Source organism: Triticum aestivum, chromosome 2B, assembly GCF_018294505.1.
Source record: "Triticum aestivum cultivar Chinese Spring chromosome 2B, IWGSC CS RefSeq v2.1, whole genome shotgun sequence".
Taxonomy (NCBI): Eukaryota; Viridiplantae; Streptophyta; class Magnoliopsida; order Poales; family Poaceae; genus Triticum; species Triticum aestivum.
Window position 1 is genome coordinate 405,909,740 of NC_057798.1, and position 72,089 is coordinate 405,981,828.

General features: G+C 47.3%; 1 protein-coding gene across 6 annotated transcripts; it reads right to left on the bottom strand.

The window, feature by feature from the left end:
- Window positions 1-33,907: 33,907 nt before the first annotated feature.
- On the bottom strand, window positions 33,908-41,049 carry LOC123045176 (tRNA-dihydrouridine(20/20a) synthase). 6 transcript variants are annotated; one of them, XM_044468124.1, is made up of 12 exons: window positions 40,666-41,049; window positions 40,429-40,555; window positions 38,632-38,759; window positions 38,479-38,548; window positions 38,290-38,392; window positions 37,806-37,923; window positions 37,333-37,414; window positions 36,474-36,535; window positions 35,203-35,275; window positions 35,049-35,132; window positions 34,384-34,439; window positions 33,908-34,183 (listed from the first exon to the last, which is right to left on the bottom strand). In XM_044468124.1, exons 1-12 carry the CDS (start codon window positions 40,833-40,835, stop codon window positions 34,090-34,092), a joined length of 1,167 nt encoding a protein of 388 aa, XP_044324059.1. In that variant the 5' UTR covers window positions 40,836-41,049; the 3' UTR covers window positions 33,908-34,089. The 6 variants fall into 6 exon arrangements, with proteins under 6 accessions (XP_044324059.1, XP_044324058.1, XP_044324061.1 ...); XM_044468123.1 differs by having other exon boundaries at window positions 34,384-34,460; XM_044468126.1 differs by having other exon boundaries at window positions 33,908-34,247; window positions 40,666-41,048.
- Between the last annotated feature and the right edge of the window lie 31,040 nt (window positions 41,050-72,089).

Consider the following 72,089-nt stretch of genomic DNA (forward strand, 5'->3'; position numbering starts at 1 on the left):
TGTCGTCGTAGGTGGCGTCTGGCTCCTGGGCTCCAACATCTGGTTGCGATATCCGAGAAGAAAGGAAAAGAGGGAGCAAAGCAACCGCGAGTACTCATCCAAAGTACTCCCAAGCAAGGATCTACACTACATATGCATCGGTAACAATGAAAAGGGTAGTATCTGTGGACTGAACTGCAGAATGCCAGAATAAGAGGGGGAGAAGCTAGTCCTATCAAAGACTACACTTCTGGCAGCCTCCATCTTGAAGCATATAGAAGAGAGTAGCTGGTAAGTTCACCAAGTAACAACGTATAGCATAATCCTACCCGACGATCCTCTCCTCGTCACCCTGTGAGAGAGCGATCACCGGGTTGTATCTAGAACTTATCTGGATGTATTTTATTAAGTATCCGGTTCTAGTTGTCATGAGGTCAGAATACAACTCCAGGTCGTCCTGTTACCGTGGACATGGCAATTCGAATAAATCAATCTTCCCTGCAACTTTCCTAGGTCATGCCTGGCGGGGCACACTTTCCTAGGTCATGCCTGGCCTCGGAAGAACAACACGTCGCAGCCCTACCTAGGCCTAACAGAGAGGTCAGCACGCCGGTCTAAATCCTAAGCGCGCAGGGGTCTTGGGCCCATCGCCCTTTGCACTCATGCATGTTGAGTGGGCGGTCGGTGAGCAGACCTGGCAGCCTCCATTACAAAAGGAGGGTGCTTTACGTGGTCCAACCCGGCGCGCACAGCTTAGTCGCTGATGTCTAGAAGGCTTCAGCTGATACTACGATGCCGGTTGCCATAACTTGTCCCATGTGGCGGTTAGTGCGTATAAGGCCAATGATCCAACTCGGGTCAAATACCCAATCTCGATAAGTGTGTAATTATGAAATAACCACGGACACCAACCAGGGATCAGGCCCACCTCTCTCTCCTGGGTGGTCTCAACCCGCCCTGTCGCTCCGCCACAAAGATACACTCAAAGGGCCGTCAGGAAACATGTCCTTTCAGCCGCCAGTCCGTGAATCACTCGTGGGTACTCTATGAGCCGACCCGACTTTAGTCACATCATGTGTCAAGTATAATATGTATGTATGTATGTATGTATTTACCCGTGATCAACACCCGACGTGATCACGGCCCGATAGTATAGCATGGCAGACAGACAAGTATGTAAGGCCACTGATGACATTTTAGCAACCTATACTAAGCATTTAGGATTGCAGGTAAAGTATCAAAAGTAGTAACAAGGACAGGCTATGCAGCAGAATAGGTTCATCCGAATGTAGTGATAGCTACACTACTCTAATGCAAGCAGTGGAGGGAAAGAGTAGGCGATATCGGGATGATCAAGGGGGATTTCATTGCCTAGTTGCTCTGGCAAGAACGAGGGGTCGTCAACACCATAGTTGATCGGGGCAGTAGTGGCATCAGTCCCATAGTCTATCGGAGAGAAGAGGGGGGAGAACAATGAATACAATGCAAAAAGATGCATGACGATGCATGTCAAAGCAAATAGCGGTGCTAGGTGTGCCCTAAAGAGGTACTAGGCGATACTGGCGAAGGGGGAAACATCCAGGAAAGTATCCCCGGTGTTTGACATTTTCGGATAGACGGAACAGAGGGGAACAGTTGCATGTTTGCTATACTAGGGACATGTGGCGGATGAATGGAATGCGTATCTGGATTCGTCTCATCATTCTGAGCAACTTTCATGTTCAAAGTACTTTCATCCGAGTTACGATTTACTTTATATTATTTTTCAAAGTTTTAATTCATTTTCTAAATCATTTTAATTCGAAAATAAAAGCCAAAATGCAATGTACACCCACAAGTGTACACATAAGTGTACCTATGGCTGACATGTGGGTCCAGGGGGGGTCCTAGTTGACCGGTCAAACTTTGATTGGTCAACAGGGGTGGGGCCCCCTGCCATTGACTGTTTAAACTAATTAGGTAGTTAAGTAGTTAATTAAGAAGGTTAATTAATTTAAGTTAATTAATTAAATCACTAATTAAATAATTAAATAATCATTTTATTATTTATTTTATTTATTTTTTCTCTTTTAGGTTAACAGGAGCTGGGCCCGTTCGTCATAGGCCCATTTGGCCGATCGGGCTAACGGGCGTGGTCATGCGGGCGTGTGGGCGCGTGGGCGCCGGCTGGGCCGGTCCCGGGCGCCGGTCGGGGCGACCAAAGGGTGTCGGATGCGGCCAGGGCAGAGGAGGGCGTTGGGCACCGAGCGAAACGGCAGGGGAGCAGCAAAGCACGATGGCATGGCCGCAGGGCGGCAGAGTAGCGGCGGTTGGGCGAACAGAGGCGAGTGAGGCAAGGGGTGCGCAGGACAGGGGGAAGCGGCGCGGCGGGGGTTGCCAAAGGCGCAGCTGGCCTGTGCAATAGGTGCGGGCGGCACGGTAGGCAGGGCGATGGCGATGCGGGCGGGGGGGAGGCGCGGGAGCCGAGCACACATGTGTGCAGACGAGGATGCGGCGGTGCGAGCTGTGGTGCGAGCATCGGGCGTGCGGCACAGGAGCGAGGCGAGCGGCAGCGGCGGGGCTCGGCGGCGGAGGCGGTGAGCGGCGCGTGTAGGCAACGCCGGAGAGCGGCCATAGAGGGTCAGGTGCGCGCTGGTCGGCGAGAAGGGGCCACGGGGAGCAGTGGTGAGAGTGCAGCAGCAACAACGACAGGGCGATGGGATAGGGGCAGTTGCTCGATCTAGAGAGGGAGAGGGATTGAGTGGGGGTGGCTCACAGGGGGGCAGACGGGGAGGTCAGCGTGCTCGGGGTGGATGGTCAGGCGAGGGGACGGAGGAGCACGGTGACGACGGTGGCTCCGGCGAGGGGAGGCCTCCGGGCGTCGGCGTCGGCAGAGTCGTCGCCCCGATCCGAATCGGGATCGGGGGAAGAGTGGACCGAGGGGGGAGTGGGAGAAAGGGGATCGGCTAGGTTATGGTTTGGGGTGGGTTAAGTAGGCCGGTGTGTGTGATGGGTCGACCTGGGTTGTGGCCTTGTGGGCTGGGCCCATGGGAGGGGGTGGCCTTTGTCTGATTTTTTTGTGTTAGCTTTTGTTTTTATTTATTTTTCCTATATTGTTTTATTTTAGTTTCTTTTTATTTCTTGTTTTATAATTATAAACTTAGTCCCTGAAATAGTATCATTACTTTCTCTACTGCCATAATAACTTGGGCACCCAAATAAATTAGTTTAATATTTTATATTTATGAGAGGCATTTATTTAATTGTTTTAACTACTGTTTCTATTATTTTAGTGCATTTTAATCATTTTATAAAGATGTGGATTCTCCACTGTAATTACTTACGATTTATTTGACATCTTTAGAACATTTTAGTTTTAATGTTTGAAAACTTCTGTTGTTTGCCTCTATTTTAAAATTTGAATCGTTTTTGAATCAACGCGAGTTTAGCAACAGTAACCGAGGTGACGTGGAATCATTAGCAGAGGTTCACTATAGCTTAGTTATCCGGGCGTCACAGTTCTCGTCCACTACAAGAAATCTCGTCCTGAGGAGGTGGGGTAAAGCGGAAAGATCTGGTTACGAAATTCTAACGAATCTTCTCGGTCTTGGTTGCTCTTCTCGAAGAGGTCGATCCATTTCGTTGATGTCTTCATTTCTCTACTTCAGGCCATCATGATGAAGTCATCATCCTTCCTTCAGAATCTCCATCGTACTTACGAAAAGAGTATGGGTATCTTCGCGAGAACGGACCTTTGCAAGGTTGAATATCTAGTCGATAACATCGGGTAAGGTGGCGGAAAGTAACTCTCGAATTGAAACTTAAGAAAATATCGAGAGCAAAGTAAGGAGGTATCATGGGAAGTTTTGAGAGGGTAGGGAATCGTTCGATGCCTGAAACAAGGCGTGAGAGGGGTTCAAAGCAACGGGAATAAATATTGTGTCTGATACCAGAATTAATAATCTCTCAAAAGGTGGCTCGTGAATTACATACAAGGCCACGCGCGAGAAACAACCTTGGGAACAGGGGGTGTACAAGAGAGTCAGGTGTCGATCCTGTGGAACTATGGGCCCACCATGTGGGTTAAAAGTAGGAAGGGCGGTGATGTCTTGCACGATCATGTAAGCAAGGTATGTCAGTGGATAGCATGTCAATTATGTCGACAACCTGAACCGCCGCATGATGGGTCGCTTCCGGCGCATCCTCGACGACCTCGCGCTCAAGGAGATCTACCTCAACGGACGCCGGTACACATGGTCCAACGAGCAGTCACCCCCGACCCTCGTTCACCTAGACCGTGTCCTTTGCATGGCTAACTGGGAGGAGCTCCATGGGGGTGCCATCTTCGCTGCCTCGCCTCCGTCGTGTCGGACCACAGTCCCCTGCTGCTCGACTGCGCCCTGATGCCACCCACCCGCCGGCGATTCCACTTTGAGGAATTCTGGATCCGGTTGGATAGCTTCCAGGACATTGTCACAGCTGTCTGGCACTCCGTCCATGACCCGGACCCATTCAGGCGGCTCATGCTTCGCATGAAGGCCACGGCGCGCATGCTCACAAGCTGGAGTTCGAAGATAGTTGGCAACGTACGACTCAAGCTGGTGATCTCCAGGGAGCTCCTTGATGGGGTTATGTACCTAGGGTAGGGTCATGGACCTGTTCCAAGTAACTTACCCTAGGACATCCCTAGAAGAGGTCGCCTTCCAGTCGACCAACGAGGACTCACTCGACTGGCCTGAAGGACTCGACCATGAAGACTCACTCGACCACCAGGAGGTCAAGAGGCACTCTGCACCGCAACGGCCTGTAATTAAGTAGACTTTATGATAGTAAAGGCACTTTATGTGGGGCGTTACCAGTAACGCCCCAGACTTAACTCACCTTAAACCCTCTCCTACGTGGGCTGGCTGGGGTCCTGGCGCACTCTATATAAGCCACCCCCCTCCACAGGCAGAAGGGTTCGGCACCTTGTAATCCATACATTCATAATCCACTCGACCGCCTCCGGGCTCCGAGACGTAGGGCTGTTACTTCTTCCGAGAAGGGCCTGAACTCGTACATCCTTTGTGCTTACAACCTCTCCATAGCTAGGACCTTGCCTCTCCATACCTACCCCCCACTCTACTGTCAGGCTTAGAACCACGACAGTTGGCGCCCACCGTGGGGCAGGTGTTTTAGCGATTTTGTGGAGAAGTTGCGATTCTTCCGAGTACTTTCATCATGGTGTCTGCTGGAATTTTGGTCGAGGGTCAAGAGATCCGTCTCGGCGCTCTCGCCTTCATCGCCGACGACTCCGCATGGCTCCAGGAGGCTCCACTCGACGTAGATGCGCTCCCCGTCCGCGGTGCGACGCATTTTCGCGCATGTGTCCGCGGCGTTCTGCTGCGGCAACCATCGACCCAGTATCGGTCGGCTCCTCCATCTTCCACCCTCCCGGTCTCCCGCCAGCGCAAGCGCTCAGGCCGGTCGAGGCTTCAGCGATGGGTGAGTCACGCGGTGGCTCGCCAGTCGGCCACTACACAAGTTGCGGCAATCGAGCCCAGCGAATCTCTCTACGGCTTGTTCGATCAGTCGACTGGCTCCGGAGAGACTGCATCCGAGTGCGGAAGCAGTGATCCAGCGGCGGAAATCTTGATGGTCGACGGGCCCCACAGTCCTCCTGGCTTCGCCCGTGGTGGTGGAGCAGGCGACGGCGGCGACCCTGCACGAGGCTACGAAGAGTACCAGCCCGAGCCACTCGACTCTCTGCAAAGAGAAGAGCTTCGCCGCAGGAACGAGGATCCCCTGCGTATTCCCATCGCAGGAGAAACCCCCGAGGCTCGTGCCTTGGAGGAGGCGCGTCTGGCCAATTTGGCCGAGCGCACTCGACTGGAGAACCTTCAGCGAGCACTCGACGAGCGCGCGCGGCAACGAGTTCCCGACACCAGTCGACGTCAACTCTTCCCGCCGACTCAGGTATATCGAACCCCAATTCAGAATTTAGCAGCTGCGACCCGTATAGCAGAGTCCATTCAGCCTTCGCAGTCAGAGGCTGGCAGAGGTTTGCTGCAGATCAGGGATCTGCTCCAGGCAGCAGGAGATCAGAATTCAGCCGTGTCTCAGTCGCGCAACAGAATTCACAGTCGATCTGTCACTGTGAATACGGTTCAGTCGGCTCACAGCCCCAGATCGCCTCCGCGGCGCGAAGGGCGTGAGAATCGGCGAGATCAATATGGCGACAGACTCGACCGAGATGATAGGCGTCGAGTGCCCTATTCCCCTCCGAGGGGTGGGTCTTACGCTCCTCGGCAGCCAGATGATAGGCGTCAGTACAGTACAGGGCGTAGGGTTCTAGTTGACCCCAGAGAGCCAGGCTTCGACGCGCGATCCATTATCGTGCAAGGGTTGGTCGACCGGAATAGAGCCCATCGAGGCGCACTCGACAGAGATGTGCCCACGAGCAGTCGAGTACATGTTTCTGGTCCTGAATGTTTCAGCAGAGCTATCAGAGCCGCAGTTATCCCCCCCAATTTCAGGTTGGCGACAGGAGTCAGCAAGTTCACTGGTGAGTCTAAGCCTGAAACTTGGCTTGAAGACTACCGAGTGGCAGTTCAGATCGGTGGTGGGAACGACGAGGTGGCCATGAAGCATTTGCCCCTCATGTTGGAAGGTTCTGCCAGGGCATGGTTGACTCAATTGCCTCCTAGCAGCATTTACACTTGGGAAGATCTGTCCCGAGTGTTCGTCAGAACGTTCGAAGGGACTTGCAAGCGACCAGCGGGATTGACAGAGTTGCAAGTCTGCGTGCAGAAAACCAATGAGACTCTCAGAGAGTATATTCAGAGGTGGATCACTTTGCACCACACTGTGGAAAATGTCTCTGACCATCAGGCAGTATGCGCCTTCAAAGATGGTGTCAAGAACAGAGAACTGAGTTTGAAATTTGGTCGAACCGGTGACATGACCTTGAGTCGGATGATGGAGATTGCTACCAAGTACGCCAACGGCGAAGAAGAAGACCGACTCCGAAGCGGCAAGCACAAGCCGAGTCAGTCGGAAAAAGGAAACACCAGTCGGAAACAGAAGCGGAAGGCTGAACCGGCAGCTCCTGGAGAGGCTCTGGCCGTGACTCAAGGAAAGTTTAAGGGGAAACCAAAAGGATCCTGGAACCCCAAGAAGGTAAAGGATAAAGAAGGGAACGACGTGATGGATATGCCGTGTCATATTCACACGAAGAAAGATGAAGAGGGGAATATCATTTACCCAAAGCACACCACTCGCCAATGTCGACTCCTGATCCAGCAGTTTCAGGGAAAACAGTCTAAGGACAAGGAGAAGGAGCCGGACAAGGCCGAAGACAAAGAGGATAGTGAGGGAGGATATCCGCATATCAACTCCACTCTGATGATCTTCGCAGATGTGGAAAGCAGAAGTCGACTGAAAGTGATTAACCGAGAGGTTAACATGGTTGCCCCAGCAAAGGCAAATTATCTGAAGTGGTCTCAAACACCCATCACATTCGACCAATCTGATCACCCGACTCATATTGCCACCCCTGGGAGGCAAGCTTTGGTGGTCGATCCAGTTGTCGAAGGCACTCGACTGACAAAGGTGCTGATGGACGGTGGAAGTGGGCTGAATCTGTTATATGCAGACACGTTGAAAGGTATGGGCATTCCGATGTCCCGATTGAGCACTAGTAACATGAGCTTCCATGGAGTTATACCAGGGAAGAAGGCCGAGTCACTCGGCCAGATAGCTTTGGACGTAGTGTTTGGCGATTCAAAGCATTTTCGCAAAGAAAAGTTGACGTTTGAGGTCGTGGATTTCAAAGTGCATATCATGCCATTTTGGGGAGACCAGCCTATGCACGGTTCATGGCTCGACCATGTTACATGTACCTCAAATTGAAGATGCCCGGTCCCAAAGGTGTGATCACTGTCACCGGTGATAGGAAAAAGGCTGAGGAGTGCTTCCAGAAGGGCTCCAAAATTGCCGATTCCCAAGTGACAGCGGTCGAGTTCGAAGAATACAAGCAAAACGCAGATCCGAGTGACTTGCTGCGATCCAAGAAGCCCGCCACAGAATCTGCATTCCAGTCGTCCGGTGAGACGAAGCCTGTTCACATTCACCCGACCGACCCCGAAGCAGCTCCGACCCGCATCTCCACAACACTCGACCCAAAATAGGAAGAAGCGCTCATCCAGTTCCTCCGTGAGAACTGGGACATTTTGCATGGAAGCCCGCTGACATGCCAGGTGTTCCCAGGGGACTGGCTGAGCACCGCCTAAGAGTCGACAAGTCTGCAAAGCCAGTCAAAGAACATCTTCGGCGGTCCGCCGTCCAGAAGAGAAAAGCCATCGGTGAAGAAGTGGCTCGACTGTTGGCGGCAGGATTTATCCGAGAGATATTCCACTCCGAGTGGCTCGCTAATGTCGTCATGGTTCCTAAGAAGGACAAGTCGCTCCGAATGTGCATTGATTTCAAGCACATCAACCGGGCCTGCCCGAAAGATCACTTTCCTCTCCCTCGCATAGATCAAATTGTTGACTCGACCGCGGGATGCGAGAGGTTGTCTTTTTAGATGCTTACTCCGGGTACCACCAGATCCGTCTGTATGGGCCCGATGAAGTAAAAACAGCTTTCATCACTCCATTCGGGTGCTTCTGCTATATCACCATGCCATTCGGCCTCAAGAATGCCGGAGCCACATTTATGCGAATGATCCAGAAGTGTCTACTCACTCAAATCAGTCGGAATGTGGAAGCTTATATGGATGATATTGTTGTCAAGTCATGAAAGGGTTCCGACCTGCTCGCTGACCTCGCCGAAACATTTGCCAACCTCAGAAGGTATGATATCAAGCTCAATCCATCAAAGTGCACATTTGGAGTTCCTGGTGGCAAGTTACTCGGTTTTCTCGTTTCCGAACGGGGAATCGACGCCAACCCAGAAAAGATTGGCACTATTCTCCGAATGAAACGCCCTGTGCGAGTGCACGATGTCCAGAAGCTTACTGGATGCTTGGCCGCATTAAGTCGATTCATCTCACGACTCGGTGAAAAGGCATTGCCTCTTTACCGACTGATGAAGAAGGCTGACAAGTTCGAGTGGACTCCAGAAGCTGATGCAGCGTTTGCCGAGCTAAAAGCTCTGCTCTCCACCCAGCCGGTGCTTGCTGCTCCAATCAGCAAAGAGCCTCTGTTGCTCTACATCGCAGCCACAGGACAAGTCGTCAGTACTGTGCTAACGGTCGAGCGGGAAGAAGAAGGAAAAGCTCTCAAAGTTCAGCGCCCAGTGTATTATTTGTCTGAAGTCTTGACTCCATCCAAGCAGAGATATCCTCATTATCAGAAGCTTGTGTATGGAATATACATGACCACAAAGAAGGTTGCTCATTATTTCTCTGACCATTCAATCACAGTCGTCAGCGACGCTCCACTATCAGAGATTTTGCACAACAGAGATGCAACTGGTCGAGTGGCCAAATGGGCGATTGAACTTCTTCCCCTTGATATCAAGTTTGAGGCAAAGAAAGCCATTAAGTCCCAGGCAATAGCAGATTTCCTCGCCGAGTGGATCGAACAGCAGCAGCCGACTGAAGTTCACTCGGAGCATTGGACCATGTTTTTCGATGGTTCTAAGATGTTGAATGGTTCCGGTGCTGGGGTTGTCCTGGTTTCCCCCGGAGGAGATAAGCTCAGATATGTGCTCCAGATTCACTTTGATTCCTCCAACAATGAGGCAGAATATGAGGCCCTCCTATATGGGTTGCGCATGGCCATTTCACTCGGCATCCGTCGCCTAATGGTCTATGGCGACTCGGATTTAGTGGTCAATCAGGTGATGAAAGAGTGGGACGTGAGAAGCCCAGCCATGACTGGATACTGCAGTGCAGTGAGGAAGCTGGAGAAAAAGTTCGAGGGGTTGGAGCTCCATCATATACCCCGACTGAAAAATCAAGCAGCTGATGATCTAGCAAAGATAGGTTCCAAGAGAGAAGCCATTCCGAGTGGTGTGTTCTTGGAGCATATACATACTCCGTCAGTCAAAGAAGATCCTTTCACCGAAGAAACTCCGCAGCCCAAGAGTGCCACAGATCCGACTGAAGTTGAAGTCCCAGCGGTGGTCGACTTGATCATGGAGGTTTTGGTAGTCATTCCCGACTGGACGATTCCGTATGTCGCATATATCTTGAGGAAAGAGCTTCCGGAGGATGAGGAAGAGGCTCGACAGATCGTCCGTCGATCTAAGGCCTTTACCGTCATCAAAGGACAATTATACAGAGAGAGCACGACTGGAGTCGGTCAGAAGTGCATAACACCAGAAGAAGGTCGACTCATCCTCAATGATATTCACTCGGGGACCTGTGGTCATCATGCGTCCTCCCGGACCATCGTGGCCAAAGCATACCGAGCCGGATTTTACTGGCCCAAGGCGAATGAGATGGCAAAGGAGATAGTGGATAAGTGCGAGGGATGTCAGTTCTACTCGAATATGTCGCACAAACCTGCGTCAGCTTTGAAGACCATCCCACTCGTCTGGCCTTTTGCAGTCTGGGGGCTGGACATGGTCGGCCCTTTGAGAACAGGACGAAGTGGCTTCACGCATGTACTGGTGGCAGTCGACAAGTTCACCAAGTGGATCGAGGCTAAACCAATCAAGAGCCTCGACACCGGTACTGCTGTTAGCTTCATCAGGGAACTAATATTCAGATATGGAGTCCCGCACAGCATCATTACGGATAATGGGTCGAACTTTGACTCAGAGGAATTCAGAACCTTCTGCAACTCCCAGGGCACACGGGTCGACTACGCATCAGTCGCCCATCCGCAGTCGAATGGACAAGCAGAGCGAGCTAATGGACTGATTCTCAAGGGACTGAAGCCGCGACTGATGCGTGATCTCAAACACGCGGCTGGAGCTTGGGTCGACGAACTTCCATCTGTACTCTGGGGACTGCGGACCACGCCCAATCGGTCGACCAGAAGAACTCCATTCTTCTTGGTCTATGGAGCCGAAGCAGTCTTGCCGAGTGATCTTCTCCACAATGCTCCTCGAGTCGAAATCTACAACGAAGCAGAAGCTGAACAAGCGCGGCAGGACGCAGTCGACCTTTTAGAGGAAGAAAGGGAGATGGCTCTGATCCGGTCGACCATCTACCAACAAGATCTGCGCCGTTTCCACGCCCGAAATGTGAGAAGTCGAGCCTTCCAGGAAGGAGATTTGGTTCTCCGAGTGCATCAGCACAAACCACACAAGCTTGCTCCTTCTTGGGAAGGCCCCTTCATCGTCACCAAGGTTCTTCACAACGGGGCGTACCGTCTTTACAACGTCGAGCATAATATCGACGAGCCCCGAGCTTGGAACGCCGAGCTACTCCGCCCATTTTACACTTAAGTTTTATCACTCGGATGAGTTGCAATAAAGTACTTCTGTAGTTCATGGGTTTAGAAATAATAGTGTCATCACTTTTTATTTTTGTCCACATAAAAACTCCCCCTCAGTGGGTGACTTAGCCGCGAATCCGTTTCGCCTAAGTTTGTAAAAATCCTACCGAGTGGTGAGCCAGACTCTCACTCGGAGGCTTAGCTGCGAATCCGTTTCGCCTAAGTTTATCAAAATCCTACCGAGTGGTAAGCCAGCCTGCCGCTCGGGGGCTTAGCTGCAGTCCAAGCACTCGCCTAAGTTGTGAAAATCCTACCGAGTGGTAAGCCAGCCTTCCACTCGGAGGCTTAGCTGCGACCTCGTGCTCGCCTAAGTTATAAAAATCCCACCGAGCGAAGAGCAATCCTCTCACTCGGGGGCATAGCTGCAGCTTCGTGCTCGCCTAAGTTTATCAAAATCTTACCGAGTGGTAAGCCAGCCTTCCACTCGGGGGCTTAGCTGCAGTCCAAGCACTCGCCTAAGTTGTGAAAATCCTACCGAGTGATAAGCCAGCCTTCCACTCGGAGGCTTAGCTGCAGCCTCGTGCTCGCCTAAGTTATAAAAATCCTACCGAGTGAAGAGCAATCCTCTCACTCGGGGGCTTAGCTGCAGCCTCGTGCTCGCCTAAGTTATCAAAATCCTACCGAGTGAAGAGCAATCCTCTCACTCGGGGGCTTAGCTGCAGCCTCGTGCTCGCCTAAGTTATCAAAATCCTACCGAGTGGTAAGCCAGCCTTCCACTCGGAGGCTTAGCTGCAGCCTCGTGCTCGCCTAAGTTATAAAAATCTTACCGAGTGAAGAGCAACCCTCTCACTCGGGGGCTTAGCTGCAGTCCTGCGCTCGCCTAAGTTACAAAAATCCTACCGAGTGAAGAGCGACCCTCTCACTCGGAGGCTTAGCTGCAGTCCAAGCGCTCGCCTAAGCACAGGCACCTTGCTTTGAACCTGCAAAAGACATTTTGAGCCGAAGGCAATCATATTCAAGCGCCAAATTCAAGTTTGAATCGATATCTAAAGGAACCGAAAGTGCTCAGGCGTCAAGCCTGTTAAAGTTTGTCGGTTACAATTCCACTCGGCATACCGAGGCAAATTTAAAGAGTCGAGCCAGAAGAAGTTTTTTACCCCTCCTGTGGAGGGCTGGAAGGTGCAACAAATTCATCAAGGTCAATTCCGTCGGCGATCCGAGTGGCAGCTGCAAGGAAAGTCTCCATAAAGGACCTGAAGTCGTGCTTCTTGGTATTGGCCACCCGAAGGGCCGCCAGCTTCTCCTCTCGTGCATCTTTGCAGTGGACTCGGGCCAGACACAGAGCGACATCTGCACCACACCGAGCCGAGGACTTCTTCCACTCCTGCACTCGACCAGGGATCGTGTTCAAGCGGGCCATCAGCGACTCAAGGTCATTCTGAAGTGTCTCCTCAGGCCAGAGCGTCGAGTCGATGCGAGATGTGGCGGCCTTCAGCCTTGCGAGATAGTCCACGACAGCTGCGACACGAGACTCCAGTCGGAAAACATCCATGGCAACTTCGTCGTTCACCGGAGAGTTGACGGGGTCAAGGTTTGGCTCCAATCGGCTGGTTTCCTCTTCGAAGTTTTGACAAAATTCTGCAAGGGTGATCACTAAGTCAAGGGGATAGTCGAATGGAAGAAGCCACAGTTGGAAATATTTGCCGAACATGGAGGTTTACCTTCAAGCATAAGAAACAGCTTCTTGGCAAGGCCACTCAGGAAGGCCTCCAGTTCAGTTTTCTTCTCAGTCAATTTGCTGACTTGGTCGGTCAAGGCAGCTTTGTCAGTTCTCAGTCGACTGACTTCCTTGTTGGCAATCCCAAGAGCAGTTTTCAGATTGGTATTGTCTTGTTCGAGCTTGGTGACTGAAGCTAACTTCTCGTCAGCAAGCTTGATCTTCTCAGCTAGCTCAAGGTCTTTCTTCTGCTGGGCCTCCCTTACCTTACCTGCAAGTTACAGCGAGATCAGATGCCGAAACAAGCAAGGGGAAAAGCAGTCGTCAGGGTCTCACCAAACATACCTTCGGTCTCCTCCTTTGCCTTTGTCAGCTTCTCCTGAACCAGCTTCAAGCTCAGCTCGACTTGAGTATGTTTTTGTTCCAGCTCTGAGTAGCGAGCCACAAGATCACAGGAGTTCTGCGAAGAACCAATCGACTAAACGTCAAATGTAACTCACTTCCGAGTGAAAAAGGGAAAAACACACGTTTCTAAGACTACAGCCGAATACAAGCATTCGACCATAGTCTCGGGGACTACACCCAGTGGGTGCACTCAGCGTGCCCCCACTAATCCTGTTGAAGACAAAGTCGACCAGTCGACCTCAAAAAAAAAAACAGTGTGCGAGACGCATTCTCTAAGACTGTGATCAACTGCAAGCAGTCGACCACAGTCTCGGGGACTACACCCAGTGGGTGCACTCAGCGTGCCCCCACCGGTTTGCGAAATCCAGTCGACCAGTCGACTGACAGAAAGATTGACATCATAAAGCCTAAGGCCGACTGCCAGCAGTCGACCTTAGCCTTGGGGACTACACCCAGCGGGTGCACTCAGCGTGCCCCCGCTAGCACGGAGTTTATTCGACACACCCAGTGGGTGACTAATATAAATCCCGGAAAAGAAAAGTTTTTGGTAGCATATCCAACAGAACAAACAGCAGTCGACTGACCTGGACATTGCTTTGGAGGGCAGAGCTGGCGTCATAAGCTGCCTGGCTCGCATCCCGGATGGTCTTCAGCTGCTCCATCATGAGTCCCGCCTGGCGTATTGCCTCCTTCGCTGCACCAGCTTGGTCCTCTGGGACGTGGCGAGTCGTGAAGAGGGAGGGCTGCTGAGCACTCGTCAGTGGATTCGCGAAGGACACCGTGTGTCGAGTGGTGTTCTCTTCCTCCACAGTCAGAGTCTCAGGCGCCGTCGCATCCTGAGGCACCTTACTGGCGGGCGTTTTCCGACTCTTCCTGTGTGCCAGCAGTTCTTCATCCTCGTCGTCGTCAGGAAGATCGATAACAGTATGGGGCGGAACTGCGAAGATGAATCAGGATCAGAGGTCGCGAGTCAGTCGACTAAAAACGGTGTTAAGAATACAGTACCTGGGTTCGAAGTTGCCGCATCCTCCATCTCGTGGTCATCGGCCCGGGCCGAAGTCTCAGAGGTAGCAGCACTGCAACTCCAAAGGATCAGTCGACTAACCTCAGCGTTGACCAAAGATAAAGTTCGCACAAGAATAAGAAAATATGAGCAACACAATTACCCTGATATGGTGGGGATGGACACCTTCATCTTCGGCAGGAGCTTGGTCGGCTTCGATGAGGCCGCCCTGGGCTGCTTCGGCGCCTTTTCAGTCGGCGCCGGAGAGGTGGTCCGAGGGCGCTTGGTCGACTGAGTGGCAGTCGCAACCCCCTTACCACGTTCGGTCGAAGGGTCGTGGACGAGCTTCGACCGCCTTTCTGAGTGCGGTGGAACGACCTCCTCCTCCTCTTCTTCCTCGTCCTCGATGTCATCTTCATCACCTTCATCATCGTCATCGTCGTCATCATCCCCTGCAGCATCCGAGTCCCATTCCTCCTCTTCCTGGCTCTCGCCCCCGCTCGCCTCGCCCCCGCTCGCCTCGCCTTCCTCAGTCGAAGCTTGTGCCCCATTGGGCATCGAGTACAGCTCGGTGAAGGCCTAGCAGATGCCCAAACAAGGATCAGTCGACCAGTCGACAGGGTTAGCAGAAATGAATACGACAAGGACACAATGGAAAACAGAGCAAGTGTACCTTGTTTGGGTCGCTGTTGTGGTCGAGTGGAGGAATCCTTCTGGCTCCGCGCGGGTTGTCCCTGTTTCCGGTAACGGCTACCATCCATCTTTCCAGAGTGGCATCGTCGACTTCTTCTGGATGGACTCTAGTCTCGTCTTCGGGCCCACAGTACAACCACATGCAGTGGCTCCGGAATTGAAGGGGTTGGATGCGACGCCTGAGGAAGACCTCCAGAAGATCCATGCCCGTCACCCCCTCCCGAACCAACTGCACCACGCGCTCCATCAACATCTTCACGTCGGCTTTCTCCTCCGGAATCAGCTTCAGAGGGGAGGGCTTGTTCACTCGGTCCATGGTAAACGGAGGGAGTCCACTCGACTGCCCTGGCGTCGACTGGACCTGGCAGTAGAACCAAGTCGACTGCCAGCCTCTGACGGACTCGGGAAAGGACATGGGCGGGAAGGTGCTATTATTCCTCACCTGAATCCCCAGGCCCCCACACATTTGGACGACTCGGGTCTTCTCATCACCTGGGCTCGCCTTCTTCACGGTCTGAGAGCGACACGTGAAGATACGTTTGAACAAACCCCAGTGCGGTCGACAGCCCAAGAAACCCTCACACATGGACACGAATGCAGCAAGATAGGCAATGGAGTTTGGGGTAAAGTGGTGGAGCTGCGCTCCAAAGAAATTCAAGAAGCCACGGAAGAAAATGCTTGGCGGCAAGGAAAACCCACGATCAACATGAGTGGCCAGGAGCACACACTCACCCTCTTCTGGCTGTGGCTGCCACTCCTTCCCCGGCAACCTCGCAGCTCCGTGAGGGATCAAGCCCTCGTTGGCCATGTCGAGGAGGTCCTTCTCCGTGATGGTCGACTGGATCCAGTCTCCTTGGACCCAGCCTTTCGGCAGGCGGGATCTGGACGAGGACCCTCTGCGGCTGGTGGATCTCCCCTTCGCCTTCTCCGATGCCGACGCCTTCTTGGCACGCTCCAGCGCCGTCGTCTTCTCCTTGGCCATGGTCGCCGGTGAGATGCACGAAGGGAAGTGGTGCGGGGGCGAGAGCGAGCACGCTGAGCAGGGAGGAAGGAAGCAGAGGGAGAGAGGGAGAATGCTGAGACGCAGCACAGAAATCCTCGCCGGGCACATTTATAAGGTCCCTTCCGAGTGGCTGACATGTGGGCCCGGTCGATCTAATCATATCTGGGAGCAGTTATGAGGACTGGATACGTGGCGAAAAAGGCGGCGCGGAGATCGAGGCGTCTATGCCCCGTCCCATCCGAACGCCGCGGTCTGCCCCGCTTCGCGCGCGCCCCCAAATTTCGCACCCCGCGGAATCCGCGAGCAACAAATCAGTCTGTCAGACGCGGTGTTTCCGGCGATCCGTCGCTCGGAGATCGTCGAAGCTCGAAAAATCACTCGACGCAAAAATAGAATGGATAGAGTCGACCGAAGACAAATTGCTCCCTGTCAACGAAGAGATTCTTTGATCCAGAACAGCGCACAACTAGAGCGCAAAGGTTAATCGGAAACGACATCAACTCCTTCTTCACTCGAAGCCTCAATCCATTCGGGGGCTAATGATGGGGTTATGTACCTAGGGTAGGGTCATGGACCTGTTCCAAGTAACTTACCCTAGGACATCCCTAGAAGAGGTCGCCTTCCAGTCGACCAACGAGGACTCACTCGACTGGCCTGAAGGACTCGACCATGAAGACTCACTCGACCACCAGGAGGTCAAGAGGCACTCTGCACCGCAACGGCCTGTAATTAAGTAGACTTTATGATAGTAAAGGCACTTTATGTGGGGCGTTACCAGTAACGCCCCAGACTTAACTCACCTTAAACCCTCTCCTACGTGGGCTGGCTGGGGTCCTGGTGCACTCTATATAAGCCACCCCCCTCCACAGGCAGAAGGGTTCGGCACCTTGTAATCCATACATTCATAATCCACTCGACCGCCTCCGGGCTCCGAGACGTAGGGCTGTTACTTCTTCCGAGAAGGGCCTGAACTCGTACATCCTTTGTGCTTACAACCTCTCCATAGCTAGGACCTTGCCTCTCCATACCTACCCCCCACTCTACTGTCAGGCTTAGAACCACGACACTCCTCCTCTGGCTTGATGCAACACAGGACCACCGCGCCCTATCCCCGCACGAGGATTGGCTGCGCCGGCAAATCAAGGCGTCATATCTTGGCCTCGCCTCCCTCGAGCGCACCATTGCCCGGCAACATGCCTGCCTCGCCGCTCTCAAGGACGGTGATGCCAACACTTCGTTCTTTCATCGGCAATGCACGTATAGGCGCCAAAAGAACAAGATCCATAGCCTCCTTGTTGGCAAAAGTGTGGTCACCGACCCCGCGGAGTTGGTCGCGGCTGCGTACGCCCACTTCGACGCGCTTTTGGGCATGGAGGCGCCCCGGGACTGCGCGCTCGACCTCACGGACCTCATCACCCCGGCCAATCTGGAGGACCTGGATGCCCCGTTCGACGCCGAGGATATCTAGCAGGCAGTCAAACGGCTCCCCGCGCGCAAAGCCCCGGGCCCCGACGGCTTCACGGCTGAATTCTTGCGCGCATGCTGGCCCACCATTCGGCAGGACTTCGTCGACGTCTTCTGTCAGCTCTATGCGTTGTGAGGCCGGGCTTCAGCTGCCTCAACCAGGCGCTTCTCGCCTTGCTGCCCAAGTGCTCCGACGCCCACGCCCTCGGCGACTTCAGACCCATTAGCCTCATTCACTTGGTCGCCAAGATCTTCACCAAAGTCCTGTCGCTGCACCTCGCGCCCAAGCTCAACACTCTTGTCAGCACAAGCCAGAACACCTTCATCCCGGGACGCAGTCTGCACGACAATTTCATCCTTGTCCGGCAGTCGGCTCGTCTGCTACACCAGCTCGGCGCCCCACGCGTGCTCCTGAAGCTCGACCTGGCGCGTGCCTTCGACTCGGTCAGATGGCCATTCCTGTTTGATGCCCTTCGTCGATACGGCTTCGGCTCCAGGTTCCTCGACTGGCTTGCCATCCTCTTCTCTTCGGCAAGCACCAGAGTGCTTATTAACGGAGAGCCAGGTCCTGCTATTTGGCACCGATGTGGGTTCCGCTAGGGCGACCCCCTTTCGCCCCAGCTCTTCGTGCTCGCCGTCGACACACTCGAACGCCTTCCCCACCGCGCAACCGAGCTGGGTATCCTGCAACTCCTTCACCCTCGGTGACTGATGCCATCCGTCTCCCTCTACGCGGATGACATGATCCTCTTCTGCCACCCCACCCTAAGCGATGTCACTGCCGTCAAGAGCATCCTGCAACTCTTTGGGCGCGCCTCAGGACTACGGGTCAACTTCGCCAAGAGCACGGCCACGCTGATCCGCGCCGGCGTGGACGAGGCCGCGCCTGTGGTCGATTCGCTCGGCTGCCCCATCGTCGAGCTGCCCATCACCTACCTGGGCATCCCCCTCACGCTACGCCGACCATCCGCAGCCCAGCTTCAGCCCGTCGTCGACAAAACAGCCGGCATGCTCCCATGCTGGAAGGCACGCCTCATGAACAAGGCTGGGCGCCTTGCGTTTGTGAAAGCCATTCTCAGCGCGATCCCCATCCACCAGCTGCTGGCTCTTCCCCCCCCCCCCCCCAAGAAGACCATCAAGGCGCTTGAGAAGATGCAACATGGCTTCCTCTGGGCCAGGCGCATGGAGGCAAACGGCGGGCACTGCCACATCAACTGGCAGCGAGTTGCTCGCCCAATCCCTCTTGGTGGCCTTGGCGTCCGCGACCTCGCGTGCACCAGCCTCGCGCTGCACACGCGGTGGCTATGGTTCAGCCGCACGGACACTACCAAGGCATGGCAGGCCTCGACCTCCAATTCGATGCCGAGGAGCGTGTGTTCTTCATCGCCTCCACTACCATGCAGCTCGGAAACGGCACAAACGCCCTCTTCTGGGAGGACCGATGGATCGGCGGGCGGTCCGTCTGCGAGATCGCCCCGCTCCTATACGCGTGCATCCCCAAACGCCGTCGCAAACTCCGGACTGTTGTGGATGGGTTGGTGGACAATCGTTGGGCACGAGATATCCAGGGCACGGTTGGCATCCACGAGATCGGGCAATACCTCCAGCTTTGGCACAAGATCGCGGGCACGACCCTCTCTGCCGAGCCCGATCGCCTCATCTGGAGATGGAGCGCGAACGGCGTCTACTCGGCCAAGTCGGCCTACACGTCCACTTTCACCGGCCCCATGACCTGCGCTGCCTGGAAACTCACCTGGAAACACTGGGCACTGCCGCGCGTCCGCTTCTTCCACTGGCTCGCCCACCTTGACAGATGTTGGACCACCGACAGGCTCGCTCGCCGTGGGCTGCAACACCCCGCACGGTGCCCCCTATGCGACCAGGCGCCTGAAACGATGCACCATCTCATCCTCGCATGCCCCTTGGCCCGGCAAACCTGGCACGAGATGCTAAGCTGGCTGCGGATCTCGTGCACCCCGCCTGGCGAGGAGCCTTCGCTTCTTCACTGGTGGCAATCGGCGCGACACTCCACCCCTGCGCCCATGCGCAAAGGCCTCGGGACCGTGACCCTCCTCGTCCCATGGATGATATGGAAACACTGCAGTGACTGCATCTTCAACAGAGCGCGCCCATCTGTGAGCACCATCGTAGCGAAGATCAAGGAAGAAGCTGCCCTTTGGGCAAATGCGGGCGCGCTAGGGCTCAAAGCCATTACCCCCCAGACTTGGGATGTCCACTAGTCCGGTCTCTGTAATCAGCCTCCTAGGAGGAATGTAACCAAACTCTCCCTCTTTACAATGCAATGAAACGCACGCTCTCATGCGTTTTCTCGAGAGAGAAAAACATTGGTACCAAGGGCGAGGGACGAAGAGAACCATTTTCCTGCTCGTTGAATGAGGCGGACCAATAGGCAAAATTCTCATCCATCGGTGGTTACCGGAATGTCATCAACAATAGTAATAGGGTCTTACTGACAGTGTTACAACAAGGTGTGTACCTAAGCAGGGAATTATCACTGCTTAGTTAATTCAGAATACAAGAAAGGTTAAACAAAACAATGGAAAGGAAATACGATTATCAGATAAACAAAATAATGGAAAGTAAAATGTGTTTAAACACATTTTTCAGGGGTATATCCTTCCCATGGACAAGTAGAGCATGATAACGATGATAGGATATAAAGTAGAAAACCCTTTAGGTGAGGGGAGAGAAATTTCATGACATTACCCATACAGTGGTGTTTGGATAATTGATAAAGAAATTTAGCATTGTGCTTCAAATGTTCTTATTGAAAATCGGAGTACCATAGACATGCTTTGAGATAGTATTGACATGGTCTTCCATCAAAGGTCAGACTTCGAATATACGAAGGATCCATCAGGAACAACTTATAGACTAAGTCTTACAATTTCCTCATGGAAGAATGGCTAACCTTGCTAAAAAGGAAACTAGAACAATAGGTCCTCCGGCTAGGTGTGCTAGGCATGACATCACCTTGCTGGGTCATATAAAGACCAATGTTATAACTCTTGGAAATATATTCCAACCATCATATCTGACCGTGATACAGATCTGATTGGTGTCAGGATACCTTAGACTCAGGATGCCTAAGAAGAAAAGGTGCAACACAAATTGATGAGATGACATTGTAAGATTCTCGGGAAATGAACTATGGAAGCGAGTTCCAAAACAAGAGTTCATCTTTAAATCAAGGAGAGGGTGAGGAGGTGGCTGATGGACTCAGCGACAATTCATTGAGATTTCCAAAAAGATGGATTTCCACAATTATGTGAATAAGGAGATATCATTTGACAGATCAAATGATATAATGATGTATGCTCAAGAATAACATGCACAATTAAACATTGGTTGAGTGGTGCACCCGAAATATGGGCTTAGGTAGCATGATCAATGTTAGAATGGTGATTCAATAACCAATAGACTAAGAATCAAGCTATCGACCATTAACTCCAAGCAATAGGGTTGCTATAAGTTTTGAAATTACAGATCACAGTCCATTTGTCGGTATTCCTATTAGATTGTTAGAAACAACACGGGGACCAGGGAAAGAATGGTGATGGTGATAAGTATCACTTGTATCAAGAATTCTCAAGACGTGGTGAAATTCCCACGACATTCTTGACATAAAAGATGGCAATACTCCAAGGTAGATCATAACACCAGCTGGATAGAAAGAAACTCAAGGTACTACACAAAACATGAACAATTTTGTGTTGGAGGAAGGGCAATAAAGTTTCTGTTGATAACACAAATCATCAAGGGATATGGATGGTATTTCTCATCAAGAATTCGATTGTTATTCTGGAAGAGCTCAGAACGTTGATGATGCCATAATTTAGTCGAGAGATTTCACGAAGATGTAATCGATCATCAATGACACCAAGCAAAAGAAATGGTGAAGCTAGGCGCAAGGCGAGCGACAGAGGCGGGGCTCGGCGGCGGAGGCGGTGAGCGGCGCGTGTAGGCGAGGCCTGATACGTCCATTTTGCATCATGGTTTTATATCAACATTTATTGCATTATGGGCTGTTATTACACGTTATGTCACAATACTTATGCCTATTCTCTCTTATTTTACAAGGTTTGCATGAAGAGGGAGAATGTCGGCAGCTGGGATTCTGGGCTGGAAAAGGAGCAAATATTAGGGACCTATTCTGCACAACTCCAAAAGTCCTGAAACTCCATGGAAGTTATTTTTGGAATTAATAAAAATACTGAGCGAAGAAAATACTAGAGGGGGGCCACCAACCGTCCACGAGGGTGGGGGGCGCGCCCCCTGCCTCGTGGGCCCCCTGGCAGTCCTCCAGTGGCCATCTTCTGCTATATGAAGTCTTTTACCCTGGAAAAAATCATAAGCAAGCTTTCGGGAAGAAACACCGCCACCACAAGGCGGAATCTTGGCGGAACCAATCTAGGGCTCCGGTGGAGCTGTTCTACCGGGAAACATCCCTCCGGGAGAGGGAAATCATCACCATCATCATCACCAATGATCCTCTCATCGGGAGGGGGTCAATCTCCATCAACATCTTCACCACCACCATCTCCTCTCAAACCCTAGTTCATCTCTTGTATCCAATCTTTGTCCCAAAACCTCAGATTGGTACCTGTGGGTTGCTAGTAGTGTTGATTACTCTTTGTAGTTGATGCTAGTTGGTTTATTCGGTGGAAGATCATATGTTCAGATCCTTTATGCATATTAATACCCCTCTGACTATGAACATGAATATGATTTGTGAGTAGTTACGTTTGTTCCTGAGGACATGGGAGAAGTCTTGCTATAAGTAGTCATGTGAATTTGGTATTCGTTCAATATTTTGATGAGATGTATGTTGTCTCTCCTCTAGTGGTGTTATGTGAACGTCGACTACATGACACTTCACCATTTTTTGGGCCTAGAGGAAGGCATTGGGAAGCAATAAGTAGATGATGGGTTGCTAGAGTGACAGAAGCTTAAACCCTAGTTTATGAGTTGCTTCGTAAGGGGTTGATTTGGATCCATATGTTTCATGATATGGTTAGGTTTACCTTAATACTTCTTTTGTAGTTGCAGATGCTTGCAACAGGGGTTAATCATAAGTGGGATGCTTGTCCAAGAAAGGGCAGTACCCAAGACCGGTCCACCCACATATCAAATTATCAAAGTACCGAACGCGAATCATATGAGCGTGATGAAAACTAGCTTGACAATAATTCCCATGTGTCCTCGGGAGCGCTTTTCTCTATATAAGAACTTGTCCAGGCTTGTCCTTTGCTACAAAAAGGATTGGGCCACCTTGATGCACTTTATTTACTTTTGTTACTTGTTACCCATTACGAATTACCTTATCACAAAACTATTTGTTACCGATAATTTCAGTGCTTGCAGAGAATACCTTATTGAAAACTGCTTGTCATTTCCTTCTGCTCCTCGTTGGGTTCGGCACTCTTACTTATAGAAAGGACTACGATAGATCCCCTACACTTGTGGGTCATCAAGACTCTTTTCTAGCGCCGTTGTCGGGGAGTGAAGTGCCTTTGGTGAGTGGAACTTGGTAAGGAAAAATTTATATAGTGTGCTGAAATTTATTGTCACTTGTTACTATGGAACATAATACTTTGAGGGGCATGTTCGAGGTATCTTCACCCCGGCCAGTAGAGCAAAGAGTTGCTCCTCAACCTACTGAACCTACTGAAAAAGTTTACTTTGAAATTCCTTTGGGTATGATAGAGAAACTGCTAGCTAATCCTTTTACAGGATATGGAACATTGCATCACGATTTGCACCTAATCTATGTGGATGAAGTTTGTGGATTATTTAAGCTTGCAGGTATGCCCGAGGATGTTACCAAGAAGAAGGTCTTCCCTTTATCTTTGAAGGGAGAGGCATTGACATGGTTTAGGCTATGTGATGATATGGGATCATGGAACTACAACTGATTGAAATTGGAATTTCATCAGAAGTTTTATCCTATGCATCTTGTTCATCGTGATTGTAATTATATATATCATTTTTTCCTCGAGAAGGAGAAAGCATCGCTCAAGCTTGGGGGAGGCTTAAGTCAATGTTATATTCATGCCCCGATCATGATCTCTCAAGAGAAATGATTATTCAGAATTTTTATGCTCGGCTTTCTCTCAACAATCGCTCCATGCTCGATACTTCTTGTACTGGTTCTTTTATGATGAAGACTATTGAATTCAGATGGGATTTATTGGAAAGAATTAAACGCAACTCTGAAGATTGGGATCTCGACGAAGGTAAGGAGTCAGGTATGACACCTAAGTTTGATTGTGTTAAAACTTTTAGGGATACCGATGCTTTTCGTGGATTTAGCACTAAATATGGACTTGACTCTGAGATAGTAGCTTCTTTCTGTGAATCATTTGCTACTCATGTTGACCTCCCTAAGGAGAAGTGGTTTAAATATAATCGTCCCATTGAAGTAAAAGTAGTTGCACCTATTAAAGTTGAAGAAAAGACTATTACTTATAATGATCCTATTGTTCCTACTACCTATATTGAGAAACCATGTTTCCCTGTTAGGATAAATGATCATGCTAAAGCTTCAACTGTGGTTCGTAAGAGTAATACTAGAACACCTACACCACCTGAGCAAATTAAAGTTGAACCTAGTATTGCTATGGTTAAAGATCGCTTGGCTGATAATATTGACGGGCATGTTGTTTACTTCTGTGATGAAGCTGCTAGAATTTCTAGACCCGATACTAAAATTAAACATAGACCTGTTGTAGGCATGCCTGTTATTTCTGTTAAAATAGGAGATCATTGTTATCATGGCTTATGTGATATGGGTGCTAGCGCTAGTGCAATACCTCATTCCTTATACAAAGAAATTGTGCATGATATTGCGCCCGCTGAGATAGAAGAAATTGATGTTACAATTAAGCTTGCCAATAGAGATACTATTTCACCAGTTGAGATTGTTAGAGATGTTGAAGTCTTGTGTGGGAAAGTTAAATATCCTGCTGATTCTCTTGTTCTTGGTTCCCCACAAGATGACTTTTGTCCCATTATATTTGGTAGAACCTTCTTGAATACGATTAATGCTAGGATAGATTGCAAAAAGGATGTTATTACAATTGGTTCAGGGGATATGTCTCATGAGTTTAATTTTGCTAAATTTTGCAGACAACCCCATGATAAAAAATTGCCTAGTAAGGATGAAATTATTGGTCTTGCTTCTATTGTCATGCCTCCTAATTATCCTTTAGAACAATATTTGCTAGACCATGAAAATGATATGTTTATGAATGAAAGAAGGGAGATAGATGAAGTATTCTTTAAACGGGGACCTATTTTGAAACACAACTTGCCTGTTGAAATTCTAGGGGATCCCCCACCACCCAAGGGTGATCCCGTGTTTGAGCTTAAACCACTACCTGATACTCTTAAATATGCTTATCTTGATGAAAAGAAGATATATCCTGTTATTTTAGTGCTAACCTTTCAGAGCAGGAAGAGGAGAAATTATTGAAAACTCTGAAGAAGCACCGTGCTGCTATTGGATATACTCTTGATGATCTTAAGAGCATTAGTCCCACTCTATGCCGACACAAAATAAAATTGGAGAAAGACGCCAAACCAGTTGTTGATCACCAATGACGGTTAAATCCTAAGATGAAAGAAGTGGTAAGAAAAGAAATACTGAAGCTCCTAGAGGCAGGTATAATTTATCCCGTTGCTAATAGTCAGTGGGTAAGTCATGTCCAGTGTGTCCCTAAGAAGGGAGGTATTACTGTCGTTCCTAATGATGAAGATGAACTGATCCCGCAAAGAATTGTTACAGGTTATAGGATGGTAATTGATTTCTGCAAATTAAATAAAGCTACTAAAAAGGATCATTACCCTTTGCCTTTTATTGATCAAATGCTAGAAAGATTATCCAAAAATATGCATTTTTGCTTTCTAGATGGCTACTCTGGTTTCTCTCAAATACCTATGTCAAAAGAGGATCAAGAAAAGACCACTTTTACTTGCCCTTTCGGTACTTTTGCTTATAGACGTATGCCTTTTGGTTTATGTAATGCACCTGCTACCTTTCAAAGATGCATGATGGCTATATTCTCTGACTTTTGTGAAAAGATTGTTGAGGTTTTCATGGATGATTTCTCCGTTTATGGATCTTCTTTTGATGATTGCTTGAGCAACCTTGATCGAGTTTTGCAGAGATGTGAAGAAACTAATCTTGCCTTGAATTGGGAGAAGTGCCACTTTATGGTTAGTGAAGGCATTGTCTTGGGGCATAGAATTTCTGAAAGAGGTATTGAAGTTGATAAAGCCAAAGTTGATGTTATTGAAAAGATGTCGTGTCCCAGGGACATTAAAGGTATAAGAAGTTTTCTTGGTCATGCCGGTTTTTATAGGAGGTTCATTAAGGACTTCTCTAAAATTTCTAGGCCTCTGACTAATCTCTTACAAAAAGATATTCCTTTTGTCTTCGATGATGATTGTGTACAAGCATTTGAAATACTTAAGAAAGCTTTGATTTCTGCACCTATTGTTCAGCCACCTGATTGGAATTTATCCTTCGAAATTATGTGTGATGCTAGTGATTATGCCGTAGGTGCTGTTCTAGGACAAAGAGTTGATAAGAAACTAAATGTTATTCAATATGCTAGTAAACCTCTAGACAGTGCCCAGAGAAATTATGTTACTACTGAAAAAGAATTTTTAGCAGTTGTATTTGCTTGTGATAAGTTCAGACCTTATATTGTTGATTCTAAAGTAACTGCTCACACTGATCATGCTGCTATTAAATATCTTATGGAAAAGAAAGATGCTAAACCTAGACTCATTAGATTCCAGCAGTGGCGGCGGGGGCGGCGGCGACAGGCAGACGGCCATTGAGCGAAGGTCGGCGATGAAGGCGGAGATGGCATCGCGGTCCTGAGGGCGGCTAAGCGGCCGTCAAAGCTGCAAGAAACTACAGAGTTTGAAGATAGCGTTAGTAGCTCGTCGCAGAGGAGTGCGCTGGATCACAAGCTTATTGCGGATCGTCCAGAGGGTCCAAGCAATGACCCCAATCTCAAGCCACCTAATGTGGTGAGAGGTCAAGGGGGAGTTCTGGAGTTCGACAAATAAGTCGGGAAAGTTGGTGTGGCACCAATTTCCACCAACCACTTTGCGAAAGCAGTTCCGGTTTTTATTGGCCTACTCTCTTCAAGGATGCCCGTAAGTTTGTGTTGTCTTGCAATGAATGTCAAAGAGTTGGTAATATTAGTAGACGACAAGAAATGCCTATGAATTATTCTTTTGTCATTGAACCATTTGATGTTTGGGGCTTTGATTATATGGGACCGTTTCCTTCCTCTAATGGGTATACACATATTTTAGTTGATGTTGATTACGTTACTAAGTGGGTAGAAGCTATTCCAACTAGTAGTGATGATCATAACACCTCTATTAAGATGCTTAAAGAAGTTATTTTTCCGGGGTTTGGAGTCCCTAGATACCTAATGACTGATGGTTGTTCACATTTTATTCATGGTGCTTTTCGTAGAATGCTTGCTAAGTATGTTGTTAATCATAGAATTGCATCTCCATATCACCCACAGTCTAGTGGCCAAGTAGAACTGAGTAACAGAGAGCTTAAATTGATTTTGCAAAAGACTGTTAATAGATCTAAAAAGAATTGGTCCAAGAAACTTGATGATGCATTATGGGCTTATAGAACTGCATATAAAAATCCTATGGGTATGTCTCCATATAAAATGGTCTATGGAAAAGCATGTCACTTACCTCTCGAACTAGAACGTAAGGCATATTGGGCCATTAAAGAGCTCAATTATGATTTCAAACTTGCCGGTGAGGAGGTTATTTGACATTAGCTCACTTGATGAATGGAGAACTCAAGCCTATGAGAATGCCAAACTGTTTAAAGAAAAGGTTAAAAGATGGCATGACAAAAGGATACAAAAGCGTAAGTTTAATGTAGGTGATTATGTGTTGCTATTCAACTCTCGTTTAAGATTTTTTTGCAGGAAAACTCCTCTCTAAATGGGAAGGTCCTTACGTTATCGAGGAGGTCTATCGTTCCGGTGCCATAAAAATCAACAACTTCGAAGGCACAAATCCGAAGGTGGTGAACGGTCAAAGGATCAAACATTATATCTCAGGTAATCCCATAAATGTTGAGACTAATGTTATTGAAATCGTAACCCCGGAGGAATTCATAAGGAACACCTTCCAGAACGTTTCAGACTCCGAAAAGGAATGGGTATGTAGTACGGTAGGTAAACCGACTCCAAAACAGTTCTAATAGCATTTTTTCTCCGTTTTGGAATATTTAAGAAAATAGGAAAATAAGAAGTAGTACGGGAAGGACACGAGGCATCTATGAGGGTGGAGGGCGCGCCCTACCCCCCTGGGCTCGCCCCCTTGCCTCGTGGGCACCTCGTGTGCTCTTCGGACTCCATTTTCTTGCATGATAATTCTTTTGGTCGGTAAAAATTCATTATATAATCTCCCGAAGGTTTTGACCATCGTATAACGCAAATATCCTCTGTCTTTGTTTCGAGCTGTTTTCTGTCAAAGTTGTCAAGGCCAGGCACCATGTCGTCACCCTCCTCCAACAATGAAGGCAACGATGCTTGGTTAATGAAGATGGAGCTAAAGAAAGAAGAACCCAGGGAGATCAACAAGGATGATAGGATCAAGAAGGTCATGGAGGATCAAGCTCCGGCAGCAGAAGAAGAAGACATCCTTCAACCTCATCACAACCTTCTTACCCCAACTAAGATTGAAGCTTTCAAGATGATTGAGTTAGCTCGCATACAAAACAAGTATCTCACACGTGAAAATATTTTGTTGAAGGAGCATATCACCGCACTCAAGGGCATTATCCGCAAACTGGAGGAGCTCCTACGCTAGATGTGCGACTATCCATCATCACCACCACCATCATCACCACCTCCGAAGAACTGAACACATGGGTATGGGCACTCCCCTTGTCAACTGCCAAGCTTGGGGGAGGTGTCTGATATCGTATCATCATCACACTCCTATCTTTACTGTTTTACTTAGTTTGTTCCTTTTAGTAATATCTTGATCTAGTAGAATAAAGTTTTGATTTAGTTTTCAAGTTTTGCCTTATGATCCTTCTATGTAATCAAGTCCGTGAGCTATATATAATAAAGATTAGTGTTGAGTCAAGGGCTTGATTATTTTGCTATGATCTTGAGGGAATAAAAGAAAAGGAAAGAATAAAAAGAAATAAAAGAGATCATATTGATCTTATGGAGAGTAATGACTTCACATATTAAGAGTATGATGAATAAAAGTTGTTGAGAGTTGGCAAACATAGTTTTGGTCATCGTTGCAACTAATAGGAAGTAATAAAGAAAGAGAGGTTTTCACATATAAATACACTATCTTGGACATCTTTTATGATTGTGATCACTCATTAAAATATGACATGCTAAAGACTTGATGTTGAACAAGGAAGACAACGTAATGGGTTATTTTTTCTTATATCTGAAATAAAATATATTGTCATGGATCATCCAACATGTTGAGCTTGCCTTTCCTCCTCATGCTAGCCAAATTCTTTGCACCAAGTAGAGATACTACTTGTGCTTCCAAAATATCCTTAAACCTAGTTTTGCCATGAGAGTCCACCATACCTACCTATGGATTGAGTAAGATCCTTCAAGTAAGTTGTCATGTTGCATGCAATAAAAATTGCTCTCTAAATATGTATGACTTATTAGTATGGAGAAAATAAGCTTTATACGATCTTGTGATATGGAAGCAATAAAAGCGATAGACTGCAGTCCATATCACAAGTGGCAATATAACGTGACATTATTTTGCATTAAGATTCCGTGCATCTAACCATAAAAAGCACATGACAACCTCTGCTTCCCTCTGCGAAGGGCCTATCTTTTACTTTTGTCTTATACCTTTTACTAGAGTCATGGTGATCTTCACCTTTCCTTTTTACATTTTATCCTTTGGCAAGCACCTTGTGTTGGAAAGATCCTGATATATATCCAATTGGATGTAAGTTAGCATGAACTATTATGGTTGACATTACCCTTGAGGTAAAAGGTTGGGAGGTAACACTATAAGCCCCTATCTTTCTTTGTGTCCGATTAAAACTCCATACCCATAAGTATTGTGTGAGTGTTAGCAATTGTGAAAGACTAAATGATAGTTGAGTATCTGGACTTGCTGAAAAGCTCTTATATTGACTCTTTCCAATGTTACGATAAATTGCAATTGCTTCAATGACCGAGATTACAGTTTTTTAGTTTTCAATGAAGTTTCTGACTCATACTTGACATTGTGAATAGATTGTTACTTTAGTATAAGAAATCATATGACAATATTTATATATGTTGCTGTTATAAGAATGATCATGATGCCCTCATGTCCGTATTTTATTTTATCGACACCTCTATCTCTAATTATGTGGACATATTTTTTGATTTCGGCTTCCGCTTGAGGAAAAGCAAGGTCTAAGCTTGGGGGGGTTGATACGTCCATTTTGCATCATGATTTTATATCGATATTTATTGCATTATGGGATGTTATTACACATTATGTCACAATACTTATGCCTATACTCTCTTATTTTAAAAGGTTTGCATGAAGAGGGAGAATGCCGGCAGCCGGGATTTTGGGCTGGAAAAGGAGCAAATATTAGAGACCTATTCTGCACAACTCCAAAAGTCCTGAAACTCCACAGAAGTTATTTTTGGAATTAATAAAAAATATTGAGCGAAGAGAATACCAGAGGGGGGCCACCCACCGTCCATGAGGGTGGGGGCGCGGCCCCTGCCTCGTGGGTCCCCTGGCAGTCCTCCGGTGGCCATCTTCTGCTATATGAAGTCTTTTACCCTGGAAAAATCATAAGCAAGCTTTCGGGAAGAAACACCGCCGCCACGAGGCGGAACCAATCTAGGGCTCCGATGGAGCTGTTCTGCCGGGGAAACATCCCTCCGGAAGGGGGAAATCATCACCATCGTCATCACCAACGATCCTCTCATCGGGAGGGGGTCAATCTCCATCAACATCTTCACCAGCACCATCTCCTCTCAAACCCTAGTTCATCTCTTGTATCCAATCTTTGTCCCAAAACCTCAGATTGGTACCTGTTGGTTGCTAGTAGTGTTGATTACTCTTTATAGTTGATGCTAGTTGGTTTATTCGGTGGAAGATCATATGCTCAGATCCTTTATGCATATTAATACCCCTCTGATTATGAACATGAATATGATTTGTGAGTAGTTACGTTTGTTCCTGAGTACATGGGAGAAGTCTTGCTATAAGTAGTCATGTGAATTTGGTATTCGTTCGATATTTTTGATGAGATGTATGTTGTCTCTCCTCTAGTGGTGTTATGTGAACATCGACTACATGACACTTCACCATTGTTTGGGCCTAGAGGAAGGCATTGGGAAGTAATAAGTAGATGATGGGTTGCTAGAGTGAGAGACGCTTAAACCCTAGTTTATGAGTTGCTTCGTAATGGCTGATTTGGATCCATATGTTTCATGCTATGGTTAGGTTTACCTTAATACTTCTTTTGTAGTTGTGGATGCTTGCAATAGGGGTTAATCATAAGTGGGATGCTTGTCCAAGAAAGGGCAGTACCCAAGCACCGGTCCACCCACATATCAAATTATCAAAGTAACGAACGCGAATCATATGAGCGTAATGAAAACTAGCTTGACGATAATTCCCATGTGTCCTCGGGAGCGCTTTTCGCTATATAAGAACTTGTCCAGGCTTGTCCTTTGCTACAAAAAGGATTGGGCCACCTTGCTGCACTTTATTTACTTTTGTTACTTGTTACCCGTTACGAATTACCTTATCACAAAACTATCTGTTACTGATAATTTCAGTGCTTGCAGAGAATACCTTACTGAAAATCGCTTGTCATTTTCTTCTGCTCCTCGTTGGGTTCGACACTCTTACTTATCTAAAGGACTACGATAGATCCCCTACACTTGTGGGTCATCAAGACCGGAGAGCGGCCAAAGAGGGTCGGGCGCGCGCTGGCCACGAGAAGGGGCCGCGGGGAGCGGCGATGCTAGGCGAGAGCATCGGCGGGAGTGCGGTAGCAACGACGGCAAGGCGATGGGATCGGGGCAGTTGCCCGATCCAGAGAGGGAGAGGGATCGAGTGGGAGGCGGCTCACAGGGGGCCAGACGGGGAGGGCAGCGTGCTCGGGATGGATGGCGAGGCGAGGGGACGGAGGAGCACGGCGACGGCGGTGGCTCCGGCGAGGGGAGGCCTCCGGGCGTCGGCATCGGCGTCGGCGGGGTCGTCGCCTCGATCCGAATCGGGAGCGGGGGGAAGAGTGGACCGAGGAGGGAGTGAGAGAGAGGGGATCGGCTAGGTTAGGGTTTGGGTGGGTTTAGTAGGCCGGTGTGCGTGGTCGGCCGGCCTGGGTTGTGACCTTGTGGGCCGGGGCCCATGGGTGGGGGTGGCCTTTGTCTCATATTTTTGTTTTAGCTTTTGCTTTTATTTATTTTTCCTATATTGTTTTATTTTAGTTTCTTTTTATTTTTTGTTTTATAATTATAAACTTAGTCCCTAAAATAGTATTGCTACTTTCTCTACTGCCATAATAACTTGGGCACCCAAATAAATTAGTTTAATATTTTATATTTATGAAAGGCATTTATTTAATTGTTTTAACTACTGTTTCTGTTATTTTAGTGCATTTTAATCATTTTATAAAGATGTGTATTCTCCACTATAATTACTTACAATTTATTTGACACCTTTAGAACATTTTAGTTTTAATGCTTGAAAACTTTTGTTGTTTGCCTCTATTTTAAAATTTGAATTCGAATCGTTTTTGAATCAACGCGAGTTTAACAATAGTAACCGAGGTGACATGGCATCATTAGCAGAGGTTTACTGTAGCTTAATTATCCAGACGTCACACACGTACTGGAGACGCATCAAGTCGGTGTTCGATGAGCGCAAGGTGGTCGACCCCTAGTTCGCCACCATCCACATGGAGTGCGACGACAAGGCCATGTCGAACCATTGGGCGATCATCCAGGCGGCCTGCAACAAATGTCATGGGATCGTCGAGGAGATCGGCTCACCCGGAAAGTAGCGCCAACGTCGAGGGTCAGGTATGTCCAGCCGTCGGCTCACTTCTTCCGCCATGTACGTCAACGGCACTTGTTCTTCTGCTGCGCAGATGGTTCGGATGTTCAACATGTATCGCCAAGACAGCATCAACCAAGAGTTCAAGTTCCTTCACGTGTTCTCTCGGATCGAGTCGTGCGAGAAGTGGAGGGAGGTCCGACTCACCCTCGCCAAGGCCAAGGAGCCATACAAGCCGGACGCGCCCACCTCGGGGGCGGCGAATGGGCGCCCTGATGGCAACAAGAGAGCCAAGACGGCGAGGGACGCGGCACCGGCTGCCGAGCGACTGCAATCATCGATCGAGCAGGGCATCGCCGACGCCAAGAACAGCGCCGCAAAGAGGGAGGAGAAATCCAACGCGCGGTGGTCGGCGTTGATGACGAAGCAGGATGTGAAGCTCGACCTTCTTAGGACCAACGTCGCCACGAAGAAGAGGAACACCGACCTGGCGTTCTTGATGGGGGCGCACATGTCAGACGATGGACGAGCAGGTCAAGGCGTGGTACCAGGCGAAGCGCGGCCTCATCTTGAACCAAATGCCCGGGCCAGCGCCGACCACCGCCCCAACACCCAAGCCGACAACAACGCCGACACCCAGAAGCGCGGCCTCATCTTGAACCAAATGCCCGGGCCAGCGTCAACCACCGCCCCAACGCCCACGCCGACAACAACGCCGACACCCAGCCCGATCGATGAAGCGGTGCCAACGGCGACCACCAGCCCGAACACAGAAGCTACGCCGACCACCAGCCCAAGCACAGAAGACATGCCGACACCTGCGTCCATGCCAACCCCGGCCAGTCCCACGCCAGAGGAGCCCGCCGTTTGATACGCTCCATGTCTATGCTTCCTTCCTTTTGATCGTTTGATACGCTCCATGTCTATGCTTCCTTCCTTTTGATCCTCGAACTTTCAGGCATGTTTGATCATTGGCATGATGATTGCCGACTTGTGGCATGGTGCCGCCGAACTTGTGGCGTTTTTTTTACAGCAGAAAAGACAGGTTCGTCTGGGGCCAAAACCTGGGGGTGCGGCTAGGAACTCGATTGCCCCCGGGGCGAAAAAACTGCCAGGGCAAATGCAAAAGCGCATTCGCCGGGTGAGCTGGGGGGGGGGGGGGGGGGGGGGGGGCGAACGAATGGAGATGCTCTAATCCTGTAGGATTGAGGATGACATGCCGCTCTATTTCTCTATTTTTCCTATTCCTGCATTTTACAAATATTGCGAATCAAAGAGGCCTGATATCCTGTTATCGCAAAAGAAGACATAACTGCAAGATCGCATGCAGCTTTCCCTATCTTTTACTCTGGAAGTTCAACTGGATGCAGTTACAAGTGCTGGGCTTTCATAGCTGCCATGGGCCAGTTTTGCGTATCTTGGCGGCAATAAGGAATCCACATGGGCGAAGTAGTCTTGCTCCCTGGATGGCTCCCTCAATACTGGTGCATCAAGGATAGAGTCAGGAATGGCGTCAAGAGTTTCCTCCAAGAACTGTGCAAGTGTCTGCACATCCAAGAAGCACAGCAAATGGTTTATAGATCCAAACAACGGCGCAGAGCAGCATGAGAACATGTTACGGTGTGGATATTGGTATTACTGGAGAAGGCCAGCAAAGAGTGTACTCTTTTTGATAGCTTACCTTGCAATGGCGCAACGTAGAATCAGCCTTACGTTTCCACAAACTATTACCAGGCTCTGAGTGAAACAAATGTAACACTGGCTATGTCAAAAGAAGTGCTTCCGTCAGTCATCAATGAACAACCAAGTGTTTGCATAATATCATGTACGTATACAAAATGATGAAAATGCTAATACAGGTGATATAGCAGCTTAAACTAAAATACTACTACTATTATTATGAAGCAAAAAATGCAGCACTTGAAACTGCTACATCTTGATTAAGCAGCTGATAATCAAGGATTAACAAATAAATTTTCATTACCATTGCAAATGCTTTCAAGAAGTTCACTGTCTTTTACCAACTTTCTCTTTTTTTTTCTCTGTTTTTATTATAAGGTATACACTGCTATTTAATGCATAGAAGCAAACAAACTAGAAAGCTCATGCTTTCACACTGCACTACTGTGCACACCGTCTTCTAATGAATTACATTATTACAAGGTGAATGCACTAAAGCCCTCAAATTAAGAGAACTTCAACAAAGTACAGAATACTATGCATAAAATAGCAAGCAATCTTCAATACCACTGCTCCACGTGATCATAAAATTATGCGATCTGTGTCATTAAATGTTAGACTCAACGCTTGTATGAAAACAAAAAGGGAAAGGAAGAACCTTCACACCTTAACAAGTTGCCTCACGTTTGGCCTGCTGATGCCATACTGTCCAATTATAGAATCACCATAAACTTGGTAGCTCTCAAGCATCTAAAGCAGAGTTCAGTCAATAGAAGAAATAGCTCATAAAAGCCAAATTCGACACTGATTAATGTTAAACCTGGCGACGTGAAGAGCAACGCGTTGGCATGCCATAAATTTCACTATCCACGTGCCCCAGCATATTCCATGGACTGCAACATTTATCCACCAAATACTATTAGAACAATAACTGATATTGGAATTAGCATCCCCTACGTAGTTTCCGTCAAAAAAGGAAAACAACAACAAATGGGGTCAACATTAGAAGTTAATGTTGATTGTTGAAAAGGGTACAATTTTTTATTTAATGATAGATACGAAGGAGGGAGGGGATGGACCTTCAACACTTTCACCAACAGTCTTTTTAAGTAGCAAAAATTGGTAATTTACCAGGACGAAAGAGGTTTCCTTGTTATTGGTCTTTGGCTTGTCATTCAGCCCCGTGGTCCGTTTTTGGATGGGCTGGTTGAATTGCAATATGTGCCGCATACAAGCAATTGAAATTATGTGTTATTGTGTATTCCCTGTTCAGCACCTACCATAATGATTCTGTTTAATGTTCCTAAGTAATGGAAACCATCACGTTCAAAGTTGAAATACATTTCAGTACAAGATGAAGAAGTTCACAATAGTATCTTTACTATTATAAAGATCTGAACTGGTGGCCCCCTGTTCACCTCTTAAGAATTACGAATCCGTGTTCTCACTCAAGCACCATTCTTGGCCTCCTGTTTTAATTCATTATTCTTCAGCAACTATTAAGAAAAGTACTGGCCAATGAGTAGAATTAGGTATTGGGGACCTTGCAGCAGATTGGCTATCAGTGATATACAAATTGAAGGATTCTATCAGAATTGCCAGTCGAGCTTATGACCTCTCGATTGCCAGAGGGGTGCAGATCTCACCAGCTAGGTTGAAGGCACATTGTGAATAAGTGGGGATGACCATCTTATCAAGCTGGTGCATCATCTATGACTAGTATAGCTACCTAGTTACCTGCGAACAAAATTGGGTGGTACGTTCCATAACATGGCCTGACCCTTTTCTAAAGCCGGCAAGTGTAGTTCCTGAGCCCTGGTCAGACCATTTTGGTCAGAGTTGGCCATGACCCATGTGTAAGAAGATGGCAATCCCTTCATTTCTACATGATGTGGATCTACCACTCAAAAAAAAAACATGGTGCAGATCTGGTCCTTTTTTCCGGTTCTCCAGAAATGAGCTTCAGGGTTTTGTTTGCCCGTGTTAATATGTTACTCTGAATCTCTTTAAATTTTCAAAACTATTGAGATGCATGAAATGAGAGTTGAGTTCGATACAGGAATTTTTCACAATCAAAATGGAAATTCATACTTATTGTAAGCAGCACGACCAACCATAACTTGATGGGCGCCTTGTCTTACGGATGCACTAACCTGCAGCCAAATGAAGGTCTTCAGTGCAACTCACTACTGCAATGTTACAAGTGATTCAAGGTTGAGAAACCAAAATGGTTTAATCCTGATAAACTGTACAGTAATGAAATCCTGATAAATTAGCTTGTAATGTGCTCGGTAGGAGAATAACCCAACTAAGCCATGCAAAATGTCAATAACTCTGTATCTTGAGATCCCTTTATAGATATATCCAATTCAAACCACTTCAATAAAATAGCCTCATGTGTAACAAAACAACAAATGATTCTCCAGCATAGAAATGTTCACGAGTCATGAATATTGAAGAGATGAATGCTAGAGAAAGCATGGCATGCTAAATCACCATGTTGTGTACTCCTATTGTGGAGAACCACTATGACAGAGCACAGAGGGGGCAGGTGCAGGAGGGGGCATGGTAGAAGTCCTAATATTAGGGGTCAAGTTATTCTACCGAGCATGACACCAACGAGCTGGTGATGATAGCATCTACCAGAAAATCAGACGCACGACCTCTGTCATGGGGCTTCTAATGCAGACAAGAAAAACAGCAGCGGCGACATGTCAGTTTTTGGTGCTCAGACACTGGAGGACCGGGCAGGTTCAGCGACACATTACCAAACCCCGACAACACCACCCTTGCTGCACCAAGTGAAATTGGACTCAACCCGAACTGATAAACATACTGTTCAATGTGGTCATACAGATACCAACTTCTAAGAATTGCAACAACACAATTAGAATTTGACATTCCCATTGTTACCTATTTTTCACAGTAAAAGGTTCAGAAGTTAACTTACTTGTTCAATAGTCGTTAAGCCTCCATTTAGTGTAAAGTGTACCTCTGGGAAGTCCCGCAACAAAGCATAATAGTACTCATATCTGCAACGATATCCACAAGAAAGCCAGCAAATTATAAAGAAATACTACTGACTCTAATCCGAATTCCAACATAGCAACCTATTAATTAAGAGGTACAAAGGCCAGTATCAACTAGTCAGAACTCAGCCTTCCCCAGAAGTAAACTTCCATTACTGATAATACAGTCTGGGTATGTAAGCACCAACAAACTAAGCATGAATATTTCGACAAGCAAAGCTGGAACCACATAATAGTATCAGCATGGCACATAAAGGGATGATTCTTAGTGTCAACCATTTATTACTGTTTGTACCTATGTCTTGCGGGCTTTAAGGATATTGGTGTTGCCATTGTGTATATTCTATGGATATCTTTGCATGCAAAATGAAAATGGAATCAAGCGCAAACATACTTTAAAGGAGGAACCTTCCGATTCTCCGCAGGACTGAGGCCACTGAGCAACGCCTTCCAAGCATGGATAATAAAATGCCTAGTTGGTGACTTAGAAACAACTTTATCTACAAATGTACCTGGTGAAATGTGAAAACAAGTTAATTGCGCTTATTAAAAACATGTCACTATATGTCAGCAGCCGGCACCCAGCACATGGGAAAATATGTAACCATCAAGATAGAGATGAACTTCCAAAGAGAATTGAAAAAATCAATAATAATCCTCTATAAACAAGCTAACTATACATGTATAAACAAAAATCCAGAACTAAGGCACTGAAAAAATGTGTGTTTAGCTCATGATTAATTGTTTTTTAAGATTATATCATAGGTTTACTTATTCTGTAGTTACAAAAGCATATTATTCGATTGCAGTGCACAAATTCACTTCCTAATATCTGGAAGACTTTAATGGAAAATTGAGATACTTTGAAGAAAACTCACAAAGTTCTTCATAGGAGTCACGATCGTCAACTCCAATTCTGCATTTAACACTGACAGGGACGTCACAATTGGCAGCAATAGCTGACATAGCATCCCCTACAAACTTCAGGAATCGTATCAAGTCTTATGCAGGAGCAAAAGGAGCAAGCATTCATATTACACCATGGTTTTGTAGTTCATGAGGCAAACCTCTGGATCATACATTAAGCGAGCACCGAAGCAACCGTGGCCAGCAACTTTGCCGCTGGGGCAACCACAACTAACACAAAAGTCCACAAGAATTTGTAAATTATACAAAACTGTAGAATGTACTGCATAATCAGACATGACTGAGGCTGTTACTTCAGGTTGATCTCATCATATGCATATCCACTTGCTAATTCAGTTGCCTTTGCCAAATTGTCAAGATTACTTCCACCAATTTGTAACACAATAGGATGCTGTTCAGCAGGAAATGCTAAAAATCTATCCTGCATATTTTGAAAATTAAAATTACATACCAACTTTGCATATGATTGGTGAGTATAATGATATAAAAATGGAGTAGATCCACTTTATTGATTCATTCATTTCCAGAAAACAACAGCTGCCAACAATAAATACAAATGAAAACTAAGTCATACTAGTGATTTACATAGTAATATCAATCAATACTGCAGGCATGTTTATCAAGTTGAGGTAGCTCCTACACATGTCAGCTACAACATAGGAAGTCCACTGCTGCTTTATCATGTAAAAACAATGAAGGATCATTTATCGTACTTCCAGTAGTTGGAATATGACTTCATAAATTCTTGGATGCTATTCATCAGACTTTACATGATGGTATTGCATGAACTTTGACTGAAGGTGAAGTCACGTTATTTAACTGTTCAGGCTTACTCCAATTTATGTAAGAATGTAGATACAGATTAAAACTAGATGTCTGAAGTTTAACCGAACTGATTTCTAAACAGAATATGAAGCACGTACTGAGGTTCAGCAGAATGTCATCATTGGTTCTAAAATAACCCAATGGACATGTCAAGTTCAACTCCACAATGAGATAGATTCTGGTCAGTGACTCAAAAAAGTATTTCAGATAGCTCATAACAATTTAAAAGAAGTGCATGGTGAAAAGCACAGCAGAGGAAATATATTACACATAATCAATTACTGTGAAAACAGAGCTGAAAATTGCACGTGTCTTAAAAGAAGCCATGAGCTGCACGACTAGTACACACATAATGAAACTGGAGAATACACACGACTCAAATTTAAATGCAACCAGATTTACCACATAAAGCACACCATCTGATAGGTTATATCCTCAAAGCTATGATGCATTGTGTATATTCTTAACCAATTATTTTAAGAGTGTTTCTCTTGTGATCTCTTCAAAATGATTAGGGGATACGATAACTGACTATCTCTGAATAAATTGTAAATATAACCTTATCTAGAGCATATGACCAGTCCGAGTCTACCATATGTTTGTCTTTAGTAACAGATAAACATCACGCTCTCTACAGAAGTTGTTGCTTGTGAGTTGTGAGTAACTCTATCTGCGCACGTCACATTACTGGCCTCTACTTCTTGCACAAACTCCATTGATCATAAGAAAATAATTCTTTTACAAATTTAAAATTCTATGGTCGAGGAGCTTGCCATATTAGGTGATATGTGGTCAAGAAAACGGTGGTGATGTAACTATTATCGTATGAGTTCCCTATTTCTATGGTCGTGGAGTTTGGCGTGTTACCTCATCCGTGATCACGCTAACAGTCAGACATAACATGGGTTGTACCATGGCGCCAGTGAACGAAATATGCAGCACAACTGCGTAATATGGTATTTTCCCAGTGCATTAATTTACACGCCTCTCCAAGAATCTCCCTAATCACTTCTCAAATATGTTTCACTTCTCCCTGGAAGCTCATGTCATTGTACTGTACAATTTTTTTTACGCGAAACAGTTACCGTACTTTTTTTATCGGACCATACATTTGTTACTATACTGCCATCTTGATGCAGCTCGACTAGTGTAATCAATGCCAACATGAATCAAAATATCATAGTCAGGTTCGATGAAATCAGTTATCCCAAAGCACTCAAGCTTAATGGCACCCAACCAAGAAAGACCAAAAATGGCTAACTCACCAACTTATCTTTCTGATGCACAATGGTCTCAGCGACCACCATCTCTGTGTATAACCAGGCGTGCCTCGATATCAGCCGCGCGAGCGTCCTGTAGTGGTTGTCTGTCCAGTCCATCATCGGCGCCACGCTGCGGGAGCAGGGGGATGGGAGCAAGAAAACAAGTATCAGTCAGCTCCGACCATGGCCAGGTACATTGACCAACAATCCCTAGTCCCTTAGAGATCTGATTCCGCTCACCTGAACAAGGGAGGAAGGTACTCCCCGGGGGGCAGAGAGCTCGCAGCGCCACACGGCCGCAAGCCGTGAGCGTGTGACAAGAACCGCCCGGGCCGGCTGCGGAGGAAGAAGATGCCGGGCTTGGCAGGCACTAGTGACGGGAGCAGGGCGTGCCACGCGGCGGACCTCATCGCAATGGTTATCCGAGTCCCCGCTCTCGCGCGAGGCGGCGCCGCTTCTCGCGCGTTACGCTTGGGTACTGGCGAGTGGTGCGGCGGCTCGTTACAGCCTTGGCCGGTCGATCTGAGGCGGCGGCGGCGACTGTGCAAGCGTGTAACTCTGCGGGCCAAGGATGGGGCGTCTAACCGTTGGCAGCGCAGCTGAGGTTGCTGCCAGACCACCCGAGTTCAAGTCTCGGCGTGGACGTGTGGTGTTTGTGAAATTTCTTCTATAAATAAATGCCAACGAGGGTTAGTTTTTGGATTGGTCTCATTTTTTTGTAAGGCTGCGGGCCACTTCGAGTCAGGTTAACGGATTTGCAGTGGAAACAAGCTCCGGGCGGGAGGAAGCTACGAAAAACTGTTTTTTTTCTACATTTTTTTATTGGACACGTCTAGCTCCCTAGCGTTCCCTGGCGGCCTCCCTAAAAACGTAAATTTTTGTTCCCCTATCTCAAAAAAGGGAAGACTGGTCCAGCCCCTCTCCCCGCGATCCCCACCTGCCCCCCCCCCCCCCGTTCACGTGATTTGGCACGCCAGGCCCCACCCCACCATCCCTCGGGCCCCGCTTCCAGGCGCCAGCCAAAGCCTTCCCTCATCGCCTGCGCCTCCTCCCCATCTTCTTCTCCCCCAAGCAAGAAAGGGCAAAGATCCTCCTTCCCAGATCCAAGAGCTTCACAAGGCCTGGAATGGTGGCACACACGCTGTGGATCTAAGCAAAAAGAAGAAGAAAGAAACACTAGTAGAAGAAGCTGATTCACAGGGATAAGTCACCAGATTTGCTCACCTTCCCTCCCCCCTCTTTTGCCCTAATCCCATCCTTCAAATTGGCTTTTCATGATCCATATTGCCTTTGATTTTGCTGTAATTATGTTTCCCTAAGCAAGTGCTAATGGTATTCCTGGGAACAAAATATGATACCTTAAGCAAAAATCCTGATTGAGGAAAAACAGTGCTTATAAGAGGATGAAAACAGTGCTATCATGCTCTGTTTGCAAAAATGTGTTACAATTATGTTACTTGCTTATGAAATTGTTCTTGGCAAATTACATATTCTGTTTGAGCAAAAACAGTGCTAACTTGAAGCAACTAAGTATATGATATACACACAACTTTGGTAACTTATGACATGGCAAAACATGAACCTTTTTGTACTTATAAGAGGATGACCAGTGAGCTCAGTATGAAAAAAGAAGGGCAAAAGACGAGGCTTTCTCCTAGCAGGTCATTTGCTATATGTGGAGCAAAACAATGGTTGATGGGAGCAACTTGCATTATAATATTAAGCAAAAACATAATATTGTGCAAGCAACTCCTGAAGAAGCTACAAAAACATTCCTCTTAGGCATTGTTCTTTGGTTCAAACAGTGAAAATGTGAGAAGAATATAAGTAAATGTGCAACTAAAAAACAAGAGAGATTGTTGCGTAGTTTAATATACCTTGATTATAGGATATCATTCGGCAAAAGACTGTTGCAAATTTATTGGAATTTCATCCTGCAAGAAAGAAAGGACAAAGAAAAGTCTTGTACCAACAACTATCTCAGCTGCAAACGTTACTTCAACCAATTGTGCAAAATGGAAACAACATTGAACATAGTGAACATAGGCCAACACACACAAGTTTGCTGCTAGTACAAGAAAGGTGAAAACATAGGTACTGAATATAAAGGGCAATGTTGCCCATAACTGCTAACTTAAGTTTTTTCTAACACAAAAGACGCTCTATTCTTTCTCTCTGATTTTGGTGTGAATTCCACAAGACACTTCGAAGTAGCACTTCTATGCAGGAGGCTTGCTTCACCAAATCAATGTTGCATGTGTTTAATAAAAACAAATAAGAAAATATATTATGATACACAAAGAACAAAGCTATGTTATATGTTCAAAATGTTTCATTGGTACAAAAAAATCCATGGATGCTATCTGGTGATTAGGCAATTCCTGTGTGGACATAGTTTTGCATGGATTTCTCACCTTCCATGAATTTTGCAATTCATCATCCATAAAACTGGTTGAACACAAATTGCCCGACATTGTTATGTTTGAACACCCAAAAAACTGGTTGTGAAAAATGATCACATTAGTTCCTTAATTCTTTATTTCTGTTTAAGGATTTCCTGAATAACTTGCCTGACATATATAGTTCGACTTGCCTGGCTGTGTTGTTTGGATTGCCTGATAGTGTACTTTGAATTGTCTGGTTATGTTCAAATGTTTCCTTAAAAACAAAGTGAATGCTATCTTCTGATTCTGGTGTGCTTGGGTGGCTGTGTTATTGGCTTGCCTGTATTTACTGTGCTACTTGCTTGCATCATTCGGCTGACTTGCTTTACCTTTTTCATGTTGAAAAATAAACATGTTGACAATGATTGACCTGAATGAGGAACCAGATGAAAATAATGGTGATCCTATGTACTGTACACAACATGCTGCTGGAAATGCAGAATTTGTGGCAGAATCACCTAATCTCCCTATCATGCAAAAGGTCGGTGTTGCTGCTGCAGAAGCAATGGAGACAGATGCGCAATGTCATGGGAGAGGTGCCCCAGGCAATACACAAGTACCTGCAGCAGTAGTAACTGAGAGTGATGCTCATATCCTTGATGGCACAGGTGCTGCAGCTGATACTGGTGGGACTGTTGGTAATGGTTTGGATGCTGAAAATGATGATGAAGCTTGGTCACAGCCCAAGGAGCCGTATGTGGGTATGAGGTTTGACAATTTCGAAGATGCCAAGGAACACTACAATGCATATTACTTGCAGATGGGATTTTTGGTCAAAATGAATACTTCAAGGAAGGATATGAAAACTGGGGAGTTGATAAAACAACAGTTTGTTTGCAACAAGTTTCGAAAGTCTGATGTCGATGACGGAGGGGCAGAAAAGATTCCTGTTCTAGATGACATTGTTGAGCAAACAAAAGATGATGGTGAAGATGAGGATATTGTCTTTCTTGATGATCATGGTAAAGCCAAAAAGAGGAGCAAGAAACAAAAAAGAGATAAAATTGTGCAAACTGGTTGCAAAGCTAAGATGGTTGTGAAGCTAATAGATGGCAGATGGGAGATGATCTACTTTATTGGCGAGCACAACCATCCGTTGGTTGACAAGCCATGTTTGACTAAGTATTTGTGATCACACCAAGGGATCCCGCCAGAAGAAAGGGCCTTCCTTACTCATCTTCATAACTGCAAATTGACTACAGGTTTTAAACCACACCCCCTCCCCCCTACCTTCTAACTTTAACAACCTGGACATGCAATCTGATTGTGTGTTTCTTGCTCCATCAACATCTGGCTGATTTGCTTGAAACATGTGACTGATTTGCTTCAAACATATACCTTAATTGCTTGATAATGCCATTAAATTGCTTACAACAGTACAAAAAAAGATAATGCCTGATTTGTTTAACACTATGGTTGCTGGACTTGCCTAATGTTTACCTGTTTGTTGCTCAATGCAAAGTTCCTACTTGCCTAGTTTTTTTATCTGTAAAACAAATTTGATGTTGACTCTAAACTTGCCTATGATTAGTCTCTTTGTAGCTAAAATGTACGATAATACTTGTTTCTGGATGAGCTCAACTTGCCTATGATTGAAATTTTTGTTGCTCTCTGATGCATAGTTAAAAAAGTAGATTACCCCCTGGTTTGCTTTGTGTAGTTTGCTCATGTGTAACCTATTGCATTCTGTCGTACTTGCTTGTATAGCTTCATGAATTGTCTGAGCTTTGCATTTGAGTTGCCTTGCTGAAAAAAAGAAAAGAAACTATTTTTGATACTGTTTTTGTGTAAAAAAAAGGATTGACCACCATTGTGACTTCATGTCGACAGGTCGTATGATGCACATCATGTCAGATTTCTATGGGTCAGAACTCATTGTCCCTTATACCACTAAGCACATTACGAACCTCAAGACGGTCTTTAACAATGATACTACAAGAGAAGGGGATATGATTGAGACAGTTGCTTTCTTTAAAGATCAGTAAAAAGAGGATCCAGATTTTTTTACAAGATAAAATATGATGAGGAGGACAGGGTTGAGAATATTTTTCGGGTCGATGGTGCAGCAAGGAACCTACGTGGAATCTTATCATGATTGCATTTCCTTTGACACAACGTATATGACTAACATGTACAACATGCCCTTTGTACCATTCATTGGGATTAACAGGCATGGGCAGTCATTCATGTTAGGCTGTGGTTTTGTTAGGCAAGAGTTGGCGTCAAGCTTTAATTGGCTATTCCAGACCTTCCTTGAGGCAATGCAAAATGTAGCACGCACCAACATCATAACCGACCAAGACATCACAATGGCACAGTCAATTAAAAAGATCTTCCCTACAAGTGTGCACTGCTGTTGTCGCTGGCATATTATGAAAAAAGCACAAGAGAAGCTTGGAGTATTGTTGGGGCGAAACCCTGGCTTGTCCGAAGATTTCAACAACTATGTTGACTTTAGCTTGACGCTGGAGGAATTTGAGGCAGGGTGGTGTGAACTGATGATGAAGTATGAGGCTATGACTGACTCCCACTTTGAGAATCTGTACAAATACAGAGAAACATGGGTACCCTGTTACTTCAAGCACCAATTCTTCCCTTTCTTGCAGTCAACTCAACGCGGTGAGGGGTTCAACGCTGTTCTTAAGCGATATGTGAACCCCCCACAAGTCCATTTTGAACTTCGTGAAGCAATATCAGAAAATCCAAACACACATACTATTCCGAGAGGGTTCAAAAGATTACATGACAGGGCATTTGCAGACTGAAATGTGGTAATCTTATCCAATAGAGAAGCAGGCATATGGATCATATACTAGGGACTTATACGAGAAGTTTCATGATGAGTTTCAGTTGACTACGAGGTACAACATGCGACCGCATGGTGAAAACTTGTATGAGGTTTACCCAAATCAAGAGTGAGTTGCTAAATATCGTTCTAGGGGCTATTTTGTCACGGTGGAAGCTAGTGCCGGAGACTACAGATGTGACTGCTGCAAGATTGAGAGGGACGGCATGCATTGCTGCCATATCTTGAAAGTTTTCAACCAACTTGGTGTTGATGAAATCCCAGCGCAGTATATACTTAGAAGATGGACACCTTTGGCAATTTCCAATCCACCCCCTGCTGTCGAAGATCAACCCGATGAGATGCCACCATAGTCGAAGAAAGAACTCAGGCATGCAAATTTTATGATGGATTTTGGTAGTCTTGCTCGGGTTGCTAGTGCATCAGATGCTGCAACGGATATTGTAAAGAAACATATGCATGGTGCATGTCATGAAATCAAAAATGTCAACATGTCAAGGAAGAAGAAGACGGCAACACCGACAAGTGGGCCCACTAGTGGTCCCCCACCATCAGCTGGTGGTTCTGCACCACCACCGAGTAATACTCGGGCAACTAGCGGCCCTGCGGTGCATCCTGAAGGACCTGCACAAGCCCCCTCTAGTCCTAGGCAGCAACCACCTACTTCTGCACCGCGGAGAAAAAACACAGCAACGCTAGCTGGTAGCTCTATGAGTGAAGGTGGACATCAACAAACAAAGTCGAGGGTTGCACCGATGCACAGGGGGGATGTACCATTGCCCAGGGGCCCTCCAGTACAAAGCTGGTGGCCTGTACAACAACTATCAGGATATGTGCCACTAAACAGTGGAGCTGCACCGCACCTTTTTGGGGGGTCAACAATGACAAGGCTTGCACAAACAGTAAGAGGGGTTGCGTCACAGGTTTTGGGGGATGCAACACTAGCAAGAGGGCCTGCGCCACCTCCTATGGGTCCTAGACCAGCAACCTGGCCTAAACCACAAACTATGGGGGCTATACAACCATCGCGGGGGCCCAACATAGTAAACACAATGTATGTGACTATTCCTGGCCTTGCACCATCGCCTGGAGCATCAGCAACAGTTGATGGCGGGACAGTGTCCCAGTTCTTCAACTACGCAAGAAGAAAGTGGCAACGCACTTTCGTCTCCTATTGTGCAAGCTCCTGGTGGACATGCACACCAACCACTCAGTATTGCATCACTACATGCAGCTGTTGCGGCCGCGCAAGGTACTTCGATGGTTGAACCACAGTTTGGAAGACCTACTACCACACCTGGCCCTGCAATTCCTAGAGACCCTCCAAAATCAACTACAAAAGGTAGGGCAAAGTCAAAAAGAATTCAATCAGCACTTGAGCTCCATCCGAAGAGAAAGATCAAGTGCAGCTATTGTGGGTCTGTTAACCACAATGGTGCAAATTGCACCACCAGATTAGTGTGATGGGCACACAAATGACCAGATGGCTGAAAGATATGTTGAATGGCATTGACAATTTGCTACTTTCTGTATGGTCCTTTGTCTGAACTATTATTTGAATTTCTATCCCACTATGTCTTTGCAAGTTGATATGTTTGAACATCCAAAACTATTATTTCCGGTTTATGGTCTCTTGTGAGTAACTTGCCTCACATTAGAATTTGAATTTCCTAGTTATGAGGTTTGAGTTGCCTGTTGTGTGCTTTGTATTGCCTGGAAAAAATGTATACAGGCAACCCCCCTAGTGGTCGAAAACTTACATGCAGAAGATTCTATAATGCTGAAGATGCAATAATCTCCTGGTTGTGTAATGATCATAATATTTATCTTTTATGGGTTCTTCTGAGTAACTTGCCTCACATTAAAGCTTAAATTGCCTGTTTATGCCATTTGAGTTGCCTGGTCCAAGTTATTATACAGGCAACTCCCCCGGCGGTCCAAAATTCACAATGCAAGAAAAATTCACATGCATTTCCATGATGCAGTACGCGTGAGGGGAGAAAAAACCGACATGTGCTAACTTGAGGATGGCTTTCCATGGAGCCTTATTGTGCCCGTTGTCAACCCACGTGTTGGTCAGTTGTTTCCTGATGTTTGGAACATCCTCAGCTGTGAATTTTGGAATAGCCATTGCCTCCCAACCGTTTGCTAGCGTAAGAGCAAAAACACCACAGTCGAACCTAAACATATTGAAAAAAAAACTTTTCTAGTTAGCTAGTTACTCTATGTAGTACTGTGTCACTTGTAAAAATTTGAACAAAAGCAGAGTTTTATGTGAAAAATGGATGCTTACTCAGTTTTTTGTTTTGGAACGTCAATGTTGGTAAGCCCAAAGTCATCCAACGAGACGTGGGAAGTGGTGTAGCGCTCTTCCCATAGAGCCTGAAAACTTGCAACCATTTTCCTTGCGCAAACATCTAGAGTCTTGTTCTGGAGCGTCCTCCAAGAATCAAGAACCTCAAAACGTCGGTCCCTTGTGTTCACATTAAAAATCCAATAATGATTGCCAGTAACTGGCTTTGTCTTGTCAATGTTCTCTAAAACTGGGAACATAATATGTTAGAAAAAACAACTGGGGTTAGTAAAGAAAAAAGGCAACTTCAAATACTTATACACGTGCAGAGGTAGTATCGCACCTGCCAAATGATGCACAGGCAAGTTATGCAATTATGTAAGCAGCTTGCCAGAGAAAGCATTTCATGAGTGTAGGCAACTTGGCCCCTAAAAATATTTACATTTGTGTGAGAAAGATTTGAGCAGAAAAAGTGATATATAAAAAAAGTAAAAAATACAGTGGTAAAAAATCAAGAAACCATTAACTTACCATGTCTTTACGGTCCAAGCGATTCGATTTCTTGAACCAGGAAATGAGCTCCTTGCCGTTCAATTCCACGTTTTGCATCTGAACCTGGCGAAAAAAGAATACGGACATGACCATGACCTGTTATGAAAAAAAGAAAAAGAAAGAATCGCAAAACTACAATATTAACTGCTTCATGTTTTCTTATCGAGAACCTGAGGGGATCACGAGCTTCTTTGAGTCTGGTGGCAAGTTCATCATTATAGATTCTATACCAACTTCCATTACATGGCTCAAGACAAAACCTTCCTTCTTCATTGAGTTTGCAAGATCCCTAACCATGACAAAGTATTTGCCATATTCAGTTACCCTTGGGCTATAGGGAAAAAAAGACATTCAGCTCACAAAATCCTTCCCTGAATTGCCTACCACCATGCAACTCAGGAAACACATGGGGGGCATGGTCATATGAAGGAGAAAAATATTTCAATAAGAATTTTACGCGATTTATTGTCACACTAAGCCAATTTTCCTGATTCTATAAATGGATTGCTTGTAAAAACAGTTTGAATTGCCTGGATAACATGGCAAACCTTGCCTGGGAAATGGTGCATTGTGCAAAGGCTGATAAAAAATGCAATGATATATTTTCATACCTGGTATCTAGATCTGGTGATGCTTCTTCATTAAGTCTCCCATGCAAGATAACCAATGCATACAATCTATTTGCTTCAGGTTTGGACATGTAGACTTTCTTCTCATTATAGTCAATGAATGGGGACCTCTTGCAAGGAGGTGGCTTGATAATCCTTCTCTCGAATTGATGTGGAGGGATATCTCCTGAGCTACTACTGCTATAAATCTTGCTGCCTGATCCCACTTCTCCTTGGTTGAAACTTTTTTCAGGTGTTTGGTATGCATTTGGTGAGGAGACGCCAACTGAACAGTTTGCATCAAACTTACTTGCCTTTCCTTCTGCTTCTGCACACGGTTCATCTATGCCTTCAAGGTCCAACACATAATCGTCATTGATTATTTCAAATGATTGATGGGTATGTATTGAAAATTCCTTGAACTCATGCTTAGAAAATGTGCTTGACCCAACATGTTGATGTGCTCTGTTGTCTACAGATGATGTGGGCAAATCATCTATGCCTAGATCGAAACTTGGTGTTGGGCAGTACTCTTTATAAAAAGCATTTGATCTTTCAGTGTTCCTTTGCTGAAAATGTTGTCGATCTGTCTTTGCTAAAGTGTGATTTGTGGAGTTGATTTGGGGATTCTTGCTGTTTGGATCAACAAACCTTGCTAACAACTCACTGACATCTAGAACATTGATTTCTAGTGCATTGGTTGTCTTCCCACTAGCACGCATGAACTCACGGTACCGCTCCTCCACATCAGAGAAATGGGAAGTGTTCCCCTGGCCAGTTGCTTGTATTACTTTTGAAACACTCATGTCCTTAGATTGGGCAATCACAGTTGAACAGTCAGGTAATTTTCCTAGGGCTTTTAGCAACTTTTGTTACAAACTTTTTCCCATGGTTACAGCGATGTCATCTTGTATCCTTTTGATCTCCATACATGACACCAGACGGATGTTCTCTTTCTCCTTTTCCTGTCCTACATAATTCAATGTTGCAGCCTCTGGTGATGCCTTGAAGTCTTGCACCTTGGCACTCTCGATAACATTGGATGACCGCAATACATTTCCTCGAGACGAAAAAGGCAGTTGGCACCTAGTGGTTGTGTTCCACTAGGGTTTGTTGTGCTTACTGCCAGTGAAGGTCCCTTTTTAAGTTGAACTGGTCTTACTTTTGTGGGGTCAAGTGTTGCCTCTGCAAGACTTCTCTGAAAGGCAGCTGGTCTTGCTTCCTGCTTGGACTGACTTGCCAGAATATGTGATCCACTTGCTTGACATTGGGAATAAAATTTAGCAGACTGCTTTGGAGCTGCCCCTGTAGATACTGCATCATCTCCATCTTTGCTGCATAGTGGTACTGCTGAGCTTGATGTCGTATTGTTTACCACCTGTGTTTTTTCATCCCCATGAGTTGCATATTTTATTTCAGAATTTGCCTGCTATTGCTGCTGAGAAGGCCCATATTTTTTTCATGGATGGCTGCCTTTCCTTCCCCCTGGCCATATCTGGAATTTTCGGCGCGATATGCTTGCGGATGCATTACTGTTTCATTCATCACAAATGGCTCTAATATGAAACTAGCAGTTTTCTTCATCTTCTTTGATGGCGGCAGTGGTGGTAGTTGGTTTTGACCAACTTTCTTTGGTTCTGTAACTTCATTTAGAGCGCCAATTTCTCTCATTATTTTATGGCGAATCGGCTTTGGGCATATTTCCTCAGGGTTGAAGGTGAAGACCATATCCAAGTCTTTTGCCCTCAATAGCTCTTAAAAAATCACCCTTGCTTCTGATGCAATGGATCTGTTATCAATATCCAACATTTCTTTCACTTTGAAAACAGGGGAACGTGGCTTTGGGGAAGCAGCAGTTTTGAACTCTATCATCACAAGTTCTATGATGGAGATGCTATCTGCCTCATCTAGTCCTTTTGGCTTTCTATCTCTCTTCTTTTCAATTAGAAATTGCAGCGTGCATTGTCCATCATCATCGCTGTCTAGTTTTCAGCTGCGACATCCTCATCCCCACCGGAGCCACCATTGTTGCCTGAGCCACCGTTGCCACCTCCATTGTCATCATCATCATCATCCTTCCCCTGCCCATCATCTTCCTTGTCTTTATCGTTCCCATCACCTTCTTCGTCATCATCGTCTTCCTTTCCTTCATCCTCTTCTTTTTCGCCATCCTCTTCCTCTTCATCATCTTCATTGTACTTGTTTCCATCAGCTCCGTCTTCCGTCCCCATGTCAACACTTGCCTCCTCGTGGTGATCCACCGCTTGTCATGCTCCCTGACTACTTGGTTTCCCCTGAACACCACTTTGTTCCTCCTCGTTTACAAAATCATCACCATCATCGTTGTCCGAACTACCATCGCTATCGCTTTCATCATTACCTTTATCCCTGTCATCTCCCTCACTTTCACTATCAACTCCCTCGCTGTGATCGCTGTCGGAATTAAACTCCTCCTCCTCACTTGGTAAGTTGTCTCTGCCGGCTGGTACTCGATCATGGCTTCTCTTAGACTGTTGCCTGCTTGTCTCCGCAGTAATAGGATCTGCCTCCCTTGACCCCATTCATCATCATCAATCCTCCCAATCCCAGTCACAAGCTTCCCCACTGCATGTGAAATTACGGAACACATTTCGTGCACCAACCCTGTGAGCTTCTTTTGCTTCTGCAAAACAAAAAAATGGATGGTAGAGAACATGATAAGTACAAATCTTCTATCGAAGAGTCAAAGAAATGGGGGAATGTACAAATGGGAATGAAAAAGGAAACAACACTAAGAGGGGAAAAACAATTGCTGGATAACTTACTGTTTTGTCACACGACTCGGGCAATCTTGTGGCAACAAATTTGGTGATGTGGTCCATACTGCCAAACAAGCTATCATCCGCACACTGGGAAAACTCCGTCTTGAGCTGGTGGTTTATAGTCAAAGAAGAAAAAAAACGAGTGACAACAATTCTGGCACTTGCATATCAAAAGAAGTGGGAAATGAAGAAAATGGTACTGCTAATTGTCTGAATTTGCCTGCATCCATTATCCCACTTACCTGTTGCCTACTATCAATGTAGTGGATACTTAAGATTTAGTATGCAACAAAGATGCAGGAGTGGTATGTAACTTGCTAGTTTTCAGAACATAAATTGGCTGTGTTGTTGGAGAAACTTGCTATTGTTTAACATGTAAATTGCATACAAAAAAGAGCTAAAAATGCAATGTCTTCCTACTATTCATTTCCAAAATGTACTACAACAGCTACCATTAGTACCAACAATCCTTCCTGTAACATTATCCAAGTGTGTGCATGACAACAAAAAAGGTTCGAAGAAGACTGAAAACTACTTGAAATATATGTAAAGCAATTTCCCAAAAAAATTATATTAGCTTGCTTGGTCTTTCAAAATGAATTGCCTACTCTAGCATGGTAGTGTTGCCTAAAAACATATCTCCTAAAATAGAAAAATGAAGTTACCCGCAAATTGCCATATTCTCCCGGAGCCTTCCTGTCCTTCTTGATAACTTTGGAAATTAAATCTGAAGTCCAAACTGAAACCCTTGGTACCAAGTTCGGGATTGGCTCATCAACATCCAAAGAGTCTACATCCAACAGCTGCGTCATGACAAGAAAAAGAACACAAAGTTTAAGTTAGCTAATGATTGCAAAAATAGAAAAAAAGAAAACAGTGGATGCTTAAAAAAGCAAAACAACTTGAAGCACTTACAACGAGGTGGAAAACACAGCAACAAACATCCTTCTTGTTGCCACGTCCTGAAGTGAATGCAAGCTTTAGTTGATCAACAACAAACTGGCATATATTGGTTTCCATTATTCCATTGACATCCATGACTGCCAGGAAGCTTTTTGGGGAAATACTTAAACTAGTGGAAGGGGCAAGGAAGCAAAAAAAAAACAAGAGCTAGCCAAGCGCGGACAAAGTCATCATCATGAGATCCTCCCATATCTTTGATCATCTTGCACCATGTTGTGAGAGTTGGGGAGTTCTTGGAGGTGATATTGTAAATACTGCACATTGCCTTTGTGATTTCAGACCGATTCTCAAAGCACACCTTCCTGCCCCTATTTGGCAAACCCCATATCCTACGGACACTTGCGGCATCTACAGGAATCTTCCCCCTTTCTGGAATGACTATCAGTGAAATCTATGGGTCGTAATGCCTCATTATCCATTAGCTAAGATCTCCGGGCATGCTACTCGCTGCAAGGTCTAGAATGTCACCAAATTCTTTTCCAATGATGACACCCTTTTGGTTAGGAACCAACTCCTTGTTCAACTTGAAGAGCCTTGTAGGGGATGCCCTGTTCCTATGACCCTATTACACAGGGGAAAAACAAAAAAAGGGAATTAGCAAATAATGTTCATCACAGGATAGGCAACTTAGGCAGCATTGCTGGGCAATTGTTTTAGTAAAACTGAGGGAACTATGCAAATACCTCAGTTCCTCCCGTCTTCTGGCATTTTGGTTTTGGAGGTTGGTCAATGTCTGCACCTTCAACATTTGCATTCCCAGCATCTGCAGCTTGGCTCTCATTACTAATAATATCATCAGGATGCTTCCCCTGTGCAATAAATGCTTTAGTTCTCTGATGCTTGTACCCAGTTATTGGTGCACTGCTCTGTGGTTGGAAGATGGAAAACACATAAATCAGTAAAAAAAATGAAAAACAAAATTTGTTCTATACAAAGTGAACATAAAACTTCCTGAGGATGTGCACACTTGTGTTTGATGCTCTTCATTGCCATGAGATGCAAGGTCATCGTGACTTGATCCAGTGGGTCCATTCTATTTTGACTTATGACTTGTCCCAGCCATCTATTTTCTGTTCCGTATATAAAGGACAAACAATGAGCATCATCATAAAAAAAGAAAAAATGGTTCTGAAAAAACTGTATATCATCCAACAAAGTCATTTGACTAAATTCCTACTAAACTAAGCAAAAAAGCAATTTACAAAAGTAGACAGTGAAAATGGTTGTAAACTATTTGATTTTCACTATGTTACAACATTAATACAAACTTAAGTAAACATGACTACAAGGAGCAAGAAAAATTTGTTACATATTAGGCACCTGGAAAAAAACACATATCGTGACTACTAGGCAATAGATGATGGCATGTCAGGCAATTGACTCACAAAACTTGAGCAATCCTGACATTGCACAAATGCACTAGGAAAAAAATAGATGATGGCATGTCAGGCAACTGACTCACAAAACTTGAGCAAGCATGACATTCCACAAATGCACTAGGCAAAAAATAGATGATGGCTGATACGCCTCCAACGTATCTTTAATTTTTGATTGTTCCATGCTATTATATTATCCATCTAGGATGTTTTATATGCATTTATAGTATATTTTATATGATTTTTGGGACTAACCTATTAACCTAGAGCCCAGTGCCAGTTTTTGTTTTCTCCTTGTTTTTGAGTTCTACAGAAAAGGAATACCAAACGAAGTCCAGTTGACGTGCTAATTTTTGATGATTTTTTATGGACCAAAAGAAGCCCCGGAATAAAAGAGTTGGGTCAGAAGAGTCTCGAGCCATCCACGAGGGTGGAGGGCGCGCCCTACCCCCCTGGGCGCGCCCCCCTATCTTGTGGATGACTCGGAGATCCCCCTGACGTAAGACCAACGCCAAAAATTCCTATAAATATAGAAACCCCCAGAAAGAAACCTAAATCGGGAGTTCCGCTGCCGCAAGCCTCTGTAGTCACCAAAAACCAATCAGGACCTTGTTCCGGCACCCTGCCGGAGAGAGGATCCCTCACCGGTGGCCATCTTCATCATCCTGGCGCTCTCCATGACGAGGAGGGAGTAGTTCACCCTCGGGGCTGAGGGTATGTACCAGTAGCTATGTGTTTGATCTCTCTCTCTCTCTCGTGTTCTTGATTTGACACGATCTTGATGTACCACGAGCTTTGCTATTATAGTTGGATCTTATGATGTTTCTCCCCCTCTACTCTCTTGTAATGGATTGAGTTTTCCCTTTGAAGTTATCTTATCAGATTGAGTCTTTAAGGATTTGGGAACACTTGATGTATGTCTTGCATGTGCTTATCTGTGGTGACAATGAGATATTCACGTGATCTACTTGATGTATGTTTTGGTGATCAACTTGCGGGTTCAGTGACCTTGTGAACTTATGCATAGGGGTTGGCACACATTTTCGTCTTGACTCTCCGGTAGAACCTTTGGGGCACTCTTTGAAGTTCTTTGTGTTGGTTGAATAGATGAATCTGAGATTGTGTGATGCATATCACATAATCATAACCACGGATACTTGAGGTGACATTGGAGTATCTAGGTGACATTAGGGTTTTGGTTGATTTGTGTCTTAAGGTGTTATTCTAGTACGAACTCTAGGATAGATTGAACGGAAAGAATAGCTTCGTGTTATTTTACTACGGACTCTTGAATAGATCGATCAGAAAGAATAACTTTGAGGTGGTTTCGTACCCTACAATAATCTCTTCGTTTGTTCTCCGCTATTAGTGACTTTGGAATGACTCTTTGTTGCATGTTGAGGGATAGTTATATGATCCAACTATGTTATTATTGTTGAGAGAACTTGCACTAGTGAAAGTATGAACCTTAGGCCTTGTTTCCTAGCATTGTAATACCGTTTACGCTCACTTTTACCACTTGTTACCTTGCTGTTTTTATATTTTCAGATTACAAATACTCATATCTACCATCCATATTGCACTTGTATCACCATCTCTTCGCCGAACTAGTACACCTATACAATTTACCATTGTATTGGGTGTGTTGGGGACACAAGAGACTCTTTGTTATTTGGTTGCAGGGTTGTTTGAGAGACCATCTTCATCCTACACCTCCCATGGATTGAGAAACCTTAGGTCATCCACTTGAGGGAAATTTGCTACTGTCCTACAAACCTCTGCACTTGGAGGCCCAACAACGTCTACAAGGAGAAGGTTGCGTAGTAGACATCAATGGCATGCCAGGCAACTGACTCACAAAATTTGAGCAAGCATGAGATTGCACAAATGCACTAGGCAACAAATGAGGGCATGTCAAGCAGCCGACTCAGAAAACTTGAGCAAGCATGACATCTCACAAATGCACTAGGCAACAGATGAGGGCAAGTCAGGCAACTGACTCATAAAACTCGAGCAAGCCTGACAACTTAATCACAAAACTTAAGCAAAGACATGCCTGCAACAAATCATGAGCGTCGTAACCCCAACACCCAACCTCATACACACACTTTCAACAAAGGAGCCTACAACATCAAACATTGCCTTTTTCAAACACAAATAGGTACATTTGTTGCATGTAAAAAAGGTACTAGGCAACATATGAGCAGTTGTTGGGCAAGTCAGCACATCTACAACCAATGCACGAGAACATCTCCCTCCCTCTCCCTCCACACACCACGACACTTATTGAGCATCACCAAGCCTTCAATGCCCCTTGAATCCTATCTCACTAGTACCCAAACCAAATCTAAACGAGTGCTTAATCCGTTCCTAATCAGTTAACCTATGCATCAGTTAATCTCTTACAAGGGCAAAAGTACTAAAGTACTCATCGATTTCGCCCAATCTCGGCGCATCTGACAAGCCTACACAATGGGATCGATGAACTGACCTGGGAGATTTGCTCACGGCGATTCTGCCCTCCGCACCAACAGCACGGTGATTTTGCTCCTCCGCGTCAACAGCATGGCGAAGACGTGCGCGTCGTTCCTCCTCGACCGCATCTTCGGTACTGCAGCACCTTCCGCCCCCGACTGTTGTGTGTTGCGGTTGTAGTTGTATGGCCCCGGTCGCCGCACCGACGCGCACCTGGCCGCTTAACCCCTCCCTTCACGCCGCGCATGCTATCCCTTTCCCACTCTGGCGGAAGACGGCCGCCGAATCGCCGCGACGCCGCCCGCTGCTCCAGATTTGGGGGATTTGGAATGAATGGGATGCACTCCCTGGGCTCGAGAGCGGTTTCGAAATAAGGAGACGGAAGTGGAGAGGGGATAAGAACTAGAGGGACCCACGATCACCCAAACACCCAACGGGATTCGCCCCCGACGCCACGACCAGGTGACACCTGCGCACGCATCAATAACGGGCAACGGTTTCACCTGGGAATCGCGCGGCCGCGCGATGTGGATCGGACAGTGCAGGAGCGTGTGTGCTCTTTAAGACTAATGAGCACATCTACACTTTTTAGGTTTTAGGTTTTTTTATTCGTTTTTATTCGATTATTAATGGAATTGAAGCTTATTTACTGCTTTTCTGGCAAAATGTCAACATGGTGTACTTTACTAAACTCAAATATGTTACATCATCAACTGTGCTGCCAAAATGGAAGTAGGTGCCTCTTCGGTTGGTGACTAAGAGCATCTCCAATGGCTTGTGTATGTGTGGTTGTGTATATGTTTATATAGACAATGGTCTAAGAAAATATCATTTCATATGCACAATTAGCTTTTCAGCACATTGTCTATACGCGTGGTCTACATTATCTCTTTTATATTTTAGTATTATCTTGTAACTACTAATCCAACTATCATTTTAGCAAGTACTCCCTTCATAAACTAATATAACAACGTTTAGATCACTACTCTAGTGATATAAACACTCTTATATTAGTTTATAGAGGGAGTATAATTCAAATGATTTATAATTGCAGCGGTTATAATCCTAACAAACACTTTTCAAATGGCTATATTCCATACCTGTATATACATAGTAAAGCTGGTATGTTTTGTGTATTGCACGCCTCTCATGGGGCGGCTTCATATCACACACACACACACACACACACACACACACACACACATATATATACATACACTATTCTGATCATGGGATCAGAATAATATTCTGATCACAACATGAACTTCCCGAGTAACGCGCCTGACCTTCCTCGAGTACTAGGTTGAACTTCAGCTAAATTGTGTCCAAATGGGGCTTGCCATATATCGTTGGAAAGCTATGGACACCAATATCATGACCCAAGTTAAATTTTTAGCAAAATGTAAGCAGTTTAAGAGCAGTTTTGAAAACCGTTTTTTCTTCATACAAAAAACGTGAATCATATTTTCGATCACATTTCTAAACCGTTTATCGGAATGAGGTAAATAATATAGATCTGGAAAGCTGCTGCAAAACCGCTCCTTCCACATGTTGAAAGTTTTCTCTAATTCCCTATGGATAAAGAGTAATTTTGAAAATCGTAAAATTTCGCAAACCGAACAGCCGAGTTCGTATTTTCAATGTAATTTCTAAAAGGCTAATCCGTTTGAGGCAAATGATATGGCATTGAAAAGCTTGTGAAAATGCGCTACTTTTTCATGTTAAAAGTTTTCTCTAATTTGGAACGGTTTAAAAGTAATTTGGAAACGATACAAGTTCCACCGAGCTCGTATTTTTGAGCTAATTTTTTAGCCATACGTCCGAATGCAACAAATGATATGGGTTGGAAAGCTTGAGCAAATGCGAAACTTTTTCGTATATATTGTTTCTCCTAGTTCCTTTCGTATATATATATATATATATATATATATATATATATATATATATATATATATATATATATATATATATATATATATTAGATGACTTGACCGTCAAGAGAGATCAAGAGAACCCTAACCGAATCAATACATATCGGCAGTAGATCATATACCTATACAAGGTAATCTATAAAAAAGGAATACTTTAACACCCCCCTGAATTTGTGTGTCCTATGGAAAGAGACACAAATTGGACTGAAATTCAGAGAATAGCTGTGACGAGAGTCCTTTTGTCATTATGTCAGTATACCGATGAGAATATATCAATCTTCTATCCGTACCCCTAGTACTCATTGTCAGGATCGTAACCCCGATAGTTGGCGCCCACCTTGGGGCTAGGCTCTAGCAAACTTTCACGGCATAGGTGGATTTCTTCATCATCATGTCGGTCGGCGACGAAATCCATTTCAGGACACTCTCCTTCATCGTGGATGACTCATCATGGCTTTGCAAGGCCCCGCTAGATGTGGAGGTGTTGCCCGTCCGTGGTGTGACGCATTTCCATGCATCATCCTACGGGGTCCTTTTCCAGCAGCCCTTGGCTCCATACCGAGTGGTCGCTTGCCCTACCATCGCGCGTCACCGCAGGCGTTCTGGGCTCCCACAGCTGCAGCGCTGGATCAAGCATGTCGTGGCCACCCAAGTCACGGCGGAGCATGTGGCAGCTCTCGAGTTTGACGAGCCTGCGCTGACCTCTCAGATGGGTCACTAGGCCATTCCTCTGAGGAGTCTAAGCGTGAAAGTACCGAGTCGACCGCCGAGGTTCTCATGGCAGATAACTCCAAGCACCGTGCGCCCCCGGGGTACACGAACGATCAGGACGGCTGCGCGGGTGCGTCACACAACAACACTGATGGCAATGCCACAGGCCATGAGCCGTACGTACCCGAGGCTCTCACCCGGGAGCAACGAGACGAGCTCCATTGTAGGAACAAGCATCTCCTGAACACCCCCATCACCGGGACGTCCCCCGAGGCGTTGGCCATGGAGTCACCTGGCCACTTTGGCTCAGCGCGATCGCCTCGAATGGCTTCAGAGGGAGCTGGACAAACGTGAGCGCCATCAACCCAGTTCCAGTCGGCACAAACGCTAGCTCTTCTCGAGTGACCATCCTCGTAAGTACCGAGTCCTCGGTACTCCATTACAAAACCTGGCGGCTGCCACTCGGATCGCATATTCCATCTAGCCCTCTAGCTCTGCGGCCGAGGAAGGGATTCGGCAGATCCAGGCACTCCTGAAGACACCGATGCCACAAAACACAACGGTGTCCTAGTCCAGAGATCGGATCCACAACACATCAGTGCACGCGGAGACCATTCAATCGGCTCATAGCCCACTCAGCTCCGGCGGGCACTGAGGGAGTCCCGGATTAGGGGGTGTCCGGATAGGCGAACTATCACCTTTGGCCGGACTCCTGGACTATGAAGATACAAGATTGAAGACTCCGTCCCGTGTCCGGATGGGACTTTCCTTGGTGTGCAAGGCAAGCTTGGCGATACGGATATGTAGATCTCCTACCATTGTAACCGACTCTGTGTAACCCTAGCTGTCGGTGTCAAAACCGGCGGATCTCGGGTAGGGGGTCCCGAACTGTGCGTCTAGGCGGATGGTAGCAGGAGACAAGGGACACGATGTTTACCCAGGTTTGGGCCCTCTTGATGGAGGTAAAACCCTACATCCTGCTTGATTAATATTGATGATGTGTGTTACAAGAGTGGATCTACCACAAGATCAAGGAGGCTAAACCCTAGAAGCTAGCCTATGGTATGATTGTTGTTCGTCCTATGGACTAAAGCCATCCGGTTTATATAGACACCGGAGAGGGCTAGGGTTACACAGAGTCGGTTACAATGGTAGGAGATCTACATATCCGTATCGCCAAGCTTGCCTTCCACGCCAAGGAAAGTCCCATCCGGACACGGGACGAAGTCTTCAATCTTCTATCTTCATAGTCTTGGAGTCCGGCCGATGATGATAGTTCGGCTATCCGGACACCCCCTAGTCCGGAACTCCCTCAGTAGCCCCTGAACCAGGCTTCAATGACGACGAGTCCGGCGCGCATGTTGTCTTCGGCATTGCAAGGCGGGTTCTTCCTCCGAATAATTTATAGAAGATTGTGAACACCAGGATAGTGTCCGGCTCTGCAAAATAAATTCCACATACCACCGTAGAGAGAATAATATTACACAAGTTCAATCCGCTGACGTATTCTGTGGCGTGACGTCACACCATTACCAAGCCTTTACTTGAATTGTTTTTATTGTTCCACCTCCGCGCGTTTATCGAGGCAGTTTCCTTGGCATGTCTTGTCGAAGCAGAGATCGTGTTCCCCTTATTCCGGGATTCCCATCAATACGGACGTGGGTAACCCAACCGCGCCATTGATTGTGACGCTTGGGAGATAAGCGAGTTTTACCAGGCCGGTGGGGACACATGTTTTTGTCCGCCCATATAAGGGGATAAAGATCCAACCCTTTTACCTGCGCCTTCTTCCTCCTTGGCTTATCCATCTCCGCGAACTCGAGCTCCAGCGCCCAAGTCCGCACTTCTCACCTCAACCTTCTCCAACTATGTCCGGAGCGGGAGGCAAGTGGATGGCCTCCTCCGTCACGGAGGGGCAGATCCAGAAGCTGCGCGACGCCGGATATTTGTCCAGCGACATCGCGCATCGGCTCCCCGACGAGGGAGAGCTCATCCCCACCCCCAGGCCCCATGAGAGGGTAGTATTTCTTCCCCATTTCCTCCGTGGACTGGGCTTCCCACTTCATCCCTTTGTCCGGGGGCTCATGTTCTACTACGGCCTAGATTTCCATGATCTGGCCCCGAATTTCATCCTCAACATCTCGGCGTTTATCGTCGTGTGCGAGGCCTTCCTCTGCATCCAGCCCCACTTCGGCTTGTGGCTCAAGACCTTCAGTGTCAAGCCGAAGGTTGTGAAGGGCAGCCAAGCGGAGTGCGGAGGCGCCATGGTGGGCAGGATGTCCCACGTTACGTGGCTGGAGGGCACTTTCGTGGAAACCATTAAGGGGTGGCAATCGGGGTGGTTCTACATCACCGAGCCGCGTGACCCTGATTGGGCAGCGGCCCCCGAATTCAGATCCGGCATCCCTACACGGCTCACCTCCTGGAAAGAGAGTGGCCGGATCTGGGGGGATTCGGAGGAGCTGACCGGACTCCAAGCCTGTATCCAGAAGCTGGTGGACAAGAAGCTCAAGCTTGTCAACGTAGTCCAGGTCATGCTCATCCGCCGGATTCTCCCGTGCCAACGACGGGGCTTCAACATGTGGGAGTTCGATCCGGCGCAGCACCAGACCCTGAGCGGGCTCTTCGACACTACGTACGAAGATGTCTGGAAGGTGCTGTTCAAGGGCGCCGAGGCTCCCGCATCCGCTACCGAAGATCGCGGATTCCGCTCGCAGCGTCCAGCTGACGAGGTAAGTGATTTTGCCGCTCGCTTTCCATAGTTTGACTCTATGCGGGATCTAAACTCCCTTTACCTTTGACAGGACTGGCTGGCGAAGGCCGAACGGACTATCTGTCCGGCCCCATTGCCAGAGGACCCAGCGGACGCCCGCCTAACGGGGCTGCTGGCTCCGGCACCCCACGTGGTGCCGGAGAAGAAGGCCAAGAAGAAGGCCACGGGGACTCGGAAGAGTTCCCGTTTTCAGGTGCTATCGGATGATGAATCCGAGGCCGACTCCTCCAACCAAGGCGAGGAGGAGAAGAAAGCCTCTCCCCCAGCGGGGGGAGGGAAGAAAAGGAAGGCCTGCCCAACAAGGGAGGCCGAAGGGTCCAAGAAGGGAAAAACTCTTCCCCCGGACTGCTCCGCCAACGCCAGTGACGATGATGAGGACTGGCCTTCAAGGGCCAAGCCCCTGGCAAGATCGTAAGTATCCGGACTCCCGAATAACTTCAAGGTTTTTTTTCCTTTTCGCCACATAATGTCTTTCTAATGCCGCATACAACCCTGCAGTCCGCCCAAGGACGATCTTCTCGCTTCGTCGAGCGGGTCCTTAGGTGCGTCGGATATGGATTCTCTTCCGACTGCCTCCACCCCCCGTGATGCGGACGACGCCGAGGTGGGATCCCAGGAGAGGACCCACCAGGAGGGGGAGGCCCCGGAGGTGTCGCAGGACAACCTCCCGGACTTTGCACCGGACTCGGCCCCGGAACCCACAGTGGCTCCGGAGTCCGGCGGGCGACCCCTTCGTAAGAAGGGCAAGACCGTGACGCCGGCTGCCTCCGTCCAACCGGAGGCGCCGGATAATTTGCTGGAGGCGCTTAATGGCGCCTCCATTGAAGAGGAACACCGCACTGTTATGAGTGCGGTGATTCAGAAGGTTCAGCTCGCCAAGAGCGGGCTGACCGAAGCCTGCAGCAGCCTCTTAACAGGCTTTGAGGTAAGAATTTCAATATATGTAAAAAGGTACCGCATAGACAGTAGCCCCTGATGCTCAGTTCGGTGTTCGGAAAGAAAAGCCGGACTGAGGATCTTAAAAAGATATACGCAGGAGTCATAAAAAATATGTCAATATGGGATTGCAGGCTGCGCTGCTGACCTCTGCCGCACTGACTGCGGAGGTCAATAATTTGAAGGAAAGCCTCGAGCAGTCCGAGAACGAGCTCGGCCGTGCCAAGAAGCAGCTCGAGGACAAGGAAGGTGAGTAACACCTTATTAAAATTGTACCTTACAGAAAAGGATTTTGGTTGCAAAAAGAATGACAAGGATAACGTGGGTATTGCAGGGGCCACTAACGAGGTGGTGACCCTGAAAGAGGCGGTGGCCGCGGCCGAACGCAATGCGGCCGTGGAGCGCACCGAGCGAGAGAAGCAGGAGGCGCGGGTGGCGGAGGTACAGCAAGAGCTCCAGGATCTCGTGAAAAAACATGAGAGCCTGGAGCGTGACTCGAAGACTCGAGAGTCTGAGCTTGCAACGGCTCTTGAGGGTGCCAAAGCCGCTAAGGCCGAAGCCTACAAGGCCCTCCAGGAGATTGAGGCGGTGAAGAAAATAGCAGCGGGTAAGGCATTTTTCATGCAAAGTAAGCATGTGAGTGTTAATTACCTGTTGCTTACCCGAATTCGGAGCTCTCCAGGAGCGTTCGCAGATCTTCCTCGCAGCGTGTCCGATGCTGCCGCATTCTACCGGGCCGAGGAGGGGAGCTCGACGGAGAAGGTCTTCTGGTCTCAGTATGCTGAGGCCGGACATCCGGTGCCCCTTAGCGACCAGCTGAAGCAGCTGGTCGAGCTCCACAAGGCGGCCGAACAGGCCATGAAGGGCCTCATAGTTCGGCTGTGGCCTAAGGAGGCCATGCCTGGGAGCTACTTCGGCCTGGTGCGGCGGCTGGTGGATGCGTGCCCGTGGGTTGAAGTCATCAAGCACTCCGCCTGTATTGAGGGTGCCCGTCGGGCCCTTGCCCGCGCAAAGGTGCACTGGGGCAAGATGGATGCCCAGAAGCTTGTGACGGACCCGCCACCAGAGGGCAAGGAGCATCGCACGCCCGAGATGTATTATAAGAGTGTGCTGAAGGGCGCCCGCACTATTGCGGGGGAGTGCTCCAAAGATGTAATTTTTGAGTAGACTCGCATTTTGTTATCCTGTGCGCTGAAAACTTAGTTCATATGCGCTAAGCAACGCTTGTTAATTTAAAATATTACCTTCTGTGCGGCTGTTTATCAAATCTGAGAGATGGCAAGTCGTCGGCTTCAGCCCCCATGCCACGAGTGCTGGGGTGTTCGGGATAAACTTGAGCACTCTTGTTCCCATTTTTGGGTCCATCTAGGGAGGCGCTCAACACAGCGAACAAGGCAACCGGACTTATAATGCTTGAACACTCTCACTTAGCCATAGAATTCTATAATTTTAAATTTCGGCGAAGCCCCTAGTCTTCGGAAGGCCGAATTTGGGGCGCTATCCACGCCTGGGCCGGACAGGATCCGGCTCCTCGCTCTAAGCGGCATAAGTCTTTAAGGACTCGCAAAAAACCTCTCGAACAGCGACCGGCTCTCGCCTCATCATGACGGTCAGTTTTAGCTTTCTCCACTGAGGCGTTAACCCAGCTCAACTGGGGCGCAATCGCAGTGGTTCTCCCAGTGCTACCTTAGCCGATATAACGGAACGTAAGGTACCAAAACATGGGAGCCGGGCAAACCCAACTATTGACCCAAGACATGATTCGGAGCCGATGCATATAGTGCTATAAGTTCGGGGTGCCGCACTTGTGAAAGTGTTCGGACTTATCACACCATGGTGCGGGAAACATAAGCCCCTGGTGTATTTTAGTCATACCAAAGTGTACGGATGCAACATGCCGTAAATGAACATATGTAGAAAAAGGAAATGCAATTATAAGCAAGAAGGTGTTGCATTGTTTATTCAAGAAAGACTGCTGTAAGTGCAGAACGATACAAATGGTGCGATAAGCAAGGAATGGGACTGTTAAACATGTCCCCCTCCAGGGGTAGGCTGCCGAATGGTGCGTAAAACAGATTTAATGCTCGTAATGGAGACCACCTGGATATTCGTTGTAGCCTTTATCCTTCCCTGGCTGTTGCATCATGAGTTCGGTAGTTTTGCTGCTGGACAGGGCCTCTGACGAACGGAGTCCTGTGGGTAAAAAAAGGAAAAAGGAAAAGAAAAAGAACAACACACTTGAGAGCCCCTGGTGTGGTTGAGCCGCAGTCTGGGCCTATCGTGGTCGTGCCCCTCTCCCCATGCCCATGGTATCTTCAGAGCGTAATGGTGTACGCGAGGGACCTGTCTTGTCGTTTTACAGGGGCTGGGGTTGGGGCCGCACTGCTACGCGTGCTCGGAACGTGCCAGATGGTCTTGTTGAATGTTACTCCGGGCGCGCTTAGCTGTGTCCGGCCGCTTAACGGCCGGACTCGAGAATTGCCTTAAGAGGCTGCATTGCACTTCTGCCGCGAGAGCCGCTGTATGTTCCTCCGTGCGGAGAGAACGTTCAGTGTTTCCGTTGACCGTGATGACTCCTGGAGGGCCTGGCATCTTGAGCTTGAGGTATGCGTAGTGCGGCACCGCGTTGAACTTTGCGAACGCGGTACGTCCGAGTAGGGCGTGATAGCCACTGCGGAACGGGACTATGTCGAAGATTAACTCCTCGCTTCGGAAGTTATCCGGCGATCCGAAGACCACTTCCAGTGTAATTGAGCCTGTACAATTGGCTTCTACACCTGGTATGACGCCTTTAAAGGTCGTCTTGGTTGGTTTAATCCTTGAGGGGTCTATGCCCATTTTACGCACTGTATCCTGATAAAGCAGGTTCAGGCTACTGCCACCGTCCATTAGGACTCTGGTGAGGTGAAACCCATCGACGATTGGGTCTAAAACCAATGCAGCGAATCCGCCATGGCGGATGCTGGTGGGGTGGTCCCTTCGGTCAAAAGTGATCGGGCAGGAGGACCATGGATTGAACTTCGGGGCAACTGGCTCCATCGCGTATACATCCCTGAGTGCATGCTTCCGCTCCCTTTTGGGTATGTGTGTTGCGTATATCATGTTCACCGTCCGCACCTGTGGGGGGAAACCCTTCTGTCCTCTATTGTTCGGCGGTCGGGTCTCTTCCTCGTCATCGCTATGCAGCCCCTTGTCGTTGTTTTTGGCAATTAACTTGCCTGCCTGCTTGAATACCCAACAGTCCCTATTGGTGTGGTTAGCTGGCTTTTCGGGGGTGCCGTGTATCTGGCACAAGCGGTCGAGTATTCGGTCCAAATTGGACGGACCCGGAGTAGTTCTTTTGAATGGCTTTTTCCGCTGACCGGGTTTAGAGCCTCTGAATCCGGCATTGACTGCCGTATCCTCACTATTGTCGCCATTAGTGCGGCGTTTGTTTTTGTTACGACGCGGCCTGCCATTTCGGTCCTTGAAATCCGGACTGCCAGAATTTTTGCTGAGGTTGTTGCTGCGTGCTAGCCAGCTGTCCTCACCCGCGCAGAAGCGGGTCATGAGTGATGTGAGGGCTGCCATGGATTTCGGCTTTTCCTGTCCCAGGTGCCGGGCAAGCCACTCGTCGCGGATATTATGCTTGAAGGCCGCGAGGGCCTCCGCATCCGGACAGTCGACGATTTGGTTTTTCTTGGTTAAGAACCGTGTCCAGAATTGTCTGGCCGATTCGTCTGGCTGCTGAATTATGTGGCTTAGGTCATCGGCGTCTGGTGGTCGCACATACGTGCCTTGGAAGTTATCGAGGAATGCGGCTTCCAAGTCTTCCCAACTCCCAATTGACTCTGCTAGCAAGTTGTTAAGCCAATGCCATGCTGGTCCTTTAAGCTTGAGGGGGAGGTATTTGATGGCGTGGAGATCGTCACCGCGGGCCATGTGGATGTGAAGGAGATAGTCTTCGATCCAAACCGCGGGGCCTGTTGTGCCATCGTAGGATTCAATATTGACGGGTTTAAACCCTTCGGGGATTTGATGATCCATTACTTCATCTGTGAAGCATAGTGGGTGTGCGGCGCCTCTGTACTGGGCGATATCACGACGGAGCTCAAGGGAGCTTGGTCTATTTTGTTCGGCCCGGCCGGACTTACTGTGTCCGGCGCGACGGTTATCGTCACGTATCGTGGGGCGCCCATGCGATCCATAGATCGATCTTGATTGTCTTGCCTTATCCTCCAATATATCTCGCAAGTCCGGAGCGTTCCCCTGTGGCCGTGTGCTTTTCGAGCGATGCCGGGGTACGGGTCTAGTAAAGGGCCTGGAGGCCTCTCTGTCGCGACCACGGGGTGGTCGGTCAGCCGTATTGTCTCCTAGTGATGCGGGTTCATACGCTTCCTCCTCTAAGCGGGGGAGCAGCTTGCGTTTAGGGTAGCCTTTGGAGGGGCGTTCGAGCTCATGCTCTTCGGCCGCGAGGACTTCAGTCCATCTGTCGGCTAGCAGATCTTGATCAGCTCTAAGCTGTTGCTGCTTTTTCTTGAGGCTGTTTGCCGTGGCTATAAGCCTGCGTTTAAAACGCTCTTGTTCGACGGGATCCTCAAGCACGACGAATTCGTCATCGTCGAGGCTCGCTTCGTCTCCGGAGGGAGGCATATAATCCTCTACCTCTTCTTCTGTCGCTCTCTTGTGAGGGCTGGCCTCTCCGTCCTCCTGCGCTGCATCTTGCTGGAGTGGGTTGTCTTCGGCACTGTCCGGTGTATTGTTATCTCCGGTGCCGGAGTCTTCATTCTTGCTATGGCGGGATTTAGAGCGGCGCCGCTGACGACGGCGCTTGGGCTGCTTTTTGGAGGGGTCATCCTCCTTTGTTCCTTCGCCATTCCCATCTTTTGGGATATCCACCATGTATATGTCATATGATGAGGTGGCTGTCCAGTGCCCAGTAGGCGCTGGTTCTTGGTCGTCTCCGACATCATCGTCCATACCGTCGATGTCTTCGGAGTCGTAGTCTAGCATGTCGGTTAGATCGTCGACAGCGGCTACCAAGTGGGTGGTGGGTGGGCTTTGAATTTCTTTGTCGTCCACATCCCAACCGTCCTGACCGCAGTTAGGCCAGGGATCTCCTGATAACGAGAGATACTTTAGCGAACTCAAGATATCACCGAAAGGTGAGTGTTGAAAGATGTACGCTGCGGTGAACTCCATGATCGGCGCCCAATCGGATTCAATCGGGGAGGGCGCGGGAGGTTCGGAGTCCGGCGAGGAGTCCGGCACCTCGGAGTCATGAGCTCTATGAGGGACAAGGTCAGTGTTCGGCTCTATCGCCGTAGAGGTTGCAGCCCCCGAGGCGGTGTCTAGCCATCCGTCCTCGATCTGCGCAGCCGGCTCCGAATTGAAGATCGGAGCGGGTTTGAGTGCGGCCTCCAGGGTATTGTCCGGCTGCAGAGCTAAATCATGCTCGCCGTGACAGTGCGGCACGCTCGGCTATGGCTCGAATCCATTGAGGATCAAGTCCTCGCGGATGTCAGCCGTGAAGTTCAAACTTCCAAATCTGACCTGACGGCCAGGGGCGTAGCTTTTGATCTGCTCCAGATGGCCAAGCGAATTGGCCCGCAGTGCGAAGCCGCCGAATACGAAGATCTGTCCGGGGAGAAAGGTCTCACCCTGGACTGCGTCGTTGATGATGGTCGAAGAAGCCATCGAGCCTATCGGTGACGACACAGAGGAACTCTCAATGAAAGCACCAATGTCGGTGTCAAAACCGGCGGATCTCGGGTAGGGGGTCCCGAACCGTGAGTCTAGGCGGATGGTAACAGGAGACAAGGGACACGATGTTTTACCCAGGTTCGGGCCCTCTTGATGGAGGTAAAACCCTACGTCCTGCTTGATTAATATTGATGATGTGTGTTACAAGAGTGGATCTACCACGAGATCAAGGAGGCTAAACCCTAGAAGCTAGCCTATGGTATGATTGTTGTTCGTCCTATGGACTAAAGCCATCCGGTTTATATAGACACCGGAGAGGGCTAGGGTTACACAGAGTTGGTTACAATGGTAGGAGATCTACATATCCGTATCGCCAAGCTTGCCTTCCACGCCAAGGAAAGTCCCATCCGGACACGGGACGAAGTATTCAATCTTCTATCTTCATAGTCTTGGAGTCCGGCCGATGATGATAGTTCGTCTATCCGTACACCCCCTAGTCCGGAACTCCCTCACTAGCCCTCTCCGGTGTCTATATAAACTGGAGGGTTTTAGTCCGTAGGACAAACAACAATCATACCATAGGCTAGCTTCTAGGGTTTAGCCTCTCTGATCTCGTGGTAGATCTACTCTTGTACTACCCATATCATCAATATTAATCAAGCAGGAGTAGGGTTTTACCTCCATCAAGAGGGCCCGAACCTGGGTAAAAACATCGTGTCCCTTGTCTCTTGTTACCATCCGCCTAGATGCACAGTTCGGGACCCCCTACCCGAGATCCGCCGGTTTTGACACCGACATTGGTGCTTTCATTGAGAGTTCCTCTGTGCCGTCGCCATTAGGAAGGATGCCTTGTCCCGTCTTTAAAGGTGGCACCGTTGCTAAAGGAGCTTTGGCCATCGGCCAAACTCTTCGGCTAGGCGGTTTTCTTATGACCGCCTGTTCGGCCGCCGCGCCGATGATGACTTCTCGGGTCATCGAAAGCAATCTTCACGTTAACTCGGAACTTGCCGAGCAGCTAAATCCGATGGAGCTCTCCTCCTTAAACGAGCTCTTGGATCGCATCGCCGCCCTAGGAGTCGCTACAGACTACGATCAGATTGGGCCTAAAACCGATCTGAGAGAGATCAACTCTCCCCAGGCTACCCACCATGTTGCTGTGGTGGAGGAACAGTACTGCGACCCTTCTTCTATATTAAGGACTAGCTATGTCTGGATTCCCGACCCCTCCATGCCGGATTCCCGCGGAGGGACGGACGTCGATCAAGTCCTGAACCTAAAGTCACGCAGCGGGCTGGATTCATTGGACAATATCCAAAAACCCAAGCTTCCAAGTTCGGAAACTTTTCGGCCCTTGAGTCTTAGATTGGACGGGGTTCCGAATTTAATTCCACCCGCCCACCCAAACATAAGCGATCTATCCCGAATCCGGCAAGAGCCCACTGAAATAGTACACCATTACTGGGCCAGATTCCTCCTGGTTATGGACAGGATAAAGGACTACCGCGAGGAAGACGCAATTTCACTTTTCTGCAATAATTGCACGGACAAGGGAATTCTAAACACCATAAGTCGTCGTGAAATTACACGCTTTGCCGACTTGGCGTCCATAGTATGAAAGTACTGTGCGATGGAGAGCGCCTGGAAAATCGAAACCAAATTTTGGTATAATCTGGCACCGAATACAACCCTAGTCCGAAATAAAAGGGTGCATCATCGCCAGGCACCTGGATTAAATACCAAAAAGCAAAAAAATCCTAAAGGGCACGGAACCGTACTGGAGGGATGGCTCAATGGACCCTGGAAAATTCATAGTACAGAGGGCGCCACTCCAACTCATAGCCTTCGAGCATGTTAGATACTACGGCAGGTGGCCAAAAGTGGCGAAGAGCTTCTAGCTCCAGAGAACTAGCCCAGCAATACCAGTACGGTATTAAAAGTCTTCGAGACTTTCACATCAAATAATATGCGGAAACTAACACTCCACAGTCTTGCCTAAGTCTACCAAGTAGCAACAATAAATCCATGGAGTGACACGACTATTACCTTTAACGCCAGTGACGAACCTAAATTCCGAACAGCCCGAGCACCAGCCGCATTGGTCTTCAGTCCAATAGTGGATGGCTTTCGCCTTACCAAGGTACTCATGGATGGCGGCAGCGGATTAAATCTCATTTACGAGGAAACCCTTCGAAAAATGGAAATAGACTGGAGCCACATTGAGCGAAGCAGCACAACCTTTAGAGGAATAATCCCTAGTCGGGAAGCACGTTGCACAGGAAAAATTACACTGGATGTGGTGTTCGGCTCGTCGGACAATTACAGGTCCGAGGAGGTCACGTTCCAAGTGGCCTCGTTCAGCAGCGGATATCACGCTTTATTAGGGCGAGAGGCATTCACAATTTTTCAAGCTATACCCCATTACGGGTACATGAAGCTCAAAATGCCCGGGCCCAATGGAATCATCACTCTTGCCAGTGATCCGGACATAGCACTCCGCGCCGAAAATAAGACAGCCGCACTAGCCCTCGAGGCACTATCCGAAGCCCTAGCGGCCGAGGAACTCACTGCGCTGCGCTCCATGGTGAACAGGGACGAGGTGATACTCGATAAGAGATCCAAGTCCACCTCTTTTAAGCCAGCGGACGAAATAGTCAAATTCCAAGTCCATCCAACAGACCCTACAAAGACGGCATCCATTGGGGCACAGTTAAACCCTGCTGTAGACGCTGCACTATGAGAATTCCTATGGGAAAATTGGGACATTTTTTCCTGGCACCCTTCAGACATGCCAGGAATCCCACGCCGGCTGGCCGAGCACAGCCTAAATATCCTAAAAGGATTCAAGCCAGTCAAATAGGCTCTTCGGCGATTTTCCGAACCCAAGAGACAGGCAATGGGAGAGGAGCTAGCCAAACTATTGGAAGCCGGATTCATCAGAGATATAAAACATCCGGACTGTCTAGCAAACCTGGTGATGGTACCAAAGAAGGATAAATCCTGGCGCCTATGTGTCGACTTCAAGGACCTTAACAAGGCTTGCCCAAAGGATCCCTTCCCCCTCCCCTGCATCGATCAAATTATCGACGCTACCGCAGGGCACGATTCATTGTGCTTCCTCGACGCATACTCCGGCTACCACCAAATCAAGATGGCGGAACCAGACCAAGCCACAACGGCATTCATCACTCCATACGGCCCATTCTGCTTCAACATAATGCCCTTCGGGCTCAAAAACACCGGCGCAACATACCATCGCATGATTCAGACATGTCTGGCAAACCAGATCGGCAAAACAGTGGAGGCATACGTAGAC

Bases quoted from the DNA above. Each gene is read 5' to 3' on its own strand.
- LOC123045176 (XM_044468122.1), bottom strand. From the start codon at position 40,835: ATGAGGTCCGCCGCGTGGCACGCCCTGCTCCCGTCACTAGTGCCTGCC. The intron at 37,415-37,805 runs GTATGTTTGCGC...ATATCGTTGCAG, and splicing joins CGGAAGGTTCCTCCTTTAAA to ATATGAGTACTATTATGCTT. The intron at 34,248-34,383 runs GTAAGCTATCAA...TTGGATGTGCAG, and splicing joins CTACGTTGCGCCATTGCAAG to ACACTTGCACAGTTCTTGGA.